The sequence below is a fragment of the Pteronotus mesoamericanus genome, unplaced genomic scaffold (genome assembly GCF_021234165.1).
Source record: "Pteronotus mesoamericanus isolate MK-2021 breed Mesoamerican mustached bat unplaced genomic scaffold, CSHL_Meso_final contig_2, whole genome shotgun sequence".
Classification (NCBI taxonomy): Eukaryota; Metazoa; Chordata; class Mammalia; order Chiroptera; family Mormoopidae; genus Pteronotus; species Pteronotus mesoamericanus.
In genome coordinates, this window is record NW_026555084.1 from 26,078,237 (window position 1) to 26,148,199 (window position 69,963).

Genomic DNA, 69,963 nt, shown 5'->3' on the forward strand with positions numbered 1-69,963 from the left:
AGAGGCAGATTGCTGCATTCTCGCACTTGGAACTGAAGAGTTCCTCTTGAGACCCTTGTTCAAAGGAATACTTACATAAAGATGCATTTGTATGAGGTGCTGAATCTGGCCCCAGACATGAAAGACACGGGTGAGATTTGGAAATAAAGCGTAGTAAGATTGAGGTGAGATTGAGGTGGAAATGACTAGATGGGGCTGCAAAGACTGAGGTTGCAAAAACCCTGCAGACAGAACCGCTCAGGAAACTGCGCTCTCTCTCGTCCCCTTGCTCTGTCCTGCCATCCTCTCCCCGCCACCAGCCCCTCCCTCACTGGAACATACGTGGCAGCTGTTATATCAGCATTTCCAATGAAGTGAAAAAGGGAAAATACAGCCCTGGGCTTTCATGGAAAGCGCTTTAACTCTCCCAACCAGAACCTCTGCCTTAAAAAGATACATCTACATCTATGTATACGTGTGTGTTTTTAAGATCTTTAACTTTTCCCACAGCATCTCCGTACCCAACCTTTTCAAACTCATCTTTTCTAAGGAATGATATTTCCTAAGACAATGTAACATAGTCTTTGCCAAGTGACTCAGTTTGACATAATATGCCTATCTTTTTTATTTTCAATGTCAAGTCGCCCAAATTTACAGAGAAAAAGTGGGCACTTGGTATCGGTTTGATGTCAGGGTTTTTCCACGTTTGCAAGGGACCTTTAAATATGATTCGCAGTGAAGGTGTCTGCAGGCCAAGCTCCAGTCCTGTGTCAAGATGCTCTCAGCTGTGGTCCTCGCTTCTGCCCTTCTCTGCTCTGTGGCTGGCCAGGGGTGTTCGACCTTCTTCGGGATCAAGGACGTCAAGCACCTCATTGACAACCTGCAGGTAAGCTGTGGAGGGGGCGCTCATGGGAAAGGCGGCTGCTGAAAATTCAAGTGAATTTTTGAGGAAGATGAAAAACACACCATCCATTATGGGTTTTGTCTCTCTACCTCCTTTAGAAAGATCCACTGTCAAAATGCAGCTGTAGCGGCAATGTGAGTACTTGCTCTTTGACAAGTTTTCCAAACTAATTTTAATTTTTACATCTGGAACCTTCACTTTGAAATTACTCTTTTGCAGGGGACCGATTGTTTGTGTCTGCCCATTCCTTCTGTAAGTATAAAAGAATATAATCTTGATCCTGTTCTTTTTAAGTGTTTAAGTAAAAATAATTGCTTTATTTGATATTTTAGATAAGCAAGTGCTACTTCATTATAATTGTTAGAGATTGACATTTCCTTTTACAGCCAGGCTCTTGACATTCTGTATTATACAGATTTCTTTGTCTTTTGTCAGCTCTATGCCACTTGAGAAGCTTGATCACTTTTAATATTTAAAACAAAGAAAACTTGATTGTCTTTCTAGATTAGTTGTACCACGTGCACAACTAAATCAAACTAGAACTGAGATTATAACAAAATGATGTAGCCCATCTCACATTACTTTCTTCTCCATTTGATGATAACTCTAAGATTGCAAAGCAATATAAATAAAATGGCAACCCCCTCTCCTCTCCCTTCTGGTCTGTTTATCTGATTTAGGGTGGCCTCTGGGAGGACAGAGTGGCTGAGGTTGTGGGTGGAGGGCAAGTGGAAGGGGAAGTTCATCGGCCACTTGGGCTGAGAGGAAGCATGGCTCAGGGAGGACTTCCCTGGCTCAGGTGAGGAGGGAGAACTTATCTCAGGGGCCCTGCTTGGCTCTCTCTGAAGCAAGGTCTGGGAGAATCTGAGCGGCTCCCCCCGGCTGTGGTCAGGTGTTCGGCCCCGCCCCATCGTGGCCCACCCGCTAGACGGGAGCAGGACAGGGCGGCGCTGCTCAGTTACTGAGCATCCGCACCCCATCCCCTGGGTCACAGCCCCCCGTTTTAGCCATTGCAGAAACGCTGGCTGCTTTAGACTGGCACATCCCCTCAGGCTGATGTGAAAAGGCTTTTTCTTCTCTATACTTTCAAACTCTCTATTTCAAGACTTGGAACAGGGGAGCATTGTTTGAAAAGGAGACTCAGAGCTGGCAGTTTTCCAGGACCCGTAGGCCTCATTCCCTGGATGAAACCTGCTGAAAACCTCCAGCGAGCGTCACAGTGGACACGGGGCCTTACCTTGAAATACAGATCCTTTCCAAGGCTGGCAAGGGACCTGTCTCAAACTAATGTCACTTTAGGTTACATGGGTTAAATGAAAATAGTCTCTAAAAGGATTCTTTTTCTTACTTCATCTCCAAGTGGTCGTCTGAGAGTTTCCCTTCATAAATCCTTATTATTCACCAGGAAAACTGCACCACACCGTGCTTCCAGGAGGGTCTGGCCCAGATGAGCAACACCACAGTGAGAACAAGTTTCTCCCTGGTTTTCAACCGGGTGAAGAAAACGGTGGGAGCCCTGAAGAGCCACAAATGCCCGGTGAGTTTGTTTTCATCTGTGACACACTCAGTTTAGCTGTTCCCGTGTGAATGCAACAACGCTGAGTCTATCTGAATGAGAACAGATGATAACACTGGAATTGCTAGTAGTTCAAGGTCGATAAGAGGCATCTCAGAAACTTAATCGGAGCAATAGACTTAAAGGGAGATCTGCCTCGGATAGCCCAACGCTCCCCGGCTTTCAAACACACTCCCACGTAGGCTACCATTGCCTTCTCCCACCTACCGAATAATGAGCAAATTCACCAGATTGTAATTAGAAGCTAAGCTCTAGAGAATCGGGATATAACCCACAGGACACTAAATTATCCTAGAGATTCAATTTGCTGAGTTGTGACCTGCAAGTTAAAGATGTTTTTTTTTTTTTCCTGATTGCCTAAGGAGGTGTTTAAAGGAAAACTCCCCCAAGTGAAAGCTTGTCATTTGTCCTAAATGCCCACAGCACACTATCTTCTTTAGCCTATGCCCAGTCCCTGGAAGGGCAGGGAAGGGAGTGAACGCTTCCAGTGTTAGCTTTTCCACCCAAGTTCACAGAAGGCTGAGGGCCCTTCACTCAGCAACTTAACCGAACATGTTTTCTATCATCAACAGCATATAGTTCTAAGTGCTTAATATGTACTCTGTCATTGCCTACCTACCTTGCAGACCATTATTAGAATTGTTAGCTTTATCACCCTCACTTTATAGAGGAGGAAGCTGGAGCTCAGGAGATGAACTCATTTTTCCGAAGGCTACACATTTAATAAGTGGCAAAGCTGAGATTTGAATTCTGGTCTATGTGACCCCAAAGTCCTGCTCTTCGCCATTGTGCTATAAAATGACCTTGAAAGGACCACCAAAAAGGGGAATAACAAGATTTTTGGCCTTGAAGAGTCCCAAGAAAAGGTTTCCTCTCATCAGATTTAGGGCCATTCGATAGGTGTCTAAGTGTGTGTGTCCCTGGAAACCCTACCGCAAAGTCAGCCCAGCCTCCTGTCCACACAAAATGCTGGCCCTAGGCCTCCCTGTCCGTTTGCTCTGCACCTTGAGCCCCTGCTGCCTGCACCCCCCACCCCCCACCGCACCCTCTCCCCTCCCCGGGTTCTGGGCAGGAAGGTTCCCAGAGCTGCTGGGCTCGAAACAGTTTCAGTCATCCTGTCTTTGTTAACTTTTATCCCCCCAGTATTTTTCCTGTGACCTTCCGTGCAACCAGACCACTACAGGCAACACGCTGACGTTTCTGACCAGTCTCCTGGAGGTTTTCCAGAAAGAAAGGATGAGAGACACAGTATGAAGACCAAATAGTATTTATTCTATTTATTGTATTTTAAAAGCCTACTCTTTAAGTTGTTGCAATTTTAAAATGAAGCAAGCCATGCTAAATCAAAATCAGCTGTAATGTTTCTTTAAAATTGAAAAAAAATATTTGTTTAAAATTTTGTCTTTATTTTGGAATAAATATATATGGAAGAAAAGAACCGACCTGGACTCTGGTGCTTATTCTCACCTTGCTTGCTCAGAACAAAGAGCCACAGACTGTCTCAGGGCCGCGTGGCTGAAGGGGGTGCAGTTACAAGGGCGTGGGAGCTTTAACGGGGCTGCTCGGGGAGACGAAGGGCTTGCCTGAGGCACCCTAGCTGTGGCTGCTGGGGGCAGGGGGCTCAGGGCACAGCCCAGGAGTTCAGAGGTTCTGGGAAACTAACCATGCACCTGAAATGGGGGGCGGCAGCCGTCTGGCAAGCCCCAAGGTGGGAGATGACTCAAGACTGTGGGCGTGTTAATGCGCGAGAAAGTGCTTGGAGCTGAGTCAGGAGCAGGGCCTGGGCAGGCGGTCTGGGTCAGAGCGCAAAGCAGAGAGACCCTGGGGTCCATACAGTCACCTGGTCACCTGGAAGGCCTTTGGCCAGCACCCACCACGGGCTGGGGCAGGGCCTGGCTGTGGTGCAGGGGCTGATGGGGCTATACCTGAGGGATCCTTGAACTTGAACTAGGTTGTCTGTCTGGCAGTGTCACTGTAGCTATCTGGGAGGGTTAATTGTATGTGTCAACTTGACCAGATCCCAGGGTGCCCAGGTATTTGATTGAGCATTACTTTGGGTGCGTCTGGGAGGGTGTTTCTGGATGAGCTTAGATGAGTAACGCAGATGCTCTCTCCAGAGCGGATCTCGTCCGAGCCCTGGAGGGTCTGCAGGGAACAAAGAGGCAGAGGAAGGACTGGCTCTCTGCCTGCCAGCTTCAGCTGGGACAGCGCTCTTCTCCTGCCTACACTCAAACTGGGGCCTGTGCCATCGGCTGCCTGGTTATCAAGCTTTTTGGACTTGAACCACCGGCTTTCCTGGGCCACCAGCTTGCCGATGACAGACTGTGGGACTTCTTAGCCTCCATAACCTTGTGAGCCAATTGCTATGGTCAGTCTTTTTGTCTGTCTGTCTGTCTGTCTACCTATTCATCCATCCATCCGTCCTATTGGCTCTGTTTCTCTGGAGAACCCTACGAGACCATCAATCTCACCTCAATACTCGACCTGGCCCCAAGTTCCTGGCTTCCGTTCCACTTTATGTACCACCTTCTAAGATGCTCTCGTGTTTATTAATTTACTATGTTTCTTGTTTACTTCCTGTCCCCACCCGCTCAAATGCCAGCAACCTGAGGGCAGAGAACATTGTTTTGTTGTATCCCAAACGCTTATCCTGGGCCCATCCTACTGCTATTCCACAGTAGACACTCTATAAATATTGGCCAAGTGGATGAAAGCCCTTTGAGATGCACAAGTAAAGTGTAAACTGGCGTGTAGGTCAGAAATGTTCTCACCTGGAGAAGGGACGGTACTCAGGATGTGTTCAGAAAGGTGAGGTCCCTTCAAACACCTCCAGGAAGGCCTGGGCTTGGGGTTCACAGGACCTGGCCCTGTGGGAGTGGGTGGCCGCGCTGCTTGGACGCAACGCCTGTGTGGTGGGTGGGGTGGAGGCAGGGGAAGGTGAGTGTCTTGCAGTTGGGGTGGTCTGGCCTTCAGAATGGCCCTCTCTCCTGCTACCAGAAGGCTTAGGGCCTTGGGAGCTTCCCTTCTCCATCAGCCTCGACCATCCTTGGGTACATTATTATTATTACTACTATCTTCACTTGAGGATATATTTTTATTGATTTTTAAAAAGAGAGAAGGTGGGGAGAGAGAGAAACATCAATGTGAGAAACACTGACTGGTTGCCTCCCTTATGCACCCTGACGAGGGATTAAACCCTTAACCTAGGTATGTGCCCTGACTGGCATGGAACGTGCCCCTTTTGGGTGTATGGCACAACACTCCAACCAACTGAGCCACCCGGCCAGGGCCCTCCGTGGATACTTTTGATCACAGTAACCTGGACAGTTCAGAGCACATCAAGAGACGGAATTTCTCAAAGGACTTTGCTTGGCTTTTATTTTTGGTCATGTACAGCATCAAGCAATATCCCATGTGACCTGCACTGCAAACAGCTCTTGGCCAAAGGTGCTCAGCAGCCCTGTCCCTCCCACATAGGAGGAGAGATGGAGTTTCAGCCAAGGGGCCCGTGTCAGGGTAGTGTTTTATTATCTCCCTGAGTACAGACATGGTGAGTCCGTGATGATATTTAATCTCAATTTTTTAAGTCTTAGTTTGGACTGAGAGACAAACTTCTCAGTGATTTATTCACAGGGGCGTCTATATAAAAGGGTTACAAATTGGATTTCTAAGTCTAGAGGCTTTCAGAAGGGGACCCCTGGCTTAACCTTTGCCCTCCCTCAGTGCTTAGGGCCACCAAGCATTTTGCAGGGAACACAGACCGTAAGACAAATAGACCATAGTCACAGTTTGCTGACCCTTCGGCTTCTCTCAACAAGGGAAAGCACTGCGTGCCAGCGGTGAGTGGGTGGCGGTGGGATTCTATCACGCTTCCCTGAGGATCTCCCACGACCGTGGGTATGAGAACTTGTGTTTACTGGACTCTCCCAGCATTTCCTCTATGATTTCTTCCCTGGGACTCAAAGTGCTGAGCACTAAGCTCAGCGCCCTCCCGCCTCCTGCGCAGTGACCCCTGCCTGGGGCACTGAGCGCATGCCCGGCAGTGGCTGCCCTGCTTGTCTCCCCAGCTGGTCTGTGGATTCCCACAGACAAAGCCCCGAGAAAGAGATCTACTGAATAGTACGTCTATTATTATGTGTTAATATTATGCACGTAATTATTAAGCACTTACCATGTATGTACTAAGTGTGCATCGTCTCATTCAACCCACTAATAACCCGAGGAGGAGGGTATGATCATTTCTGTTTCGCAGACGGGGAAATCAAGGCTCAGGAAGGTCAAACAACTTCCCCGAGGCTCACAACTGGTGAGAGTTAGAACAGGGCTCCCAGCCCTGCTGTCTCTGACTACAAACCCTTTCCTGCTTATTCTGTGAATAGCAAGTGCGTATGTTGTATTTACTGACCACAATTTGAGAGGAAGACAGATTCATAAGAATATGAGCCCACGCACTCCTGTACTGAAAAACCTGAGGCCCAGATAATCTTCAGCACCCAAAACGTTTAGCCTTTTAGGAAGGAAATACACAGTTGATGCACCATATATTACATAACACCCACAGCAGGGCCTGGAATAAGATTTTGTAATTAAATGCATTAATATTCTGCAGCAAAACCGATGAGCTGCCACATGAGGCGATCAGGTTTGGCAGCCAAATGAGTCTCAACAAATCTTGGGCTTTGGGGGCTGTTTGGAATTCAGGACTGTGATGAGGGACCGAGGGACATGTCTCCAGCTCCGGCCCCACCTGCAGAGGGAGCTCCCTCTCCCCAGGACTTACCTGGGGCTGGGGCAGCGTTTCCAGGGAGGACACGGGTTTCTGTGGCAACCTGGATGGCCAGCCACGCGGGGTCCCAGGTCGTGGCTGCAGGGCCTTCTTTTCTCCTCCCCTCCACCTGGGCTTCCTGAACGGCTGTCCCCAGACCCAACTGCGCATGTTACATGGTGTGGTTTACAGCCCGCAGCCTCGGGGCTGCCAGCTCAGGAAAGCCCGCCCTGCGCAGGATCACTGAGAGGACAGATGCTGGTGATCGGTTTCAGAACACAACCTGGGGACACAAGCACTGCCAGAGGAGATGGGCAAAACGATGAACTGCAACCTGCTCTCACAGAGTCATCACCAGCGTACGTTGGTGGTTTCCCGCAGCTTCTCTGCAAAGGTTGTAAAACCCACAGGACACACCCCTGGAGGCAAGCTCGAAGCAGGATTCTCAGGGCGTTGCGCGCTGTAGCTCCTCTCCTGTGTGTGCCTGGACAGCTGAGGTTTATCTAGAAGGCACCTGTTAGCAAGGAGCACTCACATTCACTGAATGTTTACTGTTTCCAGGCACTGGGCTCAGCATGTTTTGCTAAGTATCTAGTTGGATCTTTACCAACACCCTTTGAGATAGGTATGTAATTATTCCCAATGCACAGATGAGAAAACCGAGGCCCAGAGAGGTTACACAACTTGCCCAGGACACACCTTGAAATGGCAAAATTACTTTTTCTGCCACCAGGTAGAATGGATGCTTGAAAAAAACTAAATGTAGTTAATGTAGAGAAAGATTCACTTATTTTGTGTCCACCTGAGGATGTGGTTGAATCATTCAGCAAACCAATAAAACACACAGTGAGTGCCAGATGTGAACTCAGTACAACAACAACAACACGCAGCAGCGTCTTCAGGTGTGGAGCGGAGACCTGGTCTGCATTGCCAGGGAGGTAGAAGGGCTACGCGCTGGGGGTGGGTCTTGTGACTGGCAGGGGCGACTGCCACTCTCAGCCAGAGGAGGGAAGCAGGGGCTCTCTGGATGCCTTCTCTGGCTCCCAGGAGCTCATGGGCCCAGGACCTCCTGCTGCACCAAATGCTTCCTGGAAGCCTCTTTGATGTCAGCCTGGCAGAGGGGACCAGAACCCTGAAGGGTTCGAATCAATGACTTGTCAGACACCCTGGCCACGGAAGGACCACATCAGTGCCTGCAGCTGCCCCAGCCCCAGAAATTGTTTCAGATGTTCACTCACAGGTCCGAAGGCCTAGGAGCCGGTTGTCTGGAGCTCTCAGAGTTTCACCTGCAGAGTCAAGGCCCAGGAACACCGCTGCAGCCATCCTGTGTGCCTCCTGAAAAATGCGAACAACCCAGACTCACAGGGAAGGCAGGCTGAAACTGGGACACAAAATAATCACAGCGCCCGCACACCCTGCCCCTGCCTTCCTCTAACCCCTGTTTCGCACTTTAGAGTTTACAAAACTGTTTTCGCACTTGATTCTTACTGAAGTGCTGGAAGGTAAGGAACACCCAGTGTGGCCATTTTACAGATGAGGAAACTGAGGCCCAACAGAGGCAAAGCTTGCTGAGGTCACACAGGTAGCTGATGACAGGCCTGTAACTGGAACCCAAGGCGATGGTCTCCCTAGTCTGAGGTTCGTTCCACTGCAGAGGAGTAAAAGGACAACAACAACGGAGACAGGAGACCCAGAAAACAGGAACAGTAGTGTTACAGAGCCCAGATGCTGTCACCACGGAGGCCAAGGCGCAAGCTACCGGAGCTGACCGCTGCAAAGGGTTTAGTTGACCTCTGCTGCCACCAAGTGGCGATTCTGCAGCTTATCAGCCAGGAAAGCCTTCGGGTGGCGGATTCTTTTGTGGAGCACAGGGCGGTCTCACAGGGGGCCCTCGGGACAAAGCTGTTTTCATATAACGCTAAGACAGTACCTGCTCTTTCACTCTCATTTTCTCGACGAACGCACAGTGGAGTTTTCCAAAAGCGACACGGCAATGGGCAGCACAACAGACCGAAAGCAGAAGCCGACGGGGATCCACCTGCCCTCTGGTTAAGCCAGAAGTTACGGAGATTGGCAAAAATGTAACAGTGCCAATTCTTTCATTATTTACTTTTTGAAAATAATAGCTGTTTTAGTTAAAGTGTCATTATGTTAACATGTAATGGGGTTTACTTTAAATAAATATTTTAAAAGTTTTTTAATTTCTGGTAAATGTTATAATCTACAAAAACTAACGTTCTTTGAGGCACTCAGTAATTTTGCAGAATGAGGGGACCGCTGTGGACAACTGCTTTTAGAGTGTCAACCAGTGGTTGGTGGTGTTAGTTCGACGCCAACAAAAATCCCCATTTTGGGGTGTGGTAAAGAAGGAAACTTTATTCAGTAAAAAAAAACTCAATTGTGATACCGCACAGCTGTGAAAACAACATGGCTGTACTAAGAGCTCTGGGGCCTGGCTGCCCAGCTCCGCTCTATCCGCTCCGGTGCGGTCCGCTCTGGTCTGCTCCTCTCCGCTCCCCTCCACGCCTCGCTGCACCCATCAACTCAGCCAGAGTGACACACCTCCACCTGTCAGCAGAAACAGAAAGCATGCTCCCAGGAGCTGGATTATACGGACAGAAGTTCCTGCCCCTGGTCCCTGATTGGTTTGCCCTCATGCAAATAAGGGCTTCAAATTCTCACAGTTTGATTGGCCTAAAAAGCACTCTCCTGATTGGTCAGAATAGAGACACTCTGATCAGAGCTGCACAGCCCTGATTGGATGGGGAAAAGCTCAATCCTACTGGTTGAAATAGGATTCCAGGAAACCACTGTAAGGGCTGGCTCAGCTGGCAGAAACAGTGCAGGCAGGTAACTTGGCGCAGGCTTCTTTCTCTTGAAGTGGAGCTTGCGGAAATGGCTGCTAGGCTCTGTTTTCATATTTATTTTTTAAATTGAGCCCAGTTAGCTGCCAGGAGCTCTTTTTAGTAGATGTCTCCCCTCCCCACCCACACCTTCAGGATTCACAAAAGTAATGGTAATTACTATTTTTTTTCACCGATAACAAGAATGTCCCCTTTTCATAGAGATCAGGGCATCCAGGCTAAAGAAAAGCAGAGAGGCAGGAAAGCCTGGAGGGTGGTGGGCAGATAGGAGCTGGCCCCCTGTATTTGTCGGATCACTCAGTCATTCCTTCAACAAACATTTAAATGCCCATTATGCTCCAGGCATTGCATGGGATGGAAAAGTTGGTTGTAGTACAAGGAACCTGGGATAGAACAATAAGAGGTGAGTCTGGAAGAGCAGCCATGATGGGAATTACCAAAGGCCTTCAGTGGCAGTTAGAGACTTGGTACATTATACATCCCGACAACCTTCTTTTTTCCACCATGAAATGATGTTCCCTTGTCTGAACAGCAGGGGGCAGTGTAGCCTCAAGAAGATTGTGAACCAGAACTGGCCGTCCAAGCTCTCAGCAGGAATGCAAGTACACTGGAGCCTCAGTTTCTCCATCTGTAAACTGTCAACAATGCTTTTTTTTTTTTTCCTTGCTTACCTCCTCCTATCATGGAGAGGATCATAAGATGATCAAGAGAAAGTGGGAGGGGTTCTGACACCTGCAGAAGGTCATTTGTTGGATCTCGGTTTTATCAGGGGAGTCCAGCAAACGACCCTGTGAATACTGTGCCACTTCCAAACAAACGGGACAACCAGGACCAGCACCCGGAGGAGGTCTAGCTGAGGTAGACTTAACACATTCTAGGACGTGTCAGAGAAAAGACCTCAGGTGCACCAGGAGCGGGCTAGGTGCCAGTGAGCATCTCTTCCCCGGTCTCCACAGTGCCTGCCCAGGACCCGCGCTGCCAGGGTGGGCCCGCAGGGCCACGTCTGTCAACAGAACCATGTGCCAGAATGGGAGTCCTGCTGTCCCCGGCACAAAGGACAGGGTCTGCATGTAGTAGGTGCTCACCACATTTGATGACTGAAGAAATGCACCACTGCTCTGGAAGGATGGAGTTTATTTAACCCTCACTCGAGGACATTATTTTTTCTTATCACTTTTAGAGAGAGAGACATAGATGTGAGAGAGAAACATCGATTGTTGCCTCCCATACCCACCCAGACAGGCAATCGTCCATGCCCAGACCAGGGATTAGACTGTAACCTAGATATGTGCCCTGACCGGGAATCGACCCTGCAACCATTCAGTAACTACACGACGCCCCAACCAACTGAACCACATCGGCCAGGGTGAGGGATAGAGAGTTTTGACTGCAGATGTGCCCAGGGAAGCTTCCCCTCATTGCCAGGGGCCATGAAACAGAGAGACCAAGTTGGCGGGGGGGAATACCGAGGCTTTTATTTCAAGGAGGGAACCTTGTGCTAAAGCGTCAGGATAAACTGATGAGATTGAACTTCTTTGTGCCCAGCAATGCTTTGTCTTGGTGCTGAGTCTGTTAGTGCAGGGGATTTCCAGGGACAGGCTCTGAATCACTCGTGCGTGGGAGGGTGGGGGGGGAGGTGGGAGGGTATGGGGAAATCAAGGGGAAAAAAGAGAGAGAAGAAATGTAAGGATATTTCCCCCGCCAGGGTTTAAGCCAGGAATGACAAATAGATTCATTGTATGTCCATTGTGACTGGTGGTTGGTCAGGGCACTGTGCTGAGAAGGATTCTGAAGCTGTGTTCACCCCCACAGGACAGGGCTCTCTGCCTGACTCAGGATGCCTGTTGCAGGCACAGCGAAGGGACCCATGCCACATAACAGCAGGGGAGCCATGGCCTCCCCACATGGTTCTAGCGAGAAGTACAACTCAGAGTCATGACATCATTCTGGAAACGACTGTGAACAACGTATTTTATTTTGCTTTGCTGCGTCTCTCCATGTGCAAATAAGGCCCAGAGAATGCCCACACGACCCGCGCTCAGTACCTCCGCTGCTGAAGTGCCGGGTCAGCATGTCAGCACTGGCAGGGCGTGGAGCGCCCTGCAGGGCTCCCTCGCCCCCCGGTGCCCGCCCTGCCCACCACAGGCAGCTGGGGATAGGGAAGTGAGCCTTGTCTTCTCACCTGCGTGGAGCGGCCTCTTCTCTGGGAGACATCTACGGGGGTCTAAACAGGGAAGAATGAGGGCGGCTGGCATCTCCTGGAAGCCAGGCGGAAGCGTCTGATACAGAAAGGACCTGAGGAAGTTTTCAATGTTTTTATTTGGAAACTAAGAGACAACGCCAGCTCCTCTGTGAATTCCCAGGGGGGTTACAGCAGTCGTGCAGAGCAGGATCTCCGTTGCCCCACTTTCTACCAGGTACCAGTGCAAATCAAGCAAAGGTCCTTCCACAGCGGCAGCTCGGTGGCTCGGCCGGGAGGGCTGGAACAGAGTGCCTGCCATCCGGACAGGAGGGATTTATTCTGAGGTTCCCGGGCTCCGGAGAGGCCACGCGCCCTGCAGCCACGCGGAATGCGGCCCTGCTCGGGTGACACCAGCCCTGGCCCTGGGGAGAAAGGAGGAAAGATCAGGCTCCATCTCTCTGGAGTTGTCAGTCCTTGCTACCTGGCAGTCACCCCATTGGGAGCTGCTTTAGTGAAGCAGCCGTTGGCAAGTATCACCATGAGACCAGGCTGCTGAAAGGCCACAAGGTTGTCTAGGTTATTTGTAAATGTCCAAAGGAAAAAAAAAAGAAGATATTACAGCCGAGAGAATGTATCTTCTTTCCCTGAAGCTGAATCTTCCTGAAATTGAAACTAGGCCAATGAGGTTGGAGCATGAAAGGCAGGCAGGGGCTGAACAGCATTACTCCAGGAAGGTTCTGGAGGCCGGGATCCGGAGGGCAGGCGGGATGAGGGCATTGCATTCAAGGGCCCCAGGCAAGACCAAGAACGGACTGCAGACCCCTGGCTGGGAGCCGCCTTCTGTTACCAAAGGTCATCTTCCTCCCATTGTCTGACTCTGGATTCTCCATGTGAACAGAGAAAACCAACCACATCACAAAACCACCACCTTACGCTGTGTTCACGCAGTTACAAATGGTCCCGGGGGGCATGTACGTGTTGACCTGGAGAGAAGTAACTGAGCAGGTGAATGAGGAGGAAATGCTCTTCTTCCCAGGACTTGATGGGAGCCGGGAGGGCCCTGTATCTGGCTGCCGGAAGGAGGCAGAAGCTGCTTGGAGCTGGGCTCGGTTTGCTGCAGGCACTTGAACACAATTTCACGCCATTCCCACAGCTGATCGTCACCATCCTACCACTTCCCTAGTTCTCTAAGGACATCATCTCACTGTCCTTGGTTTAGACAAGAGGGAGACACTGGTTTCCGTGTGGTGAAAGCATGGCTAGTACCCTGGCCTGGACCGCGACCTGCCCGAGATCTCAGAGCTCCGCAGCAAGTTCAAACCCAGGACTTGCTAGAGGGCCTTGGAGTTCTTGGGTTAGGGCAGGAAGTGGAACTCCTTGGGTGAGGTTGGTTTAAGATGAGGGTCTCAAAAAGTCATGGCAACCCCCTCACCCCAGCTGGGAGGCACTTGGCCTCCTCCCCACCCAACAGAGGACAGACAGACAGACAGACAGACGTCTATGCCCTTGTACATTCAGAGCACTTTCAAAAAGAACAGCTTCCAGTTGGGGTGGTCACTGTTCTGAATGGCCAAATCCAAAACAATCAGGATTTGGCTTGCTTGAAACCTCTTCCTTCCTCCTGAAGTAGCCAGCCACCAGGGTGGTCACAAGTGGCAGAGTGCAGCCGCTCGGCAAGCGTCCAGCCACTCTGGACCTGCCAGGCCTTGGCATTAAAACCCCCTTCCAGCTGAGGGTTTAGAGACATGGGAAAACGGTCCTGGACTATTAAACAGGGAGCATTATAAAATGTCATGGGAAGCAGGATCCTGTGTTGGGGGTACACATAAAAAACACTTGGAAGAATAATAGGAAGGTCTTGGAATTACAGTTTTGTTTTGTTTTTTTTTTGTTCTTTCAGTTTCTTTTTTCTATTTTTCTACAATAAAAATGTGTTGGTTTTATTGTAGGATTTTTTTTTTTTAAAGTCACTTTTATCTCTTCAAAGCGGGGAGTGGCCAATATCTGAGCACAGCTTTTAGAACCAGATTTCTCTTCCCTGCCCTGGACATAACCCCGACACACTAACTGGTTGGCACAAGATGTTTAAATATGCAAAAGACATTGCTACTCTTTTTCTTTTATATGAGAGGGCAAAAAGCCAGGAAAGCTGTGAATGTGGGTGCTTTAGTAACAGCTAAAAGCATTGGATTTAAGGCCACGTCTAGGGCTTGGCCTGGGCTCGCTCTAGCCAGCCTGGCCTGGCCTGCCCCTGCCCTGGCTCTAGCGGCCGGGCCCAGCCGGGGTCCTGGCTTGGCTGCCTCGGCGGAGGCAGCAGGGGGTTTGCGCGACTTTCCTGATGAAGACCGTACTTCTTGACAGAATTTGCAGTCACCACAGCCAAAGCAAAATGGTTTCTGGGTAACTAGAAAATTCAGCAACTCGCTCCACTTTATCTTCTGAGCTCTGCAAGCGACCGGTTTGGGGCGAGAGGAGGAGAAACAAGAGAGGACAGTAAGAGGAAGAACTAATGAGATACTGGAGGTTGATCATCCAGCCCCTCGATGATGTTTCTGAGTGGCTCAGTGCCAAGCTCTGAGAGAGCCACAGGCCACACAGAGGTGAAATAATGGTGGCAGCTCTCCTGGGACTTCCGTACTGGCCGGAGAGTGAGGAAAACTGCCAGGCAGTTATAATGCAGGCGGGTGTGGTAGGGACTGAGCAGGGGCCGTGGGAGGGAGCCCACAGCAGGCACAACTCCTCCTGGCTGAGGTATCAGGGTAGGCTTCCTGGAGGAGGAGACTTCTAGACTAAGGCCTGGATGACAAAAAGGAGTTGATGAAGCCAAGAACAAGGGGGAAGGCATGAAAACAGGGTGGGGACAGCATGTCAGGCAGGGACAACATGCAAAAAGACCCAGAGATGACGGTGAGGGTGGTAGGCTTACGAGGGTGGTGAGTGCAAGGTGAGTAGGGACGGCTGCTTTACCTAGAGGGCAATGGGGAGCCACTGAAGGCATTTGAGCAAGGGAGTCTCTAGCACATATTCCTGATTTTAGATCCTTTGGGTCACTGTGATTTTTCTGCAATGAGAAGGGAGAAGGAAAGGGGGTGGGAGGAGGATGGTGGGGCAGAGGTTCTCCCCTAGAGCTTTGGAAGCCTATTGGTGGCTCTCAGCTTCAGGCTCTGGGTTCAGTAGGGCGGTGGAAGATGGTGCCCGTGTGACAGGGGGTAGGAGCCCCCGTTTGAGCCCTCACTTCCGAGCCTGGGTCATTACATTGCACAGTGAAACTACACTCTTCCCCGAGGGCCATTGATGCTGCTGTGTGGACAGACAGACAGGTGAGCTGACTCCACAGAGGTAAGTCCTGAGCACTCAGCTCACCGCCACCGGGAGGCATCTGAGAAGGGCTTTGGATGACGAGAAGGGCGGCGGCCCTAGCCCCAGGACTAACCCAGATTGGAGAGCAAACGAATGCCAGAGAGAGATTTTCATGGCCGAGAAGAGGGTCCGAAGCTCTGGGAGGTGCGACTGGCTGGGGAGGGAGCACACCGACCTGGCACTCAGGGGCTGGTCACCGCGTGGTCCCCTCGGATGGCCCGCAGCGAGAGCTCATAGCCCAGGAACATGGCCGCACTCATGGGGAAGCCCCGCACAGCGTTCACCGTGATGCCTCTGAAAAACACCTTTGACAGGACACGGCGTTATCACGGCGGGGCTGGCCCGCACCCCCTGCAGGGCCGCGCTGAAGGGCAGAGAGAGGGCTGGCGGTGATGGCCGCTCAGGCGCCCGTCTCAGGCTGGGGCCCACTGAAAACAAAGGGCCCGGGCGGGCGAAGGCGCCTGGGATGCCCCAGCCACACCCCTGCCTGCACCCAGGCCACACCTGATGGCACTTTCCCTTCCAGGCCCTGGTCCACAAGCACTAAATGCTACTGAAACACTGTGAGTCCTGTGAATACTTGCTTAATCGCTGCTCTCTCTTGGGAAAACACACACACGCACGCACGCACGCACGCACGCACGCACGCACGCACGCACACACACACACAGAGGCACACACAGCTCTCAGGAGCCTGGAAGTCAGAGCTCTTCACTTGGCAGCGGTGGGCAGAGCACCCAGCCACGACTGCTACTGTGACAGGTGCTCCACGGGACGTCCCCCAAGGGGCCGGGTCGGGGAGAACTCAGGCTGTGCTCCCCACGCGGAGACGGTGGGCACAGAGTCGAGGCACAGCTTTGCCATTTAGTAGCTGTGCAGCTTGGGCAAATGGCAGGCTCTGGAATCTCCAACTTCCCACCCGTGAGATGGGGAAGCGTACTGTTGACCCGAGGCAGCTGTTGAAGGAATAAACGAGATGATGCTGTGAAGCCCTCACACGGAGCCCGCCACGCGGTGAGCGCTCCTCATCTACTGACTGTCACGGCACGTCCTTATTATCAAATCATCCCGTTGCACAGAGTAGCATCAGCCTCGATCACTCGTGGGGCCTGCCTGGACCAGCTGCTAGCCTCGGCCTTTCACAGGAGAAGACGGTCTCTGCCTTCCATCCCCAGGGAATATGATAAGCTGCTTTCCTTTCTCCCTGATCATCTTGCCTGCTGCAAAAACACGCTCATCAATGAGATCTAATTCCAGCCCTTGAAAGTTTAAACCCACTGGGGGAGCTAAGCCCCATTCAGGAATAACTACAACATTATGTAGAACATGATGAACACAGGTACGGGCTTTGGTGAGCAGTGGGGCGGAGAGGAGCTGTCCTTCAACGTCCTCTCTGGACAAAACATCTAAAGGCAAATTCCTACCCAAGCATAAATGATGACCCAATCAGTCAGGCATAAGATGCAAATCTGTTAACTGACTCCTGTATAATTTACTAAGTTCAAAAAATAGAGCTAGTGTTGTAATTTTAAGAAGGCAGAAATCCAGCCTTTTGCCTCTCCCCTTTTCTTGGTAGTCGGGGGCTGTGTTGTCAGAGCCAGTGCCGGCCACCGTCTGTGGCCAGGACTTCGGGCGACCTTCCTGCAGGAGAGGTGCCTGCACCCTGACACTGCGTGGCAGCCCGGGAGGCGCAGCTTGACTGGGCTGGGGAGAGAAGGGCCTCGAGGACTTGGGGGGAAGCCTCTGCCTCAGGGAAGGGAGCAGATGGACCAGGATCCCAGAGGCAGGCCAGCGGCCTCTCCAAACCCTGGAGCAATTCGTGTAGCGGGCAGGTGGGACCTTTGAACTATTAATACTCCTTCTCGTGTCCAACCTTGCTGGAATTCCACAGGGGCACCCAAGGAACTGGGTCAGGCCCCTGGAGGAAAACTCCTTGCTAAGTGCCCTCAGAGGTCCCCTGAGGCCCTGGGCTGGGCTCTGTGAGGCCAGGAAGCCAGCAGGACCCTGCATGGAGTGTGATCCTCCTGTCCCACAGCACTGGGCCTGCAGGAGCCAGGGGCCACTTCAGAGAGACAGCTGTGACCTCCCTCCAATAGCTGCGGCTGCTCCGCCTCCACTCCCCGAGGCCGAAAGGTGGCGAACAAAGGGCAGACCTTCTGGCTTTTACCGCAGCTTTCAGAACACAGAAACACTAGACTGAGTTGTTCCTCGGGGAGCTTCAATGGCTCCCTGCTGCCCAGGGTCAGGTGCACACGCACCCCAGGCCTGTCAGGATCCACACTCTGTTCCTACACTTTCCCGCTTACCCCCGTCGCGCCCGCTCCCGCTCCGGCAGGCCAACAGCCTGTCATCCCCGCCACCAGGGGCCTCTGCCGGGAGGCTCCCCAGATCTGGCTGCGCCCTCTGCTGGTCCTCCCAGGGCCACCCCAGCTTGGCGCGTGGTCCACCGCCTCCCACGCACTACGTGTCTCCACCATCACAGCGCTTCCCACGCCACCTTCCCGTTGCCCGTGACTGGCGTGTCCTCGCACTAGTGACCCCAGTGAGGGCAGGCAGAGCAGGGCAGCACGTGCGGTTTCCCCCGACTCCCCAGCGCCGGCGCTGGGCTTGGCCTAAGCGCCCCTCAGCAAATCTTACTACACGAATCAGTGGGTGGGTGGATGGCTGGCTAGCTGGCTGGCTGGCTCATGAACAAATGAATAAATGAACAAATGAATAAAAAACTTCTTGATACAAAAAAGAACGGTCTCTGAACGAGAAGAGTCCCAGTGGTGACTGTGATCCTGGGGGACCCCTGGAGTGGACAAAAGGCTCCAAAACCCCTGAGGTGCAGAGCCGAAGATCAACCAACCCTGGGGCCTCAGGAAGCTTGTCTGCCACAGTGTTCCTCTCTGGCTCTCCTCAGAGTTGCCCAGTCTCATCCAACTGTCCCAACCCGCTTCCAAACAGTCACCTCTGTGGAGCTAAAGGACACCTCCAGTGTCCTGACTTTGGAGACAGCGCTCCAGGTATGGGCCATGGCACGTGCAGCCCACAGTGACCCAGCAGGCAGGGGCTGGATCCAGGACCCCCTCCTCCCGGACGGACGTGGGAGAGCTCTGAAAGGCCTGGACTTCTAATCCCGTCACGAAGGCTGCTGGACGGGTACTCGTTACGTGAGTTACGAAAAGGGCTGCTAAAATCACACAGCCTCGCTATCATTTCACCGCTTTCCCATTCTCTCTCACCACTGAGCTCTTCTCCGGTGGGGACGTGGGAACAGCTCAGGGCTTTGTGCCTGCCTCAGTGAGGGGCAGTAAAAGTGTTTCCGAATGGGTACCCTGCAAAGCCAGCGGCTGAGTCGCCTGGGGCTGGAGCCTCCCCTCAGCCCCGGGGAAGGGTGTTCCTCCCACCACTAAGCATTTGACTGTGAGACAGGCCAACTTTCCAGGACTGTGTGGGATTTTTTTGTTATTATATGTTACTTATATGCAAACACACATACAATATACATAAACATACACACACTCACATATGGTTGCACAGGCTGTAAATATTTTTTGGAATGTATTGCAAGAAATAACAGTGATTGCCTTTGAAAGAGGATTCACAGGAGGGATATTTAGACAGTATATCCTCTTATACCTTTTGAAGCTTCCTGTGCTCATACATAATCTATTTATAACCTAATAAAAAATTTAAAATTAATCTTAGTGAGGTGATTAATCAGGCTGAATATTGCTATCTCTGCTTAAAACCTATCTCTAACTATGGATCAAATGCTATTGAGATTAAAAAATTTATCATCTGGCCTTCTTGCCCTCTAGGACATAATTTTTTTTTTTTTTTTACAGAACATTGTAATTTTTGAAGGAAATAAATCAGTAATATATTTTGCCTCTACAGACACTTTTAGAATTATGGCATTAATATTTCAAATAACACACAAAAATATCTCAAATAAAAACAGAGCATCTCATTTGACTCTCTCTCATGTGCCCCTCTATACTTATCAGTGATCGGTGAGTCACAAACTATTCCTCTGCCAAAAAGAAAAAAGAAAGAAAAAAACAATTGAGTTGAGAATTCCAGGAAGACAGCAGAGCAGGAAATCCCAGGAGCCTGCCTTCCCTCCTAGACAACGACTATGTGAGCAGAATCTGCCTAACTTCAGAATTCTGGAGTTCACTGAAGGCCCACAGCTCCCAGGGGAAGGTTTGGACAGTAAATTGCGATTATCTGCAGTTGATCTCAGCTCTCAGCACAGTGGCAGCTACCCACCCTCTGCTCAAGCCCTCGGCAGGAGGCTGTGCCCGTGCTCCCGGAGCAGGGTGCACGCAGCTTATGGGAGCCAGGGTAGGCAATAAGGACCCGTCCTCCCAGTATTGAAGATCTGGTTCTGATTGCTGATCACTATTTCTGATCACAGAGGTGCCATTGTTTTTTTCACACAGCCCACTCCCATTGATATAAACCCCTGCCCCTTGGGCTGAAGTGACTTCCAGGGGATTTAAAGGCTCAGGCCCCTATCCCTGCATTTTTCTCTCTTTTCCATTTGAAAGGCAAGCATATAGGACTAGGACATTTAAAAGCAACTGCATAGTTGGGAAAAATTAGGAAGTGACTGAACATGCCCAAGGAAAGGTGAAGTCTCAGGAAAGATCTGAAAGGACCTTAAGTTCACACCTGATCCTTGGCACAAAGACAGTCTGAAACAATCAGAAAAAAAAAACAATAAACAGAAGCAATAATAAGAAGCACATTACCCTTGGAAAAGAAAAGAATCTGATCTCCAATGTAACCACATTTTTAGATTCAAATGTCTAGTTTTTAACAACAACAAAATCATAAGGCATATAAAGAAACAGGAAAGTATGGTCCATTCAGAAATAAATTAACAGAAACTGTTTCCCAAAAAGATCTGAGAGCAGAACTATTTGACAAAGACTTTAAAAATAATTATCATAGGTGCTTGAAGAACTAATGGGAGATGTGGAAAAAGTCAGGAAAATGATATGTGAACAATGTGGAAATATCAGTGAAGACAGAAAGCTCATAAAGAAACCAAACAGAAACTATGGAACTGGAAAGTACAATAACTGAAATGAAAAATTCATTAGAAGGATTCAAAGGCATTTTTTAACAGGCAGAAGAAAGAATTAGCAAACTTGGAGATAAGACAATGATAATTATTCAGGCCAAAAATTACTGAAATAAAAAAGATTGAAGAAAAGAAAACAGAGCCTAAGGGATCTGTGGGAAACTCTCAAGCTGATCAACATATGCATTGGGGAGTCCCAAAAGGAGAAGAGAAAAAGGGGCAGAGAAAATATTTGAAGTAATAATATCTGAACACTTTCCAATTTTAAGGGAAGACATGAATATAAACATTAAAGGAGCTCGACAAATTCAAAGTATGATGAACTCAAGGGACCTCACATCAAGACACATAATAAACTTTCCAAAGATGAAGACAAAGACATAATCTTGAAAGCAACAAAAGAGAAGCAACTCATAGCACAAAGGATCCTCAGTACGATAACTTTAGAGGCCAGAGACAATGGGAAAAAACATTCAAAGTGTTAAAAGAAAAGAAAAGTCAATTAGGAATCCTATATCCAGCAAAACTATCCCTCAAGAGTGAGGGAGAAGTTAAAACATTCCCAGATAAACAAAAGCTGAGAGATTTCATCCCTGGACCTACTGCAAGAAATGCTCAAGGGAGTCCTTAAGGGTGAAATGAAATGACATTGGACAGTAACTTGAAGCTGCATGAAGAAATAAAGACCTCAGTAAAGGCAAATTCATAGTGAGAATGATGTCAGCATCATAGCAGCATGAGACATTCCTTGTTTTGTCTCCACCTCAACAACAAAAACTTGGCATCCATCCAGGAACAAAAGTACCTCTGTGGGAGTTGTGGGTCTAGCACCATATGCCAGGGGACCCAAGAGGAGTGCCTCCCATCTGAGTACCAGGCAGACAGACCTCAGTACTGGCAGTGGACCTGACTTTAGCCCCTCTTGGCCATGGTCCACAAGCACCTGGAGAACACTGACTTGGGCAGTCACCCACAGGTGAGAGAGCCTTTGGGGAAGTCCAGGTTTCCAGAGGAGAAGTTCCAGCACTCCAGTGGAGCAATATGTGTTCACACACACACACACACACGCACACACGCATACACGCACGCACACAAGTTTGGATGCATTGGAGTGGGCGGTTAGTAAATATTGGAGGGCTTGGGACAAGGCAGCCACATGAGAAAGGGCCCAGAGATCGGTAGTAACATTAAAACTAATAAAATTGCCAATACCGATACCAACGACAAATAGGTAACTCTTTCTAAATGTTCTCTGTGTGTGGTGCATTAAAGTAAGCACTTTTTATATGTATAATTTAATTTAACCCACAACTATTCCTGTTGTTCATGGTTATCCTTGGACAAACCGAGCCCCAGAGAGGTGAAGCAACTTGTTTGGATTCCTCCAGCTCACAAGGGGCCAGGCCTGGCTTTGAACTCAAGGCTACTGATTCTGAGAGGCATGTCAAGAAAATCAGGGGCCTATTCAAGGGAGAACAAACAAGGGCTTCTCTGGGCGGTGCTAAGGGCATCATGGGAGGCAAGATAGACAGGGATGGATTCATTTATGACCTTGGACACCAGGCGTGGAAATCTGGTCTTTACTCTGGGACAGTTTAGAGGCATCAAGGAGCCTGGGTTCAGGACTAGACCCTGGGGTGCAGGGAGGAGAAAAGAGGTGGAGGCAGACGTGGCCTGGTTGGAGGCCGCCTCAATGGCTGAGACCAGAGGTGTTGGGCTCTGGATCTGTGGGCGGGAGAGGAGACGACAGATCCGGGAGCTGGAGCCTGTGAGAGGTGATGGCTGAGGTGGTTCTGGGGCTCCCCACATGGAGGAGGGGGAGGTGAGGCACAAGCAGTGAGTGAGGAAGGACCTCCCAGCCAGTGCGTCCAGGTCTGGGCTCTGCCACGCCGCAGCGGCCGGACCCCGGTGGGTACGCGTCCTCTCTCAAGTTCCATTGTGGGGGGAGGGGCGCGCCCACCCCTGTCCCCACCCGGGCGCAAGGACCAGATGAGACAAGTTTCTCTCTTAGTGCTTGGTAAACGGTAACCGCCAGCACCTCTGTTTCCCTCTCTATGATCTCGCATCCCCCCAAATGTCTGACCCACCTTCCAGGGACTGACACCGACCCCGCACGACTGCCGTGGGGCTTACTTTAAGGCCGTCCTGCTGGTAACTCTGGGAGATACAGTCCAGGACACCTTTGTATTTGTTTAAATAAACCCCGTCAGCTTGGAGTCGACTTTTCACAACATCCATAGGAGTCGCTGTCCCCCAAGAAATTGCCCCTGTAAAGAGAGACAAACAGGTGTCAGGGGCTGGCTGGGGGGCGCCTGGAGGGGACCCCGCAGATTTCCACCCTCAGAGGCTTCATAAGCTGCCGAGGGAAGTGAAAACGCTCAGGGTTGGGGTCTGTAAAGGCTGCTCCCGAGCCTCCCTTGCCCCCTGCTGTGGGGCCCCCTGTAGGCCTTGGGTCTGTCATCTGTAAAATAGGGCTGCAGTCCCCGTCTTCATGGGGGCGCCGTGAGGATAAATACATGGGTGCACGTGCAGCATCTAGCACAGTGCCAGGCGCACAGCCAGGGCTTTGAAAGTGGGAGCCTTTGTTAGCCGCCCCTGCGGAGAAGTGGGGGCGGGCCCCCCAGCACTCCAGCGCCTTTCCAGGGGCAGGGGAGAGCCCAGGGGAGGCCGGAGGCTGAAGGCTTGCAGCTCCCAGAGGCAGGATTTACCCTGAAGAAGCTAAACAAACACTTGCATGTAGGCTGCTGGCCAGGGACGGGCCAGCCTGGGGATTGCAAAGAAGAGCAAGAGCAGACCTTTAGAAATCTCTTATCTTTTCCAGATATATGGAGCAGAAGCCTTAGGACCACATGCCCCTGGGTCATCCTCGTTGGATAAGGTCAGGTGCCCTGGTTTGAGCACTTATGTGACTTTAAGAGACCCTAGGAAAACAATTGCGGGTTATTGTGTAAACACAAAAATTGGCACACCCACAGGTGTGGAGAGGAAAACAAACCGTTGCCAAAGTTCAAGGCAGCTGGTTCACAAGGTTTTGTAATTGCTGCCTGGAGGCTTCCCGGAGAGGCCTCTGCCCGCCCCAAGCCCTCTGCCCACCCCGGCACCCAGCCCCTGGGGCCCCCGGCCCATGGCCCTCAGGGAGCCCCCTGGACCTCTTCCTCCTTCCGCCTCCTGCCAGGATGACAGGCACGCTCCCCTGCCCCTCAGCCCGCAGGGAGGGTATGACAAATGGAGGTTGGCCGGCCAGGCCACCCACACCTGCTCTCACCAGGAATGAGCAAGGGTGGGGGTGGGGGGTGGGGGGTGGGGGATGGGGGCAGGGGACGGGGTAGTTGTTTCTCCTCTCAGGCAGCAAGTGCTTACTGAGCACGCACTAGGAGCCAGTAGGGGCCAGGCCACAGACTGGTGGGGGCGAGAGAACACTGGTGTTTGGTGGCTAAGACGTGGGCTTTATTCTGTGTTGGCTGAGTTTCAAGCATAGCTACTTATGACGACGAGGAGGAGGCGGGGGAAAGACAATGGTTTTCTCTCAGCATCGAACACGCCATACTATCAGCCTTCTTAAAAAGCAATCCTCTCTTGACTTCCACGCCCCGCCGGCCATCGCTGCCCTTCTCTCGGCCCCTTGCAGCCCGGCCAGCTCCCCCGGAAGCGCGGTGGGACTTGGGTTCTCCAATTTCCTTTACCCTACTCCCTCTCAATCCCACTTCGGCCAGGTTATCACACCCTTCTCTATCAGAACAGGTCTTGCCAAAGTCCCTGATGACATACACACACCACGGCAGGGAGAGAGCCGCATGGGCAGCCTGCAGCTGAGAGGGCGGTGGGGCCGGAGCTCAGCCGTCGGCGCAGGGCAGAAAGTGAGTGCAGGCGGGCGAGGGGCAGCCGGGTCGCAGAGGGCCTGAAACACCCCTGCAGGCGCCCTGCGTGGCGTGGGGACGCAGTGTGAGTTCTGAGTAGGGAGACTATGTAATTGGCCCATGGCCACAAAATGAGTAAGCGTGAATGTGAACCTGGATCTTTCTGAAGCAGAGTCCCTGCTGTACTGTCTGCACTGGCCATGTGACCTTGGGTTGGTCACTTAATCTCTCTGAACCCGAACTTCCCTTATCTGAAAGGTGGGGAGACTGATTTCTGTCTCCTGGAGGTAATGAAATGCTCGAACAACAAGGATTTACAGGGCGCCGACGTTCAGGAAAGGTGAAACGCAACGAGCAATCTCCTTTGCAAAGCTCAGAAGCACTTGACACAGAGTAAGTGCTCAAATGTATCTTTGGACTGAAAGGTGAAAGCTCGGACAGAGGTACTGGTTATCCCCAAAGGCCCAGCGGGGCGCCGAGGGGAGAAAGGGAGGACCGTTCCCCATTCCTAGCCCTTTCTCTGGCACATAGTAGGCACTTCTCATGGAATGGTGGGGTGAGTGGCTGGATGAGTCTTGCCCCGCTGCGGGGCTGAGCAGGGCATGGGCGGCTCCCCAGCCGCCCCACTGCGGCGACTAGCACAGAAACAGGGATCAGCGCTGCTGCCTTACCTGCGATGCCACCTGCCAGCCACACGGCACAGGGGCTGGGGTCAGCATCGGCCTCGGGTGTGATCCAGTGGCTCACGAACACGTAGGGGATAAAGTAGAGGCAATAGCCCGGGACGTCCCTCAGCAGCATGGCGCTGGCGCCCCGGTACAGCCCCGCCAGGCCCTCCGTCCGCACGACGGCGGCAATGCAATGCACAGGCCCCTGGTAGGCTGGCCGCTCCCCAAGAGCCACTGCCCTGGGCTTCAAACTGAGGTTAGCTGCAAAGACAGGGGGCAGAAGATGACGAGTGACCCAGGGGGCAAGAGACTGGCCACTCTCTGGCCCTGGAGCCAGCTCGGCCCATTGATAGTTCCCACTTACGTGGCCCATTGGTTTTTACCCAAACTCCTGACCTCCCTGGCAGCTCCAACCAGGGTTCTGGAGCCCCAGCAGGGAGCCCCTGCCAACGTGGACAGCCAGGCTGGCGACAGTCCCATCCAGGTGATAAAGCACCAGTCGCCTTAGAACGGCCAGGAGTCCCTGGCCAACCATCACTGTGTCTTCCTAAGCAGATATGACTGTAGAACTCCTAGGCTCAAATATGAAAAGCCATACCAAGCTCCTTCTTGGGGCAGAGACTCGAGAATCCAGCACACTGTGTGCGTGTGTGTGCATGTGTACGTGAGTGCATGTGCATGCGTGCGTGTGTGCTTGCGTGTATGTGTGTGTGTGTGTGTTCAGTGTGGTAAAAAAGTATAATACATGAGATTTGGACCCAATTCCAAATCCTGGCCCCACCACTTACAAATAGTTTGTCCTTTGTAGGTCACCTTTTCCAGCTTTTGTTTCCTTACGTGTGTAAAGAACACAGGCCAGTACTGTGTTGTATACTTGAAAGTTGCTAAGAGCGTAGATTTGAAAAGTTCTCACCATATACACCCCATAAGATGGTAACTGTGTGAGGTGATGGATGTGTTAACTAACTTGAACTTGACAATCATTTTGTAATATACACGTATATCATCACATTGTATACCTTAAACTTACATAATATTGTATGTCAATTATACTTCACTAAGGCTGAAAAAGGGTTTGTTCAAAAAATAAAAGAACAGGCTGTCATGAATACAAACAAGCAATACCTATAAAGTGCTCAGCATGGTTCTAGAAACATTGTAGCAGCGCAATAAATTATCCACAGATTATTTCTAAGACCCAGGTTGACCAACACAAATCAGGCGCAGGATGCTCTAGCTAACGGGCTGGACTTGGGCTCACGGACTTACTCCAGCCCCGGTGTCATTGGTCCCTTGAAGTCCAGGGACACAGGGCCGCTGTCCCCTCATCTGACCTGCTGGGTCTCTGTGGGCACATCACAGGGTGCTATGTCTGTAGCTTCTTCTAGGGGTGCGCGTAGCCAGCAAGCAGGGACCCTCTCTCAGATTTAACCCTTCCACCAGCTCCCCTGCTTCTCCATCATAGACACTCGCCGCTTCTGCTGTGGACCCTTTAGCACGGCTTTGACTCCTGGCCAGAGAGACCTCCCAGTGCCCGTACGGACAGAACAGACTCTTATTCTCAACTTCTTCCCTCCCTGAAGAACTAGCATGACATGCCCAGGAAAGAAATTTGCCTGTGACCACACGACCATTTTGCCACTGGGGTTTAATTCCCAGTACACACCACCTCAGTTTGGTTTTACAGATGCTGGCAAAAGGGCAGATCAGTTTGATTACAGAGTTAACTTTTAAGTCACCCAAGTAGTTCTACCTTTATCAGAGGAAAGGTTAGGACAAAATATTCAGCTTCATGATGTCACAGTCCAAACTGGGGATTTGGGAGTCAAGTGCAACCTTCCACGCATCCCAGAGTGGATGAGGTCAACGAGGCGGTTTCTCTTTTCCTAGAAAATGTGATTGAACAAACGAATCCTGTATTTTCCTTCTGTGGGCGGCAGGGGAAGAGTAATCACAGCCATGCTGTGTGGGCAGGAGGCTGAGTCCCCTTCACTCCTACAGCAGGTCCCACAGGAAGTGACCCATTTGGCAGGGGGTAGGGGTACAGGGCCCTCTGAACTCAGGGCAAGATCAGACACTGTGGTCTTTGAACACCTACTGAGATATTGCCCTGGCTGGTGTGGCTCAGTGGATCGAGCACTAGCCTGTGAATCAAAGGATCGCTGATTCGATTCCCAGTTGGGCACATGCCTGGGTTGTGGGCCAGGTCCCCAGTGCGGGGCGCTCGAGAAGCAACCACACATTGATGTTTCTCTCCCTTGCTTTCTCCCTCCCTTCCCCTCTCTAAAAATAAATAAATAAAATCTTTCAAAAAATAAAAAATAAAGAAACCCGCTGAGATCTTGCTGGGCACTGCCTCCTCTCCCAAATCTACTATGATACGGCCAGGGTCATCCGGTGGAATTTTGGCATGAGACAAAGTAGATGTAATTGTCCCAACATATAAACTTTTCCTGGGCCAGGCTCATGTCCAAGTGTAGTGATCTAGCCCGGGAGTCAGAGATTTCATGAGCCACCTATGGGAATGATGTGGCTTTCACAAGTTACTGATAGAAGGAGGGTCTCTGATAACATTCTGCTTGTTTGGAGGTACGGATACTGAAAAAAGTACTAGCCCAACCTCCAACTGATCCTGTTAACAACGAATTCGTTTCCTTTTCTTTCCAGAGTGAGCAACGAGGAAATGCTCTCGCGAGCGCCTGGGGCTGTGCTCGCCTCCAGGTAACACGACCTGGCCTGGAGTCAATGTTTGCACAGGTCAGCGGTGGGTAGCACGTGGGTTTCAGGAGGCAGAGACTGACAGGCAGTGTCAGATAAGGCCCCCCCTGTGGGAGGTCCCAACGCTGGAAAAAGAAAACTTGCCAAACCTTGAACCAGCCCTGTGAACAAGACCCTAACCTCTACTGCTTTTTTTCCGCAAGGCAAACAATAAGGAAACTCTTTTGCAAATAACAGATATATATATGATTTTATTTTCTGAACCATTTCAGGGAGAGTTGCATCCACAATGGCCCTTTACCCCTAAATACGTCAGAATATGTGTTCGCTAAGAATGGGGTATTGTCTTACATACCACAGTGCAGTTAATAGTTTACATAACCTACACTGACTATACTGTTACCTAAAGTACTGTCTATACGCCCATTGTCATTTGATCTCATAATGACTTTTATAGCATTCCTCCCCCTCCCCGGGACGCACCCAGCGGAGTCCGGTATTGAGTTTAGTTGTCCTGTCTCTTGAGCTTCCTTTAATCTGGAGCCTTTCCACGCCTTTCTTTGTTTCATTATGACTCTGACATTTTTAAGAGTGCACTGCCCCCTCCTTGTAAACAGGATTTTCCTCACTTGGGGTTTGTTCAATGTTTCCTTATTATGAAGAGCTTATACGCTCTTGGCACGACCTCCTCCCTGTCCTCACCTCTTTGCCCGTGAAGACTGATCACTCTTAGGAGGCTTCTCTGGCCTCCTATACTTGTGTTTTGCTTTGTTTTTTAATTAAGGTATAATTTACCTTCAATAAAAGGTATAGCTAATAAGTGCACAATGGGCGAGTTTTGACAACTGTCACCACATCCTGCTGAGAAAATGACATCTTATACTTGAAACAAACGGTTTTGGTCCCAGCCCACGCAGGCAGAGCAAAGATTCCAAACCTACCTACCTTCTCCTGCTTTTGAAGGTAAAAGAACTCTGTGACATCGATGTGTCACTCATGCGGCGCAAATCTTTCTTTTAGGCAATGGTGGTTACCATCTGCATTAGCAATAGTGGCGAGGACAACTCCTCTGAGACCACAAAGCAGAAAACAGCAGAAATTGCTCTCAGTTCCTCAGGCCACAGATTCCCCCACGGCTCAGCAGGGGAGGCTTGGTCCGGGGAGGCCTGGCCAGGGCCCGCAGCAGCTGGACTCAGAAAAGCACTGAATTAGGATTCTTGGTAGCTCTAGCAGCATGACAATTTTAGTTTTTGAAAAACAAATTTTGCTGATCCCTGACAACTGACTTGGGAAGTGGTTGGCATGCAGCTCTTGGAAATATGGACTGAAATCCATGGCCTTGCGTGTCGTTCGCCCAAGGGCCCAGAGCGGGGAGGCCAGGGGCTGGGTTAGCACCGGGAGTCCTCACTCAACGTCCTAGGTAGGTTCCTGCACACGGTGACTTGAAGCAAAATGACATACAAAGAACCACTTTTACCACAAGCTAATTGATACAAACACAAGTTAAGTTCTACGGCATATTTCTGGTCACAAAAACACCACCAAACTTCTAAATAAAGAACCAAAACACTTCTAATATCAAACAGTAAAATAAATGTGAGCTATGCATACATTTAAGAAACAGTAATCAGAAACAAGAACAAGGATTATTTTCCAACCCGCTCATTCCAGCTCAGGGCCACAGGTAGCCAGATCCTGCCAGGCAGCGCAGGGCGTGGCCGGACCCACCCTGGACAGGATGCCCTCGCGTGGCAGGGCCACCCACACGCACGCACTCAGACTGGAACGCTTTTGACACGCCAGTTCATCTCACACACACATCTTTGGGATGTGGAGGGAAATTTGAGCACCCAGAGAAAACTCACGCAGACATGGGAAGGACATGCACGCTCCACCCAGACAGGGGCCCCAGCCAGGAATTGATTTTTTAAATCACTGTTAGTAAGAAATGAATGACATTGAACAAAACAACGTCATTCGAGGCCCTGCTGTGCTCTGCTTGCGCTGAGCTGAACCGCCGGCTCTCAGCCTGTTGTTCCTGAGCCTTTAGGACTTGGGCTGGGGATTTGAGGGGTGCGTGGTACACATGCAAGTATACATGGCAGTTATTTTCCTTTAGGGTGAAATGTATTTAGTTTCTCTAATTAGAATTTTTTGTTACGTGAGGATGAGATTATGAACCAAATTTTGCTTGTTTCTTATCACAAGAGGTTTACTGTTGAGACTATTTTTTGCTGTGCTCTCTAAATCAAGAGCCTATTACCTATTACAATGATAGGTAGGGGTTATATGCCCCAAACACTCAGAAAGCTGTGTTTTTCTTAGTTTTCCCAAATTCAGTTAGGATCAACTCGAGCCCCAATACCAAGACTGGCAGAATGTCCAAAGTCAATGAAATTGGTCTCCATTCTGTTCCTAATTTTCCCCCTGGAGTGGAAGAGGGCCTACAAAATTCCAAAGGACCCCCTCCTCCGGAGGCTCGACCTTGTCCAGAGCAGGCCCGCTCCTTAGGCCACACGCTGCGGCTCCAGCTGTGCTGGTCTGCCCCAGGGGCCGGTGCTTTGCCGCCCCCTTCCTGGGCCAGGAAGGTAAACCTCCTTCCCTTTGAGGAAGGCTCTGCAGCGGGCAGGGGCTCCCAGGTTTGGCCAATCCTAAGAGGCACCCATGCCACCACCGATGAGGGGTCCTCCCACCTCAGAGGGGGCTGAACCGGCTCAGACACAGGTCAGGGCCCCCACAGATGTGCCACTGCCGCTCCTCTTCCCAGAACCCAGGACCACGGCGCAGCATGACGCTGTTCCCCCCTTACATATAGACAGGAAGAAGTCTCATGCCTTTCCCTTCTTAGACACGCTGTTCATCTCTTCAATCAACCGTGGCCTTGGAAATAGGAATGGTCACTGAAACACCACGGCTGGTCATTGATTTACCGAGGTAAGCAGGGCCTGGCCCTTGGGGACACGAGGACCTGGTCACTCTCCAGAAAGGAAATCACGACTAGGCTGCCCCTGTATGTGTGAATATTGGGGGTCACTTTTACAGAAAATCCTCAACAACTCGGCCATCCACAGAAAAGGCCCTCCTGGTCCCCAGTCAGTGGCGTGCAGGTTTGCCACACATTCTGTGCTTGGGTAAATCTTCGCAGGGATTGTGGGGGTGGGGGTGGGGTTGGTCCTCAGATGGAAGTGGCAAACGCGGAGTTACTTTGACACCAGAATCCGTAAACACGATATAGATTGAGAGAACTCCTAACATGTCTGACATGTACATTACGGCCATTTTTTTCTCATGTGCATAGGTGCTATGGTAGGGAACACAAAAATATTTACTTAAATATTCTAATAATAATATTAATATTAAACATTGTTACTAATAATAGCCTCTTGTCATATGGGTTTTCTTAACCCTCAAATGCTGGAAGGATGGCTGCCATTCTATGGGTTGGACCCCGTTTTATATATAAAAAAGGGACTCTTAGAAGAAGTTGGAAGCCCCCCGCTGAGGCAAGAGGCTGTACCCCTATTACGGTCTGTCCTGATTGCTGCCATTGTGCCCTTAACTGGTATTTCCCACCATTAGTGAATTTCCAGGTGGCAGGAATCACACACTGTGGCGTGTCCCAGGCCACTGTGGCCTTGTGCCTGCCCAACACTGTGTCCCATATATGTAATTCAACATCCATTCAATGAACACTTGAGCATCTGATCGGGCAGATCCCAGGACCGGGGCCTCCCAACGGTCTACCTACCGTTCTCCTCATTCTCTAAGCCTGGCTCTATCTGGCCCTTGTGCCAGAGGCTATAGATAGTAAATGAAACTTCCAAATCATGGACCCAGCTACTGCACTGGTAAAAGATGCTACGGAACATCCAGTCATGGGCAGGCATCTCCTCCAGCAGACGGGCTGGGTGTGGCCGCAGTGGTCTGGGTTGGAGAAGGCTGGTATGACTCCTCAGTTCACTTCCCCAGTGAGAACTGGGGAACTCTTGCCCAGCTCCTGTTTCCAAAGCGTCCAGCAGTTTCCTCATGATCTGAAGGGTCCATGGTATCCAGACAGTTTAGTAGAAAGAACCTGGATTAGGAACAGCCGAGATTTGCTTTGCTGCTCGGTGTGATTTTATGTACGACGTGATGCAAAGGACTCATCCACACGAGGCCTTGGTTTCCTCATCATCTACAAAAGGGGAAGGGAAAGTGGCCTGTCCACCTCGTTTACTTTTGCGAAAACTAAGTGAGAGTGTTGGTAAAGTTACTTTACTAAAATGCATGTTGGGCAACTGTTCTTTCCTCGAGGCAAAGAGTTATCATTCCTAATTTTATTATCCTGTCCTGCTGTGACCCCGGATCCTGGATCCTGGATCCTGGAAGCGCTGGACCTGCCAGCCTGAGGCAGCGGTGGCCTGCTGCCAAGCCTACTGTGGGAGACAGTGAATTCCCACATGGGGCCAACAACTACCAGTGCTGGTGTCTAGTCCACAAATCAGGACGATACTTGCTCTTGCCAATTAATTCAAAGAACAAATGGATGTCACCAATGTGGACAACTTCACAATGGTGTGTTCTGTTGTGTGTACCTTTATTAGTCTCTGGTAGCTATGGGGGGCCACAGTTTGAAAAAGGCTCAGTTACATTGTGCAGAATTCAAGGACTCCTCTGAAACTTCATGGCTAAAGGCCTGGTGTCTCTGCAAACCTCCTCCTTCCACTTCTGGGCTGCCATCGCTCCAGCCCTCACTTCCTATTAGCAGCCCAGAGCCTGCTGGAGAAGAAGGCCCCAGCTGTATGGTCCTGGCTGGTCTCCGTTTTTCGTGCCCCTTGTCATGCTCCCTTCCCTAATCCACACCTCCCCATGCGGGTTTCCCTTTAGGAAGTTGGCATCGGTAATTCCTGCTGTGCACTGGGAAACTCCTGGGCAATCCGTTGTGTCAGAAGGCTGCTCCTCCCTAAGGCCAAACTTGGCTGTCACACATGTTTATGGTAGCAATAAAGCTATGTTGCCAAGGAGAGCAGCCGATGTATTGAGGGCCTCTGAGACGTAGTAGGTGACATTCACAGAGAGACGTTTTCCTCTGATTCAGGGCAAAGGGAGAAATGGTTTCACTCCATCTGTCAGCATGCGGATTCTTGGGCTCAGACAGGCTCCGTGTCCCGGTGTGTAGTTGGTGATCTTACCTGCCTGGGTCCACGTCTCTGCTATGGCCATCCAGCCCAGGTGGCCTCCTCTTGACATGCCTGGGGACCTTTTCCTCCTCAAATCCTGGGCTTTCCCTGCCCCCCTTATTCTATTCAGATTATCTTGAACATGGAGACCCAGGCCTCCTGAGGCTGCTCCCTCATTTCCTTCCTCTTTGCCCTCAAAATTCTCTCCGAATTGTTTCTTTCCTTCTCCTCTCCCAACTTGGAAAAGAAAGCCTTTTTCCTTCTCCACCCCTTGGTCCCTGTCCCCAGTGTCACCCCAACTTTAGCAATTCTCTCTTCACTCTCTTGCGCTACATTGGGGACAGGAGCCTCTCAGAACCCTGTGCCCACCCTGGAGCAGCAGAGTGAGCACAGACAAGCCATGTAGCCTGAGCCTCAGTTTCCCCACCTGTAAAATAAAGAGAATGACCGCGCCTATTCATAGTCAAGATGATTTGTTCATGGAATGTGCGTTGGTGTGCGTCGCACAGGCTCCAGCTGGCGGTGCCATGATGGCATTCGGCTCCTTCCCAGACTCTTGTGCTGTTTTCTCATCGATGGCCACCCTCTTCTCTGCGGCTCACATTGGCATTGGCACCTAATGTTGTGACCTCAGCTGTCACTTCTATGTCGGTCACTGCCCTGTGTGCACCTCCAGTCCCACAGGCCGCCCACGCCACGCGAGCCCAGAGCCCAGCCCAACTCGTCACACCCTCGCCCACGCCCGCCCCGCCGGCCAGGCCCCCACGCAGCCACAGCAAGCTCGTGTTGATGGCCTCCTCTGTGCCAAGCGCTGTCTCACACGCATCCTCTGCCATTCAGTTCCCCGCATGGGAGGTTCCACCCAACGGTCACCCAACTTTGAAATCCTGGGTCATTTTTGACACTTTCTTCTCTCCAGCTTGGCCTGTTGGTTCCCCATCACCGATGCCTCCTCAGTCGGCCACTCTCCTCCCTTCCCTAATCCACGGCCGTGCATCAGGCACACCTGACCTTTCACCTGGCCTGTGGCAGCAGCCTCCAAATCCACGGGCGCACCTCCGCTATTCCCACACCTTCTGAAGACCAGATCTACCTTCCTACCCCACGGCTCTTCTCTGGTCGTTCTGGGGTCCAAGACGCTTCACTGCCTGCCAAATAGCACCTGGACCCTTCCTCTGTGGAGAAAGCCACACTCTCCACTCACCTGCATCTTCCCCTCCTTACACTGAGCATCGGCACTAACCTAATGGAGCCCACATTCCACCACGTGCCGGCCTTTCCTGCCACCGACTCTTTCCCTACACAGTTCATCGGTCTGAAACACCTCTCTCAGCCCATAACCCATCTCTATATCCTAGCCTGTATTCAGAGACCCATTCAACAGCCACTTCCTCTCTGGAGACTTCCTGATCTGCAGAGCCAGGCTCTGATGGTTCCAGAGCCTTCCACGGGCCCTTCTCACTCTACACATCTGACTTCCCTCCAGACTGCGTGCTCCCTGCAGGCAGGGACTGGGGTCCGATACCTCTGATTCACCTGCCGTGTTTGACTCAGAGCCGTGCTCTGGGGATGCTTGTGAATGAATGAGTCGATGAGTGAATTCGGACCGGTGTGCCGGTCAGCCCTGCGCCTCCCGCGGGGCCTGGTGCAGCCGCTAGGGTGCTGAGCAGAGTTAATGCGAGTGCTCCTTCGAGCCCTCGCACTCTGCCCTCTGGTGGTATGGAGGACTTCCCGCTCTGCACATTAATTAGGCTACTCATGAAAACACAGACCTGGTAGCTCCCAGGTCGGGGAACAGGAGTGTCATTGGCCGTGGTCCCCAGGATGTGACTTGGCCGGGCAGCAGCGGGGCCAGGGCTTCCAGCGCAGGCCCAGCAGGGCACCCAGAGGGACGCAGGCCTGTGCAAAGGGTGCTCGTGGCTCTGAACGGAGGGTCTCTTTACAGAGGCCTTACTGTCAAGGCCACGGCCGACTGAACTCAGGCCAACTCTTGTTTGCCCAGTGGCAGGGTCCCCAGGAGAAAGCCTCAGTCACGGTGGCAGGGGTTCCAGGAGGGAGAACTGCCATGGGGAAGCAGCGGTGGCCAAGACCGCGTGGAAATTCCCTCTAAACTGCAGCAACTGCCAGGGTAATTTGGTAAAAATTACCCTGTGGAACAATTCCACAGCTGGAACCAAGAATCTTAAAAATGACCATAGCCTTTGACCCACTCACGAATCCAAGAGCCCACACATTTAGGAAAATAATTCTAAATGAAGGCGATTCTTTATGGACACACTTGCTGATCATATCGCTGTTTTTAAAAGAGGAAAAACTGTAAACAACCTAAATGTTCATCACTAGGATGACTGGTAATAAGTTTACTGCCCTGGTCAGGAGGCTCAGTGGGTTGGAGTGTCGTCCCGCACACCAGAAAAGGCTGTGGGTTCAATCCCCCCTCAGGGCACACCCCTAGGCTGTGGGTTTGATCCCTGGTTGGAGCACGTACAGGAGGCAGCCGATCCATGTTTCTCACACCAATGTTTTTCTCTCTCTCACCCTTCCTCTCTCTATAAAAATCGCTAAATATATATCTTAGGATGAGGATCTACAAAAGTAAATAATAAGTTTACTAAATTATAGCTAACACTGGTTTTATGTTTTCAATGTGCCAAGCACTGGGTTTGCTTTGCAGATGAGTAAACGGAGTCTTGGCCATGTTAGCTGAGTCGCCCGAAGTTTCCTGACACCGGTAGAAGATTGGAAGCAAGTGGCCTAACTCCAGAAACCGAATTCTGACCACACAACGTCATCCCTCCCAGTGTGTGGGTGTGCATGTGTGTCTCTGTGTGTCTTTGTGCATGCATGTGCATTTGCACATCTTTTTAAAATATTGCTCATCTTTTAAAAATATTATCCATCTATTTAAAATAATTTATATGCAATTTTAATGACATAAAAATTGTTATAATGTTGAGCTAAAAATAGGATATGAAACTATCTATACAAGTACAACCTCCTAAAATATTTAATCTATGTGTATAAAAAAGGGAACACAATTATGTGTTAATAGTGGTTGCTTTTGGGTAGATGGGTGTTTCCTCCCTGGATAGTCAGCATTCTGTATTTCGTACACTTTCAACCATGGGTCACCACTAATAGACAACCAGGCTTTATATTTGTAAATCTGCCACCCAGATGGCCTGAGCTCTCACCTCGACCTCCAGTCCACCTGTGAATATCCCCAAGCGGAGAAGCCAGGGGCTCCTGGCACCGGGCTTTGCTACATGGGCATAGTGTCTCATGGCTCATCGTCACCACCCAGGAAATGGGCTGGCAATTCTGGGGTGAAGCCACAATCCCACAAGCCCTGCTCAAGGCCAGTGGAAATGCCCCTGTCAGCCGAGTCACCACACAGAGCGGGCGTGAGCCAGAGCGGAGACCACAGCTTGCAGCCAGCGCCGGCCTCGCCCTGCGCAGCCCGCGTAGCGCTTTGGGCTGCGCAGCATTATGTTGGTTTGGCTTTGTTTTTCATTGAATTATCTAATAATTTCCAATTGAAAGACCTCACAGAAAAATCTAGCTTTCTTCCTTCTCTTAAAAATCGGAAGATCCAGGCCACATGGCAGCAACAGTCAGCAGGAGCGGAGTGCAGCTTCCCCCACAGACAGCATGTGCGCCCCCCGACCCCAGCTGCCTCCCCAGCACCCACGCGGACACACGTGCCTGAACGACTGCTTCTCCAATAGCAGAGTGATGTGGAACGTGAAATATGTTCTGTGTCCACATTTCAGAGGAAAAAGGAAATGTAGGCTAGGAGGGCTGTGGGTTCAAAAAGGGCAAGAGGGTTCACTGGCCAGTCACGACTGCTCGCTTCTTCACCTCCCTGGTCCTAGTGAGCCTTTGCGTTTTCTACCTCAGGCCTGGTGGGCTCCTGAGGAACAAGGACAAGGAAACAGCATCCTTCCTCCTGTTCTGGAGCGAGTCCAGGCAGAACGCACGGCCTGGCGACACTGCACCTGCCTCCCCGGCTCCCTCCGCAGTTGACTCGGCTCAGCACCTGCAGTCACCACGCCCCTCCCCCAAGCAGCTGGGATGGGAGGTGAGGAGAGTGGGCCGTGCGGAGGGGAGCTGCCCAAAGCCACAGAACACAGACTCACCCCTTGGGACCCACGAGCTGTGCCATTACCTAAACAATGTCATCTTGGAGATGTGCTCCCAGCCCACATTGCTCCCTAAAGTTTGAGGCTGGTCTGGCGCATGATGATTTTGTGCAAAGGCCCAAAATTCCACTTCTACAAAATCTTGGGGCAGAAGCAGAAACAGCAGCAGCGGGCTCTGAGTCAGACGGCGTGGGTCCCTGCCCACGGTCATCTCCCTCCAGGGTGGTGACCTCAGGCAGCTGAGGAAGCTCTCTGTGCCCCAGGCTCCCTGGCTAATTGTCTAGGAGTTGGGTTGTTGTGGAGATTAAGCACACGCCAAGCTCCTAGCACGGTGGCCGGCACAGGATCAGGGCTCAGGAAACTCTGGCTCCCCAGCCCCTGGGGCTGTGACAGGTCTGGCTTCGCCCAGGTCAGAGGGCGGAGGGGCACAGCGGAGGTGGACCCTCCAATCTTGGTTCTACGTTCCCTCCACCCACTTGGTTAAACTGTCTTCCTCTTTGCACTGACAGCTCAGCCCTTGCGGTCGGGCGCTAATGACTTAGAGTTTGGGGGGCTGAGAACTGTTTGCCTGTGGGAACCTCCATGGCTGCTTTTTAAGAGCCGTCCCTGAGCTTCCCAGAGGCCAGTTTCCGGCACCTCAGGAAGGACTGAACACACACGTGTGCGTTCTCTGCTGCTGCCTTGAGGTGTTTAAGAGAACCAGTCTCGTCTGGCACCGCAACGAACTGGCAGCCTGAGGTCAACGGCAGGGTCAGGGAACCCCATCCTTGGGATACGCGGTCAGCGTCTCCTCCATGGAGAGGCGCAGGGAGGGCACTAGGCCCCCACATTCTCGCTGTTCCCCGGGCCTATCCGGGAAGCAAGGCTCGAGAAGAGTCCAGACCCCCTCGAAGGGCAGCTCTGGAGAATCCCAGCAGGGCCACCCCCAAGGCGGGCAGGCAGGGTGGCCCTCAGGACTGCCCTGGCCAGGTGCACGGTCCCGACCTCCAGGCCCTCCTCCCGCCCCTCCTGCCAGCTGCTCCGAGCCGTCCTGAGCCCCAGCCTGGCTGCGAGCCTGGCCCATTCCCTCCCACCCACTGTGGAGCGGACAGAGCACTAGAGAGGGGCAGGGTGGATTTGTTTGCTCCCCGCCGTGTCCCTACCACCTAGCCCTGTGCCCGGCCTAGAGCAGGTGCATAACCGCTGTGTGATGGGGACGTGAACAGGGCCGACAGTCCCACTGACCTCACACTGTCACGGTGAATATTAAATGACACAATGCAATTTCCACACCTGACACAGTGCCAGGCCCACTATGGGCACCGTGGCAGCCGCTGCTGGTGGCTTCTCAGCTCCCTAACGCTGAGGCTCCTGCACACCCAGCTCTGGGGCCTTTCTTGGGCCCTGCTATTTGCTGGCTGCCTCCCATCCTTCCTCCAGTCTCCATGGGCTTCTAACTTGGCCTCAGGACCACCGTAGCTCAGGCCTTGGCTTGCAAAGTCAGCCACCGTTCTAGCACCTTCCTCAGAAAGGTGCAGGGGGACGAAGGCAGGGCAGAGGACGGACCCAAACACTGTCAAGAACGCTCACCAATCATTAGAGGCCTTGCCCAGAAGAGACGATCAGAGAAAACTTCTTTTGACCTATCAGTGGGGCAGGGCAAACATCTATCTACTAAAGGCATGCTTGTCTTACCCTCTTGCAATGACCTTTTGAAGTGTCCAAGGCACCTCACCTCGTCCCTGGCCCAGAATGTCTTCCATACACATCCATGCTTCCTTTCTATCTCTAAATCTCTCCTGCACGTGGGCTCCCATACATCTGTGTGCATTAAATGTGGTTATTTTCTCTTGCTAAAAGGAGGAGGAGGAGGAAGAGGAGAAGAACGCTCATCAATCACCAATTAATTTCCCTCCAAATGTCCCAGGCTTTCTGAAGGAAGCACTACCTGAGAAACGCCTCCCCAGGTGTCCAAGCCGGCTGCGCGCCCCTCTCATCTATTTCTATGCCCATCCCCATCCCCTCCACTTCCAGAAACAAGGCGCCCAGGCTGTGAAGCAGGCAGGGCTGTGCCCATGAGCTGAGGCACCTCATCACTGAGACTCTTCCAACACCTGGTCCCCAAAGAGTTTTAAGACACAGGGAGAGATTTGCTGTGCACCTGAGGTAACACAGGCTTTTCTGAAGGAGACAGGACAGAGCAGAAGGCCGGCTCGGGGTCCAAGCCTGCTCACAATGCCCTTCGTTCCGCTGCACCTTAGCATTCACCCTGGGATGGCACCAGATTAGCAAGCCTCGAATGTTTCTCAGAGACGCGGCCATTTGATCAAACGAAACTGTATGGAGACACTACTCAATATGTCGAGTAGAAGGAGGGAGGGCTCCCCTTGCTGTACGTATCCCTGGGTGGCCCCTACGGGCTTTGCTCCGTAACATCACCCCGCCCCCACCACGAGCCAGCGCATTTGCTGCCCTGTGTCTCTCCTGATACTGACAGCAACATGGGGCCTGGGCCCTGGGTGCCCATTAGGTGTGACCCGCCTCCTCGGGCAGCCAGAGCCCTGGCCTTCCGCATGCCCCAAAGGGGGAGCCTCTGCTTCATGCTCAGAGGACCCGCAGGCCTGTCCTCGGCTGAATCAAGGCCCCTGGGCTGTGGCCGGAAAAGTGCTGGCCTGGGATGGCCCTGAGCGAGCTCTCGGAGCCCAGTCTGTGGGCACCGCTGAGCCCCCGCCTCTGTGGACACAGGGGTCACACGCAGAAGGCTGGCCAGGGAGAGGGGTCTTAACCACGGGAGCAGTGAACCCCGATCAGCTATTTGAGGCGACAGGAAGGATCCAGCCCTTCCACTATACAGAAAAGGTAACCAAGGCCTAGGGAGGGGCAGTACCTTCCCTGAGGAGAGGGAGAAATTAGAGCGAAGAGCCAAACTCCAAGATAGTGAAATTGGCTTCTAAGACCCCCAGCTCATCCTTTCCAAGCTGGCACTTTCTACTCTGCACAGCAAGTGCCTTCCCGCACCTTCCCGCCTCATCAGAACCGCTCCCAGGAGAAGACGCAGCAGCCTCTTTCCCAGCAAGGAGGAACTGACAGGTGCACTGTGGTGCGGGAGTGGCCGCAGAGCGCCCCAGAACCGGAAACCAAGCTTTCATCGGAGCGGGCGGAGTGGCGAGGGCGGGGAGAGGGGCGGCCCCTTCACGCCCCGCAGCCCGTGCAGGTGCGGGGCCTCCCCGGCCGCACTCCCTGGTACACAGAGCAGGTGCGTCTTGGAGGCCTGCACCCCCATGCCTGGCTTAATGCTCTACCCTTTTAAAATTCTTCATAACTTTTGAACACGGGTCCCGCATTTTCATTTCTCACTGGATGCCGCAAATTACGTAGCTGGTCCTCACTCACCGGTCGTTCACTGTGCGTCCCTGGATTAGTATCTTAACCTCGGGGAGTCTCAGTTTTCTTCTCTGTAAATGGAAAGAGTAGTAGCACCTGCCTCACAGGGTGGTTATAAAGATGAACTAAGAGAACACAAGCAGAGCTCTTAGCAGATGCCCAACATGTAGTAAATACTAACCAATGAAAAGTTACTACTCTAGATGAAGTAACAATTACTATATGACCATGTAGCTACCTCACTCTGTAAGAAGGATGTTAACCACCACACCCCAGATCTGGCAAATCAGGTGAGGGTCACAGGTGCCCGGATACCAGGCCCCTCCCGGCCTCTTACTTTCCCGAAATGGCTGTGTTTGCATCTGCAGGCGGATCTTGATGAGGTCCACGGGCGTGCCCAGTCCGACAGACACCACGCCAGCCACCATGCTGGCCAGGAGCAGGCTCGACAGGGTGTGGGGTGGGCTGGCCTCGGGCTCGCTGCTCTGGTACTGGCTGAGGAACCTCTGCGTGTTACTGAAGACCCCAAACACCACTGAATTGTAGACGGCGATGCTGGCCAGGGGGAAGGACATGCCCTTGAAGAAGCCAAACACCTGTGGGGAAACCCCGGGGGAGGAAGTGTGAGAACTGCAGGCAGGGGCCAAGTTCCCCTCGCCGTCCTGGGCACAGACCCTGCCCTCCCGCCAGCTGGGCCCTGCGGGATGGTGGGGAGACGGCACACAAATAAACCAGCATGCCAGGGAAGAGGGCAAAGGGGATGCTGCTGTGAACGGAGAGACAGGTGGTGAGAACATCCCTGCACTGAGGAGGAACCAGCGTCTGCTCGGCAGTGGCAGTGCTCCCGGGCTTGGCCGAGGGGGCGCCTGCGGAGCCTCGGGGTGGCGGGCTTGCCGAGCATCACACACACACCCTCCGCGCTGGCCACGCCACCGAAAGCGTTCTCTGGGCACTTGCCAGGTGCCAGGCCCTGGGGGACAACGGTAAGAAAGAAAAGCCTTCACCAAGTTCACAGTCAGGGCAGAGTGGGGGAGGGTGAACCTGGACAGACAAATTAACATACAATGTGCTGAGAGCCCTGAGAGGAGCTCAGGTGGTTAGAGCATTGTCCCAGTAAACCACGGCTGTGGGTTTGATCCTCAATCAGAGGATGTATCAGACTCAACCAACAGCGCTGGCTGGTGTGGCTCAGTGGATGGAGAGACGGCCTGCAAACCAAAAGGTTGCCAGTTCGATTCCTAGTCAGGGCACATGCCTGGGTGGCAGGCTAGGTTCCCAGTTGGGAGTGTGTGTGAGAGGTGACTTATTGATGTATCTCTCACACATCAATATTTCTTTCCCTCTTTCTCCCTCCCTTCCTCTCTCTAAAAATATAAATAAAATCTTTTAAAAAATGATCAACCAATGAATGCATAAATAAGTGGAACAACAAATCGGTGTTTCTGCCTCTCAAAATGATCAATAAAAAGTGTAAAATATATCTAATGTGCTAAGCTTGAGGTGAGGGGCTAAGAAAAGGGTCCCACAGTCCCCGCAGGGGTGCCCCTGAACATGAATGTCTCCTGGAAGAACAGCTCAAGGGAGGAGCCCTTGGAAGAACAGCAGAGAGAGGCTTCTGCACACACCCAGGATGGAGGAGCCTGAGGAGGGGGTGCTGAGGGCGAGGCCTGGGTCCCGTCCATGCTGCGTTCTCAGTGAACACCACAGATGCCGCGGTGGCACCGGAAAATTCCACAAGCCCTTGGAGGAGTCAGGGAAGCACCATAAGTGCCTTGCCAAAGGTGGAAAGGCACCAGGAGCTGCCGCACAAACCCCAGGCTACATGCAAGCCTGCTGACCCTGAATCGCCAGAGACAGGGCACCTCACCCGTGCCTATTCACACCGCGAGCAGCACACGCACACACCCTGCTTTAGCCTCTTCCTCAGGTAACCTGGGACATTGCCGAGCCCCAAGCTGCTGTGTCTCAGAGGGACACCCACGGTCCCCACAGAAACCCCGGAGCTGGGACGCTGGCTGGCAGACACTGTGGGGAACATGTGCCAACAAGGGAGAATCAACAGCCGCCTTTCAGGACACTGAAGAAGCGCACATTAGCCTGATGCCAGGCTGGCAGACTCGCCCCGATTGTAAAGCTGCCGATCCCAGTTGGAACACGCTGACACGAGAGGCCCGTGGCCCGTGGGGGAACTCTGGGCGTGGGGGCGGAGGCTCCCGAGTCCCCGGTCAGCAACGGGGCCATGTTCCCCGGGACTCAAGCAAAAGCCTTGGGCTGCCACGTGGCTGACACCTGACCGTTGCTTTAAATCAACAGGCCGTATCATCCTAAATTTTAAAGTTTATTTTAAATCCCCCACCAAGGGCTTTAGGAAGTCTCCCTAAAGTGCATGGTAATTCTCAAGAAGGGCCCCTGATGCATCTTCTATAAAATATTATTCAGGTTTTCCCCTTTGCAAAACAGACAGACCAACCAACCTCAGGTCCCACGGTCTTCAGCAACCTGTGGCACAAGCCAGCTGTGGGCGTGTGACGTCAGAGCGCCCGGCTCCGGCCACTGCGCCAGGATAAAGGGAAGCCTGTGGGCACATGGTACTGGCCACTCACTCACTAGGTTTTGAAAAACTTGACGAGTCACCCTGTTTTTTGCAGTAACTTTCCACACTGTGGTTCTAAATTCCTCAGAATTTCTCCAGAGAGGTTATACAAACCTGGTTTTTTTCCTGCAACAACATCGCACTAGGTGGCAGGTTAGGGTTGGGTAACACACACTATTTGAGGCATGGTGTGAGGTGATCAGGGAAAACTGAGCCAAGTGTGATGAGTGAGGACAAACCAGCCTTCCACCCGACATGCTGGTGGGAGGGCTGTGGCTTCAGTCCCCAGGCCCGGGTGGGCTGCGCCCCATTTGGTGGGAGGCCCTGGTGGGTAGAGCTCCAGCCGCCCGCCTGAGGGGCACTTACACTCTCCTTCCTGTACACAGTGCGGATGCAGCTGAGGGTGTTCCCATAGCCGACGCCGGCCTGCAGGCGAGTCTGCGGAGAAAGGCAAGGGGGTGAGGCCCAGAGGAGACTCACATCCCCACTGCCCCCGGGATGCGGGGCTTCCAGCGCTGAGGCGCAGAGAAGGGACAGGAGGCCTGGCCCAAAGTGACCGGGGCAGCAGGGAGGCCTGGGCTTCAGTCCTGGACAGGCTGGCCCTCTGTCTCCCACCTGCACCAGGTCCCTCCATCTCCCGTGAGCCCTCCCTAATGCAGCAGGAGCCCTCCTGGTCCCAGAGAGGAAAAAGGTCAGTTTGTTGAGCAAAAATGATGCTTGTTTGGGAACGTCTGACTCCTGCCTCTTGAGTACAAAAAGCTAACTTGTGGCATGGCTCTGTCCCATCCTGTGTGTCACTCTGCCCTCCTAAGTATTCCCCGGAGCAACCTGCTCGTTGCACCCCCAGAAATCCTTCATCTCTCACCTGGATGATGGCCTGGCCTCCTCGACGGCCTCCTGCTTCCGCCTCCATCCCCGACCCAGAGCGACCTTTGACGGCCTGATGAACTATGTCACTGCTGTGTACAGCGCTGCAGTCGCCTCCTATCAACTCAGAATAAACTCCGCACCCTCTGCCAGCACCCAGGGGGCCCTGCGTAAGCACCCGCGCCTGCCTGTCAGCCTCCCTGGCCATTGCCTCTCTCCCCCACCCCCCCGCCCCCAGCACAGCACATTCCCTGGAGCATCCCTTCTTTCCTGCCTCCAGAACTTTGTGCCTCTGCTCTTTCCTCGGGAGGCTCTTCCTCCAGCACCTGCTCATCTTTTTGGTCTGAGCTTAAATGTTGCGATGCGGTCACATTTGCCCGTTTACTGAGGGCTTATCTGGGTGCCCCCTCTGGGGCAGAGCTGACTCCTACTTCTCTTTTGTCCCTGGAGCCAAACGGGGCCCTCGCACATGGCCCATTTGTACTGCCAGGATGACGGAGGCGTGGTGGCCTCCATGGAGGCTGGCTGCGGTGGCCAGGGGCCCCATGTGGGTGCAGAGGGTCTAAGTAAGCTCACGACAGTGCCCAGGGTGCCCCATACTCTGGCCGTGGAGGGTTCTACTCCTTTCAGGGTATGTGGCCTGTAATTCTCCATGGAAACACTTCCCTAGCTCCCAAACCTGCTGCGCCCGGGAGGAAGGAACTGTGAGAACCACAGAGGAGATGGGGACCCTGCCCCCCACCACCTGAACCCAGAGTCCCAGAAGGAGCCAAGGCCCCAGGCGCAGGCTAACGCTTCCCACCAACAGCCTGAGCCCGACCTGTAGACGCGTGAAGGAGGCCCCGGGAGAACGCAAGTCACGAAAGTGGAGGCCTCTGCAGGGAAAACCATGGGTCCTGTTTTGCTACATTGAACTTTTTTCTTCATTTCCCAACTTTCCCACAATACGCAGGGGCTACGTTGATGATTTTGAGCTTATATAGTTAAAATATAATTTTAAGTACAAAACTAACGTGGGACTACATTCTGTTAATAAAAAAAATTTTCAACATTACACGTAAAGCTGAAATCTCCTTAGCCCTACCCCTCCGACTGATCCCACCCCTCCCCCGAGCTAGTAAGCATGGCTACTAGCAGGGCTCAGAGTTCGACAGGCATCCATCTGAACGGTTTATACGGACAGAGAGCCAGAGGAAACACGCAGTACTCCTGTTGGGATGGTCCTTCGATGGTAACACACTGTTCATAAATGTTGCTTTCGTAATCAGAGGAACATACTTACTGACTCACTCAACCAATATTTACCGAGTACCTATTTTACAGCCATCACCGGCCCAATCTCAGGGAATGGCACAGTAGATATGCTATGTGGCATGGGTACTGTCCCCATTTTGCAGTGGAGAAAACAAACTCCCTGCCCTCGTGGAGCTAAACCAAGTGGGGTTGGAAGAAACAGTCAGTAAAAAGTAATTCCCAAGTAAATATCTATGTCAGATGACAAGTGCCAAGGGGGAAATAAACCAGGGGCCAGAGTGCTGCGTGGTGGGGACGACGCGCTGGAAGGTGCCACAAGGTGAGGACTGGGCCTTCGGGTCCCCTGGTTAAGCAGGGCCACAGAGGTCCGCCTGGGGCGGCCGTATCCCCAGCCAGGGCACAGACGTGGGCCCGGGCAGGTCAGGGAGCAGGCCACCCTCCGCCCCACTTAAGGCTGGCCTGAGGCCGACCACTGCCCCCGCCGGCCCCAGCACTCAGGGCCGGCCCTGGGGGGTGCGTCCACCAAACGGTTAAACCCCAGGAGGGATCAAGTTCCCACTGAGAATGGTGAGTGGTCAAGTCACTCAAGCAAACCATACACGAGGGCACACAGCCCAAGAGCCAGACCCGCATCAGGGTCACGGAGCAAAGGTCTGCCAGCCGTGCGGAGCACGTGGGAGGCCGCCACCCACTGAGGCCAGCAGCCCAGCCCAAGCCTCTGGGGTATCCAATTACAACGAGAGTTGGCATTTAATGTGCACCAACTGTATGCCTGGGGAGACGCTGAGCACCTTACAGAATGTATCTCACTGAACCCCACAAATGCTACATGGCATGGATATTATCCCCGTTTTACAGATGAAGAAAGCTGACTCCCTGTATTAGTTGCCTGTTGCTGCTGTAACAAATGACTTAGTGGCTTAAAACAATGCAAATCTATTCTCTCATTCTTTGCTAGCTGGTCTATAGGCAGCCAAGCCCTGACTGGAAACCCTGGTCTCACGGCAGAGGCCAGGTAAGAACCCCGGCCCCAGCCCCACTGTCACCGAGCAGCCAGGGGCTGCTCTCCCACTTGTGACGAGGCAGCTGCAGGCCGGGGAAGGGAACTTTGACCCAGCTCAGCAGCCCGGCCCATCCTTCTAGCCTGGCTCTCCCACGGGCCGGCCCTGGGGCCTCAGACACATCCCAGCGTAGGTGTCCAGCGGGACAAGAAAGGCCCGCTCATTGCTCTGTCCTCGGTGTCCCAGTGAGCATCTCCGTGGCAGCCCCGCCGGGGAGGTGCTCTTTGCCCGTTTCACAGACGAGGACGCCCAGGCTCAGGGGGGCTGAGCGCTGTGCCCTGGCCACAGGAGGGCAGGTGGGGAGGCCAGGTCATCCGAAGCTCTTGCCCGGACCTCTCTCCGTGGACAGGGATTCTAGAGAAAATGTCAGCCAGAAAGAAGGAAGAAGGAGGATGTTCTGGAGAGACACAAGGGCCCTAGGCCACACCCTGGGCGGGCCCCGGAGGCGGGTCCACGGAAGCTGGCGTCAGAGGCCGCACCCTCAGTGGGCTGGTTCTCAGGCTGAGCCGAGACATGATTTTCTGTGGATTTTCTGTGTCAGAAAGTGTTCCCTCCAGAGGCTCAGGGACAGAGGGGAGAGAAGGAGGAGAGCCCCAACATTTTCAGGTGACATGTGGCCAGGCTTGCCTGTGTGAGGAGGCGGTGGTGGCCGGGTCGGGGGTGGGACACAAAGCTCGCCTGCATTAGAGACATGACTGTAAGGTCTGCAGGGCAGGGGTGGCACTTGCTCGGTCCTCCACCGATGCCTTGCCCTCCCCATGGCACCCAACAAAGTGTCCAATAGGCGGTTGACATGTGAGCAAAAGGCAGGGCCCTTATGAGGGATGCGAGCAGCCAGGAAATATCTGTAACTATTTAAGACCAGTAGGCTGGCCTCCCCATCAGAGAGCAGGCTGGCTCGGACCCAGGAGGGGCCGCTACCGCGCGGGGAGCCAGCGGGGAGAAAGGAGGCGGCGGCAGCTGTGGGAGAAGGGCCGCGGGGCCTCGCTGTGTGCGAGTCAGGCGGAACTTTAGACACAGGTGTGGATGCCACTCTCAGGGTATGGCTCTGAGTCCTGCTCGCCACTGGGGACAGGAGGCAGGGGTAGAGTAGAGTCAAAGAATGCTCCTCTGTAGTATCTCACTCAGTGATTCTTCCAGTTGTCACATGACCTGAGCAAGCCCCTTCCTGTTCTCAGTCAGTTTCCACACTTACAGACCGAGGGGCTTAATGGCCCCATGCCAGATGGCACTATTGGCTTCAGTCCTCACACCATGTGAGCCTCCTTGACTTATAAAGTCTCCCCTTTCCTGAGTCCTAAGCTGACACCCAAGGCCCCCAAACACTGAGTGCGGACCTCCCTCTCCTGGACGCACAGCGGTAGCTCTCGTAGCGGGGCCAGAAACCTGGTGCGTCAGCAAGCTGCCCCCGCTGGCCTTTCCACGGAGGCCCCGCGGAGGGGCCCGTCTCAGTGCCTTTGCCCACATTGTCCTCTGTGCCTAAAATGGCTTTTCTAGTCACCTGAAACCCAGCCTTAAATGTAGGGCTCATTTGAAGCCTTTCCTGGTTCCTTAGCTCCACGGGGCCTACAGAACACTCACCAGCGCCTTCCCCCTCCCCCACAGCTCACGAGAACCTGGAGGCAGAAATGGAACATCCGCCAAAACAAAATCACTGCCAGGCAAGGGGGGCAGAGCCATTCCCAACCAGGCCTCCCGGCACCACGGCTGCACGGGCTGGGGACTCTCGGGAGCAGACACGGCAGGCCCAGTCCTGCAGGCAGACTCACTCCAGGCCCCTTGGCAAGAGGAAATGACAAACATAGCTACCATACCTTGACCGTGTCCAGAGGGTGGCCGATAATGACACTGGCCGCGCCTGTGGATTGAAAAAGAATACCCGGTCACTCGGCCCCTGGACTCCTAGCTTGCACTCGCTGGCTCTTGGGACAGGTCACAGGGCTCAGGCTCTTACATTCACTTATTTGGTCATTGCCGTCACCAGAGAGGACTCGCCACGTGCCTGGCATTGGCCCGGGCAGGGAGGAAGGCAGAGAAAATGGAGCAAAACCCGGCTCTGCATCAAGAAATGAGCACCCCCTCCACCAAAAAAAAAAAAAAAAAAAAAAGTCGACGGTGCTGGGACAACTGGGTATTTATATGCAAGAGAATGAAGTGAGACCCCCGTCCTCCTCATACCTTATAAAACAATTAACTCCAAATAGAACAAAGACCTAAATGGAAACACTAAAATTATAAAAATCATATACTAAAACACAAGGGAAAACCTTCATGACTTCAGATTTGCAATAGATTCTTAGATATGATACCAAAAGCACAAGTAACAAGTGAAAAAATAGACAAATTGAACATTATAAAAATTTTAAACTTTTGTGCATCAAAGGATACCATCAAGAAAGTGAAATCAATCTACAGAATGGCGGGGGGGGAGTATTTGCAAATCATATAGTTGATATAAATCTAGTATCCAGAATATGTAAAGACACTTTACCTAAAAAAATTTTTTTCATATGGGCAAAGGACTTGAATAGACCTTTCTCCAAAGAAGATACACAAATAGCCAACAAGTACATGAAAAGATGCTCAACATCATTCGTCGTTATGGAAATGCCAATCAAAACACAATGAATTCCTTTTTGCACCCTAGGATAGCTATAATTTAGACCAAAAAAAAAAAAAGGAAAATAAATGTGGGAGACGGTACGGAGAAATTGAGACCCTCGTACCTTGCTGGTAGAACTATAACATGGGGCAGCCACTGCAGAAAACACTTGGGCAGTTCCTCAGAAAGTTAAGCATTGAATTACCACATGACCCAGCAAGTCCACTCCTGGGTAAATATTCAAAAGAAATGAAAAGAGGAGCTCAAGCAAGTACACATACACGCCTGCCCACAGCAGCGCTATCCGCCATAGCCGGAAGGTGGACATGGCCCAACTGCGCGTCACTGGATGAGTGGGTAAACACACGTGAGCTCTCCGTACAATGGAATGTTATTAGACAGAACTAGGAATGACGTGCTGATACAGGCTGCCATGTGGATGAATGCTGAAAACTTCATGCAAATGAAAGAGGCCAGACCCAAAAGGTCTCATATTATATGATTCCATTGATATGAATTATCCAGAATAGGTAAACCCTTAGAGACAGAAGGAGACAGTTAGCGATTGCCAGGGCGTGGGGCGGGGCCGCGGGAGCCGCTGCCTGGGTCCAGGGACTTCTCCGGGCACGAGGAAAATGTTTCCGCACCAAACAGAGACCACGGTGACACAACTCCGTGAATGTACCAAACGTCACTGGATTAAAATGGCTAATTCTGTTATGTAGATTTCATGTCAAAAAAGGAGGGAGGGGGTGAAGGGAACACCAAGAGACTTTTCAGTTACCTGCAGGTGACTTAACTTTCCCACCCCTCACATTTAGCATGTGGAGGTGGGAATAATATTAGCACCTACTTGAGGATAAGAGTAAAATGAGGAAATGAATGTAAAGCACCAGTAGGGAGCCTGGAACTTAAAGGGCAATTCAAAAAGAGATGCTGTTGCTGTTGATTTTTTTTAAAGAAGGCCTCTACGAAAACGTGAGGGGTGCTCTGGGTCTTTCCACTGAGGAAAGCCTGTCCGCACAGGTTCACAAGCCCTGGGCCCTTGTGGAGCTGAGAAGGCCACCCAGAGGCCATGTAGAGGAAGCAGCTCTGGCCGCAGAGGTCAGTGACTTGGAGGTCGAAACAGGAGCCGTCCTTCTAAGACAAACTCCCCACCGCAGTGATGAGGAAAAGTACCTCTGCTCACCTAGTGAGGCAGGTAACGGGGCCTGGAATTTTAGATATTCACAGGGGGAGAAAAAACAGCTAATTCCAGAGCAAACTCTTCCTTGGTCTAGAACCTCCAGATCCCTCTCAGCCCCTGCTTCCCACAGAACTGGGCAGAGGCAGAAGGTGACGGGCAGCAGGGAGTATCCACTCCCCGGGAATCCCTCCCATCAGGGGAGCACAGGAGTCTGGTCCTCAGGCTCCAGCTGCCCCCCCCCCCCGCCGCCGCCCCCCGCCCAGTGAGTGCGCCCCTGGCCATGGGCATCCCTCAGCCCAGGGAAGCGGCCCTTCCCTGATCCAGCCTTGGGCCAGTCGCTCCCTGCTCATTTAGCCCACCCATCAGAGAGCAGGGGACGCAACGTAACTCAGACCACCAAGTCCGTGGTTTCCAGGCCTTGGAACTTCACGGACCAGCAAAATTTCAAACAAAACATGAAGGATGTAATGGTGAAAGTTTATCATGCAAGGTCATTAAGGGAGAAAACAGCTAGCCCTGCCTGATGTGGCTCGGCTGGTTGGACATCATCCCGCAAAGCAAAAAGCCACCGGTTCGATTCCCAGTCAAGGCACATGCCTGGGCTGCACGTTTGATCCCCAGTCAGGGTGCTTATGAGAGGCGACCAGCCGATGTTTCTCTCCCACATCGATGTTTCCCTCCCTTCCCCCCTCTCTAAAAATAAATAAATAAAACCCTTTTTTAAAAAAGGAAAAAGAAAGAAAACAGTGATAGCCCAGCACAGGGGTTAAGATGACCCTGGAACCGTTTCCATCCCCCCATCTGTAAAAGGCGGGTGTGATCGTAGTGGCAGCCTCATCGGAATTATAAAGAAAGAAGTGAACAGACACAAGAGACCACATATTTTACGGTTCCATTTACATAAAATGCCCCAAAAAGTCAAGCTTATAGGGCCATAGAGTAGATGAGTGGTTGGTTGCCCAGAGGGAGAAGGAGGGGGTGGGGCTGAACTGTGAATGGGCATAAGGACCTCACTGGGGGAGGGAAATGCTCCAAAACTAATTTAGGGTGATGGTTTCACAACTTGGTAAGGTTACTAAAAATAGCGCTGACTTGTATACCTGAAATGGGTGAATTTTAGAGTATGTAAAATAACCTTAATAGAGGGGTTTTGAAAAATATACCAAGGCACTTCAACAGTACCTGGTACCTCCTGAGTATTCATCGTTACTACATCCATCACCATTTCATGGAAGCAAAAAATAAAAAGACATGTTACCATCAGAGAAGCACCGACGACTACAGAATAAAGGGCAACCCACCACCTGGGCTTGCACCAGCGAGGGTCTCCAAGGAGCTCCTCCCACAGCCTTGGCTTCCCGGGGGTCTCTTAAACCAAGCCACCCCCAGCCCCGCTGAAGTCAGTCTGGCTACTTAAGGGGGCAGCTGAGGGAAAGCTTTCCCTTGGAATGGCTGCAGGGGTATCTGAGGAGGTCTGGAGATGCAGGCTGGGCCTCCAGGAGCAGCCCCCTGAGTAGGAAAATGAGGGGGGGCGTGTCTCAACTCCACCCAAAAGAGCTTGTGTCAACAGACTTGCCCATCAGGAAAGGAATGACCTTCTCACTGCTCAGGACAGTGAGAAGCAGGTGCCCTGCAGCCACCTGTGGGGCGTGGGGAGTACACTCCTGCCAGGTGGCGGGGGGGGGGGGGGGGGGGGGAGATGCCAGAGGGGAAGGACCTGGATGCCATCTGGCCTGTTGCTCCCCTCCCCCGCCTCCACCTATAGCCTCTGCCTCTGCACCTCAGTAGTGTTTTATTGTGTCTTTGGGGGAGGAGCTGCATTTGCCAACATCCCTTTGCTGATGGCCCTTAGATGGGGCCAAAAGAAAGACAGTATTTTACAGTAAGTAAAGTCCCTCCAACCCTCCCCCACACTCCCACTTATATCCGAAAAGAGGAGGCACAGACCTAACAGAAAGAGAAGAATGGAGAAGGAAATGGATGAAACACCTGACCAAGCAACCCCGTCACGGGCCCAGCAGAGAGGCTGCTGGAGCGTAGAGGGGACCAGAGCAGGGAAGGGGAGTCCTGAACAGCTGACGCCGGCTGAAGATGGAAAGGGCTCCTACTATCCACTCCCTCCAGCCGGGCGTCTCCTAGGACCAGTCTGATCACGAAGTCGGGCTCCCCATCCCGCTCCCCCCGCCCCGGGGCCAGCGACCAAAGGCCACCCTCGCCCGCAAGTTCCTGTGAGCCACGAGCCACGTTCCCAAATTAAAGTGCACCCGGTTACCGAAGGGTGTGTACGCGCCGGGACGCTCCATTGGCTGTCGGCTTGCACCAGCGGCTTAATCATTACCTGACCAAGCTCCGTGGACCCCAACGTGGAGGTAAATCTGGAGCTCAGGTGAACCTCTGTGAGGATCGCGGAGTTTTTGCGGGCAGCCGGCGGGGAACCGCAAGACCCCAGGCTCCTGGCGGCGGGCTCTCCCCTCAGAGACGGGCGCTCGCGGCGCGGGCGGGAAGGGAGGGCACTGAGTGCCCTGTCCCGGGCCGGAGGTGTAAACTCGGCCCACGCGGCGCCTGGCCCGCCTGTCTCTCGGCCCCAGGGGTCTCCCCGAAATCACACCCACCTCTGGGGGTTCCGCCCATCCAGGGTGAGCTCACCTCCGATCCAGCCGGCTGCAAAGTCTTCCAGCTGGAAGCTGCCCATGGCCGGGGTTGCGGCGCCGCGCGCGCCCGGGTCCGGGTCCGTGCCCATTCAGCGTGCGCGGGGCGTGGCCCACGGGAGGGGCACGTGAGGGAGGACAGCCCGAGCCCCGGAGCGCACGCCCGTCCGACGCCCAACCCGGGCTCCCGTCCCCTCGCCGAGCGGACAGCACGCCCCCAGCGGACCATAAAAGGCGCGGCAGGGAGGCGGGGCGACGGTCCGCCCCGCGCCACCGCGCGCCCCGGGCTGGGAGATGCCAGGGCCACCGCGGAGATTCCCTGAGCCTGACTTCCCTTCGGCCTCTCCCTTGCCAACTGCGGAACCTCGGCGCCTTGAGGCGACAGTGCCCGCTGGGGCCTGTCATTGTTCACATCGCGCCTGACACTGGAAATGATTTCAGGGACATTTTTGCAAAGTTCATTACAAGAGGGAGGGAAGGATGCTTTATCCAAGGTCGGGACCTAGATTATTTGCCTGTGAAGACGCATTCTCTTTTAAGCTAAAACAGCGCTGAAATAATTCTAACTAAATGTCCAACTAAACCAAAAGTGCTTGTTTCTCTGAGGAGCTGGTTGAAAGCCACGGGCAGTTTCGCTCTTAGCACACAGGAAACGCAGTTTTCCAGGCCATTTTAGAGGCCAGGGACTCTACCCGGGCTGCTCCCCGCACCTCCCTATAGTTTTCCGGTTTTAGGACCCTATCTATTCACGAAAAACTGAAATAATGTGTGGAAAGCACCCAGCCCACGGGTAGGCTCCAAGTCAGCTCTAAATAAATACTAGCTATTACTAAGCATTTAAATCAAGCCCCACCACTGTACCTGGGCTTGTCCTCATTGCAACCCTGGGAGGTGGGCACTATCATGATCCCTCTGCCCAGATGGGGAAATGCCTGCATTCCAGTGTATTTAATGTGTGTGCGTGCGTGGGGGTGAGTGTGACATAGACTTGAATATTCTAGAAAACTGGCCCAAATTAGGAGGTGAAACCTGTCACACCTGAGCTGTGGGCTTAGCAGTGTAAGAAAGCTTTGAGGTTCTTCCCAGAGGCCTGGCTCCCACAGTGGAGGGACCAGGGAAACCACACCCAGGCTGCAGGTGCTGCGGCAGCCCTTGCAGAGGGCACACAGCCCCCTGCTCAGGTGGGGCCTGACCAGGTGGGCATCTCCAGAGCCCGGAAAGTTCTCAGCCTGTCCCTTGTAACCAAAAAGTGGTCCGGCTGCCTGCTGCTATGAAAGCCAACACTTGAGAGGCAGGTGCTGATATAAAGAAAAGTGGTTTATTTTCAGGTGCCGACCACCTGGAAGATGGGGGACTCCTGCCACAGAGCCCGTCTCCGGATCTCAGTGGAGGCAGAGGTTTTTGTAAGGAGGGAGAGGGGAGCAGAACAAAGAGATCAAGCGAGAGGGGTGGGAAGTTCTCTACATGCAGACGAGCACAGTCCATTCCGTAAGACCAGTGACGGTCTGGTGCGTGCCATCCCGGGCTAGTCATCTTGGCTTCATGTCACCCTGACCTTATGTTTGGAGATCGGCAAACCTCCTGGAGCTGGGATGCCTGAAGGTCAGAGTCAGTATTTTTGAAGCTAGTTCCTAGGATTCTTATGCAAACATGCTGTTTATCTACAAGCTACATATTAATCAGAGTCAGCACTTACAGAAACAATGGCAAAAGAATGGTGGGATGGGTTATAATTCCCCACTGTTATAATTTTCTACTGTTACAAATCCCCACTGTCAATTTTTCTTCCATTTCTATGGAAGTTAGATGGTTGTAACCAAAGCATTTCAGAACACTAGAAGAACTCAGGATCCAGTCTAGTTCCTAGGTGAAAAATAAAATTTTACAGACAATTAACTGAACTACAGTCTAATTTCCATAAGTGTGTATTACGGCTTTTATTGAAACACAATTTTTCTCCTAAAATTGCCCTCACTTTTATCAAAGAACCAAATCAAGACCAATTTATTTACTGCATTAAGTCTGGTTTTAATTTGGCCTAATTATTTGCATAAACGCAACAGGAATAGCAATTAATCATATGAGCTTTCTTAAATCTACTTTGCTGGAGTGTTACAAGGAATTTTTAGATTGAGCTTTAATTAACCCTGCAGGGTGGAGAAGCCAAGTCATACAGTTGCTATGAAGCTTTGCCTGCAATACTTAGAGATTTGGGTAAACTCCTCAAGTTCTTGAGGTCCCCAAAATATCTTGAGATTCTTTCCTTTCCATCTCCGAGGAAAGCAAACTTCACTCCTTACCTGGAAAGACTACCATGAACCCTATGGATAAGCAAAGCACCACGCCGTTTCTCCAAGGGGCTCCTATTGGCTTCAAAGCCAATCTTTATTCCTTAAAGCTTTTTTGCTGATATCCAGGGTCCTGGCATGTCTCTTTCAAACATGACATTCCAGTCAAAGTTTTGGTTAATAAACCCACAATTGGAAACTGGAAAAAATCATATTCCTATTGAATTCATGCAAATAAACATATTGCCATGAAAATAACAATACTTACTCATTAACAGTTTCCAAATTCTGGAGAGATCAAGTAGGGAAAAAATAGAAATACTTCAATATTGCTACAATTTACCAAATTTCTCTAAGAAAACAAACAAGTTTTTAAAAATCAGCAAAGTCACAAAAAGAACAATTATCTTCAATTCATTCAGTCCCCAAATTAACTCCTGTTTATCCTGATCGTTTGCCAGTATTGCTATGAATCCGTCATTTCCAAGAACCCCATAAATCCCCTTCTATTTCAAAAGTATGATCTGAAAATTTATTCTCAGAAATTCATAGTTTAGAATAAGTCAGAGTCCTTTCCACAGGTCTTTTTGAAGATGTAACACTTTTTGCAAATGCATCAGAGTAAAACAACGACTGTCTTTAAATGACAAGAAAATATTTAAAATGACATTTATAGATCAGATTACAAAGCGGTTGACAAAGAAATTTGCCTTTTTGTAACAATTAGAATTACAAATGAAAGTATATCAGACCAAGAAATCAATTACTTTGCTCCCCACTGTCAGTTGTTCCTGGGGTTTCTGTTGGAAAATAGCAATTGGTTTTTGAAAATCAAAGGGAGTTTTTGGCCCTTTCATTTGTATTGCTATAATTTATACCTTTTATTGTCCAAACCATATATTTCCCAACTTAATTAGAATTTTTAATGATTAGAAACTTTAGTTTTAGTGACAACTAAAAGTGAGTAATTAGCATTCTTTTAGATTGACAAATTTATGAATACATTTTATAACCTATAGAAACACGTTTTGTTCTTTGGCAAATATACTCACATTTTTATTATTGGCAATTACTGCCTTCCTTTAATGTGCTCAAAAGGGAGCTGTTTCATCATCTGTGACCCTGACAACTTGTAGGAGGCTGGAGAAGGTGGTGTAAATCTCAGGCTTGGCACAGCATGGCTTGGGCCACTTAAGTTTAAAAATGCCCATTTTTTCTCCTTTTCTTTTTCTTTCTGAGTTTTACTGTCTGAGAAGGGAGTGAGATCTTTCCCTTCTTTGAACTCTTAATTTTAATCCTTTCTGAGTAGAATCCTTGTAATGTAACCACATGAAAGCTTGCACATAAGAGATCTTATCCCATTTACCATACATTTGGCAAAACAATTCGAGATTGAGACCAAGCCGTTCCTTTCCAAACAGAAAAAAAACGAAATCTAAAGCAAAAATAAAGTCCAAATAAATGAGTATCCTCAAACTAAATCCTCTAAAAGGAGGTACTGGGACTAGCCTGAGAATCCTATCTCATGCCAACCAGTACCACGAATGGTGCTGACAAGGTCCAAGTGGCAGGAAGCTCCAACGGTGGGGACAGAGGATTCCTGGTTTATACAAAAACAGCAAAGATCAAACTAAGTCTCCAAAAGATAAGAAAGCAAGCAAAACAAACAAACAAACAAACCCACAATAAAACAAAAAACTCTTAAAACAGAGGAGAGCTCTCAAATTGAAACTGACTTCCTCCTGTGTAGGAACAGAGAAACAAAACTAACAATTAAAAAGCAGTATTATTCCCATGCAAACCTCTCTGAATGATAACATTCCAAACCAAAACACAACTATTAACATTGGAACAGTTGACTCCCCAGAGACCCGTTTCCTTTCACCAGCAAAGCGTTTAAAGGTGGCTGATGCCTTGAGAGGGAGAACAGGGAGAGTCCCCGGAATAAAGAACTGGGAACTCTCGCAATCCCTGCCATGCCTGTCACAAGCAGCTGGGACCCCCAACCCCCACCACCCCCACCACGCACACAGAAGCCCGGGCCCTCCAGGCCTTGCCAGGCTTCCATATGATCCAATCTGGAGTCACCAAAACCTGGTTCAGTCATACTGGCACCACGTCATCCTGGTTTTACATCATCCTGCCGACAGGGTTAAAGTTCAGCTTATCCCCTGGAGCGGGGATGCCTGAAGGCTGGAGCCTGTATCTTCTGAAATTAGTTCCTAGGGTCCATATACAAACATGCTGTTTATCTACAAGCCAGGTATTAGAGTGAGCACTTACAGAAACAATGTCAAAAGAATGGTGAGGTGAGTTAGAAATCCTCACTGTTACAATTTCCAACTGTTACACCCTGGCTAGGCCTTCAGGAGCCGTGAGGCTAGGCTGAAAACTTCCTTTGGTAGCTGCCTGGGCTTGAGGGCTGGGTGACCAGACAGCACCTTGTGCCTCTGGAAGTGCCTGCCTTGCAGGTCCCAGAATCCACAGATGCCCCACCCCCTGCCCAGGGCTCTATGGGCCAGCCCCACCCCCTTGCAGACAAGTAGGCCCCAAACCCTGCTCTGCCACCTTGTCTGAAACTCTACCCTCCACCCCCAACACGCGCCTCCTCCCCCCGTGCCCCCCCGCCCCCGCCTGTGTGATCCAGACAAGGAAACGGACACTGGACCTGCCTCGCCCCGTCGATGTTTTCAAGCCCAAGTCTGTGCTGAGGGCTTCACACGGCCCCACTCTCTCCTCACAGCCGCTGCGAGCAAGCACCAGCGTCACCCCACTGATGGTCAGTTTTATGAGTCAACGTGGCTGGATGACAGTCCCCAGTGGCTCCATCAGACACGAACCTAGGTGTTGCTGTGAAGGTATTTTGCAGATGTGCTTTACATTTACAACCAGTTGACCGTAAGCAAGGGAGCTTATCCCTGATACTCCGGGTGGGCTTCATCCGATCTGTCGAAAGCCCTTAAGAAAAACCTGGAGATTTCCCTGAGAAAGAAGAAATTCCCTCCTTGAAATCTAGTGACTTGCCCAGCCTGTCCCCACAAAGCATATATATACACCTAAACCTTGGAGACAGTGCAGGTCCGGTTCCAGACCACAGCAACGGAGTGAGTCATAATCTTTTTGCTAGTGGAAGGTATTGCCTTCAGTTTGTAAAACAAAACAAAACAAAACAAAACAGAACAAAACAAACACAACACCCGTGTAGTGCAATAAAGCAAGGCACGGCTGAGTCTTCTGCAGGTTCTGTTTCTCTGTAGAACCCCGGCTGCGTTCGCCTGTGAAATAGCGATGGGGAGACCGAGGCTCAGTGAGCTCCAATGAGATCCTATCTGTCAGAGGAATCAGCCCCGCCGCTGTGAGGTGGGGGAGGCGTTCTAGGGACACCCTAGAGCTCTCTCTTGTGGCCTCTGACCTCTTCCCGCACCCTCTTGCCCCCCTCCACTTCCCCGGACAGCTCCCCATGCTGGAATGGCCTTGCTGGGGTGCTCCCATCCCCATGGGCCGGTGCTGCCGGTGCTGATCCCAGGCAGCCGCAGGCGCCCTTCCCCATCCCAACCTCTGGCGGTGACGCGTATTGCCACCCCACACAGTGTCGCTCAGGGCCTGGGGGCCAGGGCAGGCACCTGGGGGCGAGGGGCATGTCTAACTCCCAGCTACAGTTCTCCAGGGGCACAGCTCCCCCCTGGCCTGGCCCAGCCCACGTGGTCCGCCCTGGGCCAGCCTGGAAGAGGGGCGGTCCTGCGCAGCACCCAGCCAGGCCCCAGGCGGAGGCCCGTGCTCATTGCCTGACTGGGGGAAGGTGCTTTGGGCCCCCTGGGAGCTCCCTGGGCCCCCTCTGAGAAGGCAGGGGCTTGATGTCCTCCAGCGTCCTGCTGGTCTCCAGCAGGGACCCGCGCTGGCACCCAGCTAGCGAGGGGTGAGGAGGCGGTCCGGAGCGAGGGGCCTCCGCGGGGCCGCTCTTCTCCCACCGGCACATCCACATCACGTCTGCCAGGCCTCGCGCAGTGTCACCAGCCAGGCCTCCTTCATCCAAAGCGAGACAGGGTCTGACCTCTGAGGCTTGATTCCAAAAGGGCTGAGAGGTCTGCTGGGGAGGCGGCGGAGGGGGCAGGGTGCGGTCATCACTGTCACTGACCCCCGGGCTCTGCCCTGCGGTGCTGGGTTAGGTGCGGGGACAGTGATGAGAAATGAATGGCCTCCAAAGAGTGGCCCTTTGTGAGTTCACCGTTGGAGCAAGTCCATGGGTGGAAAGCCTGCCAGTTCTCCAAGGCCCCCTGGTTTGGAGGGCCACCTACTGGGTGCCAGGCGGGTTGTCATTCCCTGAGTCCCGTGTTGCCATAGGACCAATTGGGCAGGTCCTGAGTTGGCAGCCGGTGGCCCTGGAACCCTGGGGTGGAATCCTGAGCCCAGAAAGCTGCTGCTCGTACTGCTAATGAGCTGGAGCCGAGAGGAGCGAGCGGGCTCCTTTCCAGGGTGAACCATGGGCTCCGTTCCTAAAGGACTGCCCAGGAGGCACGTCACCCAAGGGAGGCTTGCAGCCCCCTCTTCTTGCCTTTCCCGGGGTCTGCTTCTGCGTCCTTCAGGCCTAAGCTGAAATATCCTTTGCACAGAGGCCTCTCCAGTCCCCTTGGTCAAGATCAAGACCTCCTTTCCTGTCTCAAGGCATCTCTGCTTTTCTTCCAGCCCTCGCCACGTGGGTCAGTCCCTGCGCAATGCCCAGGCAGCCCGGGGGCCGGGGGCAGGCCCTGCCTCACTTGTCCACCCCCGCCCACTCTCAGCGTCGAGTGCAAATGAATAGATGGCGTGGGCACAGAGGCACATGCCGTCTTTCTCCCAGCACCTTCCCTCAGCCAGGCCTGTGGGCATTTTTACCTGGGCATTTGTACCTGATGTGTCGCTCCTGTGCTGATCACAGGCAAAGGGAGCTCCAAGCTCCCTTCACTGAGGCCCCTGGGAAGGAAAGCGTGTAGTGATTTTCAAGGTGCTATTTGAGCTTCTCGTTTGGGGTGGCATTCCTTTCTTTATTGACACTTGTTTGAGAAAGTCTATGAGGAGAATATTCAGATCGTGTTTGTTCGAGTACCCATTCAAGGTGACACTCCAAGTCAAGAAACAGAGGCAAGTGATGTTGAAGTGAGGGGGCAAAGCAGCGGCTGGAGGCCAGGCTGCCTGGGCTCTGCCTCTGGTGCTGCTGCTGAATCGCTGGGCACCTTGGGCAGGTTATGCCTCCATTTCCCCCTATGTCTTTTGGAAGGTAGAGATGGGTCCCCTCTTAGTCAGTGTCAAAGAAGCCTCATATTCTGGCCCATGGAGACATCCACGGCGGGTGCCTTGTCAAGACACACCAGCAGAGGGCGCTGCAGCACAGCACTTGGGGCCCTCGGGAGGAAAAGGCCAGGGCAGCTGCCCCAGCGGGAGAGTTTTCTGGCCGTTTCCCAGCATTGCGCTGACAGAGTCAGACCCAGTACACACTTGAGCTATGAAAGCGATGCTGACCTGAGGCTTAGGAGGAGTCTGAGGGTGCCAGCGAGTGGGCTCTGAGAGGCTCGATGAGAACCCACCTGAGGTTTCTTGGGAGCTGACTGTGTACGTAGAGGGAGAGCACCCCAGTAAAGGGAGGGAACGCCCCCAACTTTTCACCTGCCTTGATTCATCAAGGCCTCAAATGCAGCAGGCTCTTTTCCACCTTGGGATGCCAAGCTGGCCCAGTGCTACATGTTCTACCTACACCATCTCCTTGAATTCTGTGAGGCAATTCCCCATTTTACAGATGGGAAAATGAGGCTCAGGAAGGTTAAGCAATTTCTCCAAAGTCACACAGCCAGTAAAGGGAGAATTACAGATTTACACCTGCCATTTGACTCCAGGGCCCAGCTCAGAACCAAGACTCAGAAAGTGGAAGGAACTTTCCCTAAAGCCCTTGCGCCCTCCCCTCTCTGTAAATGCCCTAACTTCTTTGCCTCAGTTTGTCCATCGTCAGTGAGATGGTATGAACATCTGCCAACTACATTCATACTCTTTTTAAAAAAAATTTTTTTAAATCCTCACCCCAAGGACATGTTCGTTGATTTTAGAGAGAGGTCGGCGGGGCGGGGGGCGGGGGCAGGGGAAGAATCATTGACATGAGAGAAACATTAGTCGGTTACCTCACATACATGCCCCAGCCAGGGACCAAACATGCAATCTAGACATGTGCCCTGACTAGGACTCGAACCTGTAGCCTTTTGGTGCACAGGATGATGCTCCAACCCACTGAGCCACCTGGGCAGGGCCTACATTCATAGTCTTAGGGCTCCTGGAGCAGACACCTCCGTGGCCAGGAGGAGCGCCCTGGGATGACTTTGGTCCCGTTGTTTCTGACCGGCTCCTGCAGGCCCAGCTGCTCTGTGCGCGTCTGTGAGCAAGGAAGCCTGGTCCCCTCGGCCTTTTCTTCTCAGCCAACACACATAAGTGGCTGGTGCTGAGAACAAGTGGAGGCCGTGCAGGCCAGGGGACCAGGACACTCGGATGGGGAGATCTGAGGGGTGGGGTGTGTCGTGGGGGGAGCCACTGCAGCTGCTGAGGTCACTTCTAGAAGCCCCCGCTGAGTGCCTGCTGGGGGCTGCCCTGCCTGGGGTGCAGAGAGTGTGCCGTGCTGACGATGGTGAGAGGGAAGGTTGCGCTCAGGAACGTCTGCCCGACTCTGCCCTGTGGCTGGTCCCCTCCGCCATGTGTTCATCAGACGTCAGCTGCCGGGCTCTGCGGGGAGACCAGGAGACCTCACGCCTTCCCGGCCTGAAAACAACAGAGGCCAGAAGGGGCGGCAGAGGGCAAGTGTGGAGGCAGCCTGGGGAAGGAGGTGGCCCTTGGACTGGTCCTAAAAAGACCAGCTGGATTTTGGCCGTGGAGGTGGTAGGGGGCCAGGTGGACAGGGAGCATTCTGAGTGACTCCAGGCACGAGAAAGCAAGGGAGCCCGAGGGGCTTTGCCGGCCCTGAGCCCCTGCTGGAGAGGATGCAGAGGCTCGGAGCCTGAGGGCGGAGGGCCTTGGCTGGCACTGAGGGCTCGGATGTGGCCCTGTGGGTGGTGCCATCTGCTGGTCATCGACGGTGCTCAGCCCTCCTGCTGCTCCCTGGGAGTGGGCAGGGAGCCAGCCACGGTCAGCTACATCTCACCTGGACGCACATCCTAGACCACGCTGCGGTGGGCTCGGGCTCCCTGCAAACAGGCCTTTGCCCTCGGTGGGGACCTCAGGGGAAACTGAGGCCTGCGCTGGTCCAGCCTTTCAGAAGGGCTGTGATCCTCCTCCGCACACCCGCCCAAGGTCTGGCAGTCCACCTTCAGTGGCCTCCGAATGCCCTGTGGGTGAGGGCGGGGGACGGGACTGGGACACAGGGCAGGAGGTGGCCACCAGAACGATCGGCGCGTTCTGTTCCAGGGGCAGCCCAGGGCTCCCCACGCGCTGTGGGCCTTTGGATACACTGCGCCTCCTGGGCCTCGGTTTGTCCGTCTGTTAAAAGAAAGGCCAGACTTAAGACCATGCACCTTGAGAAGAGAGGGTGTGACAAAATCCTCAGCCCTGAGCCCCTTAAACCCGCCGCTCTCTCCTCTGAGGTCAGTGTGAACACGGCAAAGAGCAAACATCCTGTTTGTAAGGGACGGCAGATTTCAAAGGACTTCACAGTCATCTCACTTTTGATGCGAATACAAAGAAAAAATTTAACGGAACAAAATTCCCAAACCATATGAATTAGACTTTCTCCAAAACAGACAGGGGTTTGTTAAGTGACAAAAGCTGTGCCCAGGCAGGAGGCTCAGGAGCCGTCAACCTGAGATGAGGGCAAGTCCCCTCGGGGTGGGCAGCAGAGAGGAGTCGCTCACCGTTCTGAGCGCAGCAAAGCAGCCGCCCGGCTCTGCTCCGCCTGTTGCTTCATCCCGATGCCTCTCCGCAGCCAGACCCAGCCTGAGGCCGCCCCACCTTCTCCCCACTGCCGGCCAGCCTTGCCCCTTCCATCAGGCTCTCCGCAGGGACCAAGGCGGCCTCACTGTGCCTCCATCCTCCTTCCCCCACTCCTTCCCTCACTTTAGGCTCCTTATCACCAGAATGTGCCCTCCTTTTCTGCCTATATCAGTGCCTCATACGTTCTTCCAGCTGTTAATGCACCTGCTGTGGACTGGGCATAGAGCTGAGTCTGGGGGCTCAGCACTCCTGAGCACAGTGCTGACGCTGCTGCCCCTGCCGCCCCCGCCCCGACTCCGGGGCTGCCTTGGTGGACAAGCTGTCTCTGTGAATTGCCCGAATCTGGCACCATCGCTTATATTAGACTCTATGGTAGCCAGGCTCCATGCTGGCCCCCCATGCCTCTCACCATTCATGCCTTTGGGGGGCCTCCATTGACCTGCACCTAATCTGTGTGGCCAAGAGCTAAGCGGCATGACTTTTGAGGCTCAGCTGTAACGAGCAGCACAGCCTCTGTGTTGGTCTCCGCAGGGGCCGGTGGCTCTGGGAGAGCCAGGCCCGGGCTGCACAGCCGCCAGAGCGGCCTTGAGGGGAGGCCCGCCTGCGGAGCGGAGTCCTCGGCCGGCAGCCAGCACCGCCTGGCCGGCCACGCAAGTGAGAAAGCAGGCCCTCCAGCCCCGGCCAGCCCCCAGATGACCGCAGCCCTGGCCAAGACCTTGAGGGCAACTTCATGAGAGACCTCAAACCAGAACCACCCAGCTAAGCTGCTCCCAGGTTCTTGACACCCAAAACCGTAAGAAAAAAAAGTATTTGTTATTTTAAGCCACTGGTTTCTGAGCTAATTAATTACGCAGAAACAGCTAACGTAAGCATAATGTTTATTAATAAACTAAAGATAATGGTTACGAGCATGGGCTGTAAAGGAATTTGTGCTCAAATCCTGGCTTTACTGCCTTCCAGTTCTGTATTCTGAGGTTAGTCCTTCATCAGCGTGCGCCTGGACACTCTCACCTATAAGGTTAATTTTATCTAAATGAGGCCATACTTAACTAAAAATCAACACACGTGAAGTGTTCGGCGCCGTGGCTGGCACGCTGTACACCAGGGGCAACTCTAACCGTGGCTGCGGCCTCGGCGTCCTGACCCGTGTCTGTGTCTGTGCCCGCGCACAGCAGCTCCCGGCCAGTGCCTGCCAGGTGGACCAGGAGCCACTGGCTCCCCCAGCTCAGCCCAGCCCCTCCCCTACAGCTCTCAGCTCCAGGTTCTCCTGCAAACTGCCCCTGTAAGAGGGGTCTCCGTCCTGAGAAACGCGAGAGCTTTGTCAGCCTCACGGACAAGTGAGGTCGCCTGGCTCCTCAGGAGCGGCCGCCAGGCTCCTGTGCCTCCTCAGGCTCTGGCTGTTACTTGCATGGAAAGAGGGACCACACCTTGGACCTGGCTTGGGCTGTGCACGGACAGAGTGGCCCCGGTGTCTAACGTCCACCCAGGCACCCCCACCCCGGTCTGTTTCTTTGAGGGCAATGAGGGCCCAAGGCGGCCGACTCCGCCCCACCCCCGACACCCCAGTGGGACAGAGGAGGACCAGACCAGTCCCAGCCTCCTCCCCCAGCACAGCCAGGGTGTCCTCCAGCCGGGGCGCCTCTATTTCTCCCACCACACTCCCGCCCAAGTCACTTGCCCATAGGGAAGTCACAGAAGTACCTTGAAAATATTAAAAAGTGGATGTTTAAAGGAATGCTTCACTGTAACTGAAGTGTGACTGACATTTATCTCCCCTCCTCTTCAACATCCTCATCCTTGGGAAGAGTGGGGAGCCAGTGAGGGTGTCCCCTGGAGGAGGGACAGCGACCCGGCCACCAGGCATGTGCAGGTCCAAGGAAGGGGACAGGGAACCAGCACCACAGGACCGTGGCTGTGAAGGTGAGACATGAGTGTGTGACTGGACACAAAGATCTGTTTCAAACAGGAGCCCGCGCTCCCTGCTCAGTCCCCAGAGAGACGAGCACCGTCCCCGTCCCATGAACTTCAGCCACAGGCCTGTCCGCAGCGACGTGGGGTGGGCTTGCAGCTGGGGGTCGGGTTGGGGCACCAGGAAACATGCCCACAGGGCCCAGGACGGCGGGCCCAGCAGACTGTGGTGCGCCACTGTCCTCAGCTGCTGCCCCACACGGCAGGGGGCAGGGAGGGGAAGGCAGAGGGGCCAGAGGGAAGGGGAGGTGGGCTGGGCCCAGGCCTGTGGGAGGGAGGGCAGAAGCTGGCCCTTCCCTGCTGCGTGAAGACAGGGGAAGTGCCTGAGCGTTCTGGCCGAGGCCAGGCAGGCACGGGTCCGAATCCCAGTTTACTGTGTGAGCTCCGCACACTGTTCAACCTCTCTGAGCCCCTTTCTTCATCTGCAGAGGGGGGTTGACACCAGAGTCCACCCCCAAGGATTGTGGGAATGGTCTCTGTAAGGTGCCTGGGATATAGTAAATGCTTAATAAATGGGAGCTGCATGCATTACTCCAAAGCACGGAATTAGCGCACCAACTCCAACCTTGCCGTGAAACAGTTTATTTACAAAGCCTGCCCCGGCATCCCCTGGTTGTCCAGGAAAGGTGCAAGTGCTGGGCCACACACTTTGGGCAGCCCCTTTGGGGGCTGCTGCTCCCCATGTCTCACTGGGAGGGCTTTCCAGCCAGGAGAGGGGGTGGGAGAGGCCCCGGGCGGAGGGGTCACTGCCTGGGCTGTGGCTGGGCTGCTTCCCTGTTCTTTGAGGAGGAAGGCCAACCCCAGGCCCGTCGAGCCAGATGCCAGCGTGGAGCCACACACTAGCAGGGCACGGGGTCTCCTCGCCTGCCCGGCTCAGCGCACTGAAGGGGGACGGGAGCGCCTGCCAGCCCTGCAGGCTGTGGGTACTGCGGCAGGGGACTAAAGGCCTCAGGCGCTGGTCCCAGGGCCAACTGAGCTCGGGGAACCTCAGCCCAGCCTCCGCCACCCTCAATGATCAGCAGGTGCTGGGGGCCTGTACCCTGGTGGCCCTTGCTGCTGCCACCTTCTGCCCCCTCACAGTGTGGCTGCACCAGGCCTGGGCAGCTCCCCTGTGGGCTCCTGGCCCCCGATGGAGAGGCAGGAGGCCCAGGGCCCATGTGGAGCCCCTCCTCGGGGGTTCGGTAGTAAGGTACAAATCCTGAGGCGCATGGCGTGTGGTCACTGACGGCAGCATCGCTGGAGAGCGGGGCACCCAGGCCTCTGTCACGGGAGCACCCTGCCGGGACCTGCAGGGTGGGGCAGCGGCTCGGCAAGGCCCAGGCGATGAGGTCCCGGCCTGCAGCGGCAGCCTGGGGCAGAAGGACGAGATGTTAGCCAGGCCCCCGGGTTCGGCCCAGACACCCCGGGCTGGGCTGTGGCCCCCGCAGAGCAGTGGCAGAGTGGGGGTGGGGGTGGGGGTGGAGAGGGGGGCGGGCAGGTGCGAGGCGGAGCCTGTGCCGGTCCTGCACACTGGGAACTACTCCTGGGCGGTGCTTGCCCTCCAGGGCTCCTGGCAGGAGGGGTGTGTCTGGGATTAGAGCCCACTCATCCCGCCTCCTCCTCCATCTCTGCGGTCACGGGGTTTGGGCCTGGCCGCCTGGTGCTGGAGGGGGCTGTTAGTGACATAGGACACGGCTTGGGGTCAAATCTCAGGTTTGCTCTTACTAGCGGTTGTGCCCTTGGCCAAGTCACTTAGCTTCTCTGAGATTCATTTTTCTCACCCATACAATGGGAATACTAATCAGAATTATCTCATCAGACTATTACTAGGAGAAATGAGATGATGCACGTGAAGCATTTGCGTGCCCATGAAGTCACGAGGCCTAGGCAGATGGTTCTGTAGGGGAACCCCAGGCTAATTGTACGTAATTCACACAATGGCTCTATGACCAGCTATTCCCGCTCTCTCTTTGATAAGGAAACTGAAGCTCACAAGGCTCAATCACATTCCCCAGGCCACTGTCCTACTGTGCGGCCAAACTGGGACTGAGCGAGGCCGTCTGCCGCCAGCCTCTGCGCTCCTAACCAAGGACACACTGCTCCTGGGGCAGACCCCTGGGGGTGGGGTCCTAGGGGGGGTCTGAAGGGGGCCGGGGGCCCAGGGCTGCTCCCCAACGGCGTCCGCACTCACAGGGCCCCCGCGGCTGCCTGTCCCGCAGAAGCAGCTGGCCTGCGCCTCCCACCAGGTGGCTGGGTCTTGGCAGCCGCCACAGGGAAGGCTGGGGAGCCTCTCCTCGTTGGAGCGGTAGTAAGGGAAGAACCCACCAGGCGGCTCCGAGTCCTCCTGGAACGGCGCCTCTCGGATACTCCAGACTCCTTCTCGGTCCCTGCAAACCTCTGGCTGCAGGGCCAGCCCCTCTGTCAGGAGCTGCCCGTAGGTGCGGAAGAAGGGCAGGTACTCCAAGTTCACCAGGGACCCATGGGAGAGGTCAAGGTTGCCGAGGGGCTCGCTGCCCCTTGAACTGGTGGCCTGTCGTTGCTGCGACAGGGGCCCTGGGTCCTCCTCCTCCAGGAAGCTCAAAGATGATGAGACTCCAGGCTCATCCTCACAACTCGTCTGGGACGCCTGGGAAGAGAGAGGCGTTCCGTCTGTTACCGCACCCCAACTTCTCCGGCCGCTCCGGCTCCCTCTCCCCAATTCCTGCCTACACTGGAGGGGCCTGCCAAAGTGTGAACCTGAGTGTGGCTCCCCTGTTAATACCCAGCCAATGGCTCCCAGCCAGGGTTAAGTTACCCATGAGCCTGCCGGCACCTGCAACCGCATCTGGCATCCTTCCCCCTGGCTCGCTCCCCTCGGCACCGCAGCCCCCGTGCCCGTCCTGTCACACCCAGCCGGTCCCGCTGTAAAGCCCGTGCCCAGACCTGCTCTCCCTCTCAGCTCAGAGGGGCCTTCCCAGTTCCCGCCTCCGCCCTTCTGAGTCCAGGTCACTTGGCCCCCCACTTCTCCCCCACTGAAATGTTTTGGTCTGTGGTTGCCCACTGCGTGTGTGCGGCGTCTTGTCCACCTGGTGCTCCGGGCTCATCGCAGGCACTCGACTCATTTGATAGTTTTCCAACAAATGATTGGTCTAATCTGCTGACTCTTGGCCCATCTCCTGTCCCCTGCACTCTGTTCAGTCTGGCCGCACTGACCTCCTCTCAGTCCTTCCACTTGCCAAGCAGCCTCCTGACACAGGGCCTTTGCACGTGCTAGTGCTCCCTCCTGAATCTCTCCCCTCTCCTCTTCCCTTGATGACAACTCCTTCCGCTCTTGGCTCCCCTCGCTTCCCTGGTTACTTGCATCCCTCTGTTACTGGCTCCCACTGCCCTCAGTCACAGCACCCATCCCTCCCCTGTGAAACGTTCATCTGCGTGAGTGGGTTAATGCCTCGCATCCCACTAGTTATAAATTCTCTATCCTTAGGGCCAACAGCCCTGACATACAGTAGATACCAAATATTGGAAGGAAAAAAGAAAGGTGGAGGGGAGGGAAGGAGGAAGACTATTAAAGTGGGCTTGGCCGGGAACAAATTCCTTGCTAGACTCAATGTCGATGGGAGGGAGAAGCCGTGTCTTTGGCGGGGGGAGGCGGGATGGAATTACTTCCCAAGCCCCAAAGGGACACAGAGGCCCAGAGGCCCTGCTGTGGAAAAGCCTGCCCATTCTCCATCCTGGCCTGTCCTGTAAGACCCAGGGCCGCTGGAGCGCGCTGTGGATTCTGCATCCCATAGGACGGAGCTATTGTGGTCGGGCCCTGGCTCCCTGACCCCTGCTGGGGCCTGCGGACCTTGCGTCCCCCTCCTCCACCCCACATCCTGTGGGGTCCATGCTTGTCCTGATTTATGAGATCACCACAGTCCCAGTCCTAAGGCCTGGCCTGTGGCACGTGCCTGCTGTCCCACGGGCTGCAGGCTCCTGGAGTGCCCCAGGGCCCAGCTCAGGACCAGCTCTGCTGAGCTCCCGCCTCTCTCCAGACACTCCCGCCTCTCTCCAGACACTCCCCGGGGGCTCTGCGGTCCGCTCTCGCGTATTCCGTAGGCGTCAACAAGGACAGACTTGCCTGTCCAACTCTGTGGTGCCGAGGACACGGGACAGGCTCGTGGCGGTGCCAGGGTGTGAGCCCAAGCCTGCCTTGCTCCAGAGCCTGTGCTCTTTTCCCTGTGATTTATATGCTACTAGGGGTTGGATTGCGTCTTCCCTGAGATTAGTTGAGGTCCTACCCCTGGTACCTGTGCATGTGGCATTATTTGGAAACAGTGTCTTTGTAGATGCAGTCAAGTTAAGATGAGGCCACACTGGATTTGGGTGGACCTTACACCCCATGACTGCTTGTGCTTATAAGACCGGGACATCTGGACACAGGCTCAGGGACAATGTTGTGTGGCAATGGAGGCAAAGATTAGAGGGATGGACGTTCCCCCAAGCCAAGCACGACCGCAGGTCTGCCAGCAACACCACAAGCCAGGAGAGAGGCGGACACAGGTTCTCCCTCTGAGCTCCCAGGAAGGAGCCCCGCCCACACCTTGATTCTGGACTCTGGCCTTCTGGCCTTCTGGTCTGTACAAGGCTAAGTCTGTGCTAAGCCGCCCTGTGTGTGTGACTTGTTGCAGCGGCCCTAGGACGCTAACTCATGCAGGCTGGTTGGCCAGCTGGCGGTGTGGCTGGAGGGATTCCACACAAGGCAGGGGACGGCAGGGCTCTCCCAGCCCTGCCTGGTGAGCAGCCTGTGGGGAGAGGCCTGTCGCCGTGACTGCGGCCCCCTACGCAGGCTGGGCACACCTGGGCCTTACCCGTCCTGCCATCGGCGGGGCTGGCTCGGGGCAGGCCCCTCGTGGGCCAGCAGCTCTCCTGCACCTCAGTCTTCCCCACCTGGGCCCCGGCTCCACGTCACCAGCGAGTCCTGGATCGAAGGAGGCCAGAGGT

The 69,963-nt window shown here is 53.2% G+C and overlaps 2 protein-coding genes across 9 annotated transcripts; one reads left to right on the top strand and one right to left on the bottom strand.

Moving 5' to 3' along the window:
• Positions 1-754: 754 nt before the first annotated feature.
• On the top strand, positions 755-3,713 carry IL9 (interleukin 9). The gene is made up of 5 exons (XM_054567980.1): positions 755-865; positions 982-1,017; positions 1,103-1,135; positions 2,289-2,420; positions 3,603-3,713. Exons 1-5 carry the CDS (start codon positions 755-757, stop codon positions 3,711-3,713), a joined length of 423 nt encoding a protein of 140 aa, XP_054423955.1.
• Positions 3,714-12,246: 8,533 nt separating this feature from the next.
• SLC25A48 (solute carrier family 25 member 48) lies at positions 12,247-52,930 on the bottom strand. 8 transcript variants are annotated; one of them, XR_008528713.1, is made up of 8 exons: positions 52,827-52,930; positions 48,207-48,250; positions 43,577-43,648; positions 40,955-41,213; positions 25,239-25,496; positions 22,798-22,977; positions 15,806-15,935; positions 12,569-12,692 (listed from the first exon to the last, which is right to left on the bottom strand). XR_008528713.1 is itself a non-coding variant. In XM_054568422.1 (8 exons), the coding sequence occupies exons 1-7, from the start codon at positions 52,918-52,920 to the stop codon at positions 15,813-15,815; spliced, it is 984 nt and encodes a 327-aa protein (XP_054424397.1). In that variant the 5' UTR covers positions 52,921-52,930; the 3' UTR covers positions 12,569-12,692; positions 15,806-15,812. The 8 variants fall into 8 exon arrangements, 7 of the variants coding, with proteins under 7 accessions (XP_054424394.1, XP_054424393.1, XP_054424396.1 ...); XM_054568422.1 differs by having other exon boundaries at positions 22,844-22,977; XM_054568419.1 differs by lacking the exon at positions 15,806-15,935 and having other exon boundaries at positions 12,247-12,692; positions 22,844-22,977.
• Positions 52,931-69,963: the final 17,033 nt, after the last annotated feature.

Coding starts and splice junctions, on each gene's coding strand:
- IL9 (XM_054567980.1), top strand. CDS start 755: ATGCTCTCAGCTGTGGTCCTCGCTTCTGCCCTTCTCTGCTCTGTGGCT. Junction 1,136..2,288: donor TGTGTCTGCCCATTCCTTCT/GTAAGTATAAAA, acceptor ATTATTCACCAG/GAAAACTGCACCACACCGTG. Junction 2,421..3,602: donor TGAAGAGCCACAAATGCCCG/GTGAGTTTGTTT, acceptor TTATCCCCCCAG/TATTTTTCCTGTGACCTTCC.
- SLC25A48 (XM_054568418.1), bottom strand. CDS start 52,920: ATGGGCACGGACCCGGACCCGGGCGCGCGCGGCGCCGCAACCCCGGCC. Junction 48,251..52,826: donor TGCAGCCGGCTGGATCGGAG/GTGAGCTCACCC, acceptor TTCAATCCACAG/GCGCGGCCAGTGTCATTATC. Junction 41,214..43,576: donor CTGTGTACAGGAAGGAGAGT/GTAAGTGCCCCT, acceptor GTTTCCCCACAG/GTGTTTGGCTTCTTCAAGGG.